Source organism: Cupressus sempervirens, chromosome 10, assembly GCF_028749045.1.
Source record: "Cupressus sempervirens isolate cs-2001-9-10 chromosome 10, ASM2874904v1, whole genome shotgun sequence".
Lineage (NCBI taxonomy): Eukaryota > Viridiplantae > Streptophyta > Pinopsida > Cupressales > Cupressaceae > Cupressus > Cupressus sempervirens.
In genome coordinates, this window is record NC_143127.1 from 791,086,751 (window position 1) to 791,158,839 (window position 72,089).

The window sequence follows — 72,089 nt, forward strand, 5'->3', positions numbered from 1 at the left end:
TGCCTCTTATTACTCTTTCAGGGAAACATGACTCGCAGCGAGTCACGCAAGTCAGCGAGCCGCGTTGACCTCGCCGAGTCACAATGACTCGTGACCCGCGAGCGGAAAGTCACGAGGAGTGACTCGCATGACCTGGCCCCTCTTGACTCGGCCGCGACAGGCTTGAAACCAGGCCATTAAAATATAAATTTTTACAAATTTTTTTTATGTTTTTTTTTTACATTTCTCACTCATATAACCTTAAAAGAGCTCCCATAACAGTCTATAGTGAAAAGAAGAAAGAAAGAAAGAGAGAGAGAGAGAGAGAGAGAGAGGTAGAAGAGAAATAGAGTTTTCTTGTTTTGCAACCAGCTGAAAGGAGGAGGAGAAAAGCTTGCATTTGTGACATTGGAGCTTGCATTTAGATCATCAAGGAGTTTATAGGAGCTCTTCTCAACACTTGCCAAAGCATTTGAAAGAGGTAAGAGTTGATTGTTTAGATTTTGATGATTTTTTTGTCTATGCTTATGGGTTTTTTGCATGAATATTTTTTGTTTGTTTATGATTTTTTTTTTTTTACTTTAGATCTTCATAAAATGCAATGCTGAAATGGTAATATTTGGTCTAAAATGTCTTATTGCAGCAACCTTTACATTTTTCCTTAATTAAGTCATAATGGCTTCTGGAGGTAAAAAACCCAAGCTCTTTAAAGGCAACAAAAAAGATGAGTGTTGGAAGTTCACCATAGAATTTCTGGGTAGAAAGAGAACTCAAACAAAATGCCTATTTTGCAAAACCATTAATAGTGGGGGGATAAATAGATTAAAATACCATATTGCTGGCTTACGTGGTCATGATATTGAGCCTTGTGGAGCTGCAACTGTTGAGGCTCAACGTTTTTGTTATGTAGCCTTGGAAAAATATGAACAAGAAAAACAATTAGAAAAGTTAGCTCAGATTGGTTCTAGTTCCCTTCCACGCTCATCTGCAAATGTTTCTGAGTCAGTAGGCTGTGTTGGAGAAGGTTCTTCCCATCCCCCCTATCGTCCTAGTGCTTCTGTTGCTCGTGCTTCTTCTACATCTATTCCTTGCACTTCTAGTGATGCTACTGTTGCTGCCCCTTCTAGTAGTGCTGCTATTCTTCATCCTAGAGTCAGAAAATCTAGTAAGTTGAACAACTTTTTTGTACTGCATACCACTCCTAGTGCACAACCCTCACTTGAGAGCATGGGCTAGAATAGGGAGATACATGAAGCTAGAGCAAGAGCAATTTGCAAATTTTGGTTTTTCTGCGACATTCCATTTATAGCAGCCAGGTACTTCAAGTTTTCAACTTCATTTATATTTGATTGTTTTACGTTTTAAGTTTTAAAATTTATATTCAATTTTATACTTTTAACTTGATGTTGAAAATTTGAAATATGCTAATTAAAATGTTTTTATAAATGTAATAGGACTTCTTATTCGCAGGGATGATTGATGCAGTTTCCATCTGTGGTGTGGGCTTCAAAGCCCCCACTGAAGATGAGTTGAGTGGCCCCCTCTTGCTAGATATGGTTGAGGAGATGAAACTTGAGTTGGAGGACCACAAAAAGATTTGGAGCCAAAAGGGGTGTAACATCATGACAGATGGATGGACAGATAGGAGGTTCAGAACCCTCCTAAATTTTCTGGTTTCTAGCAGAGGTAATTCATCATGCTCTACTTCTTGAAGTCTAAAATTTAATGTATACTATTATTGAATAACGAAAATTTTGTTTTATTGAGTATTGATTCTTGAATGATAATTATTTTGTTTAATTTTCACTTTTAGGATCCACCATGTTTTTGAGGTCCATAGATGCTTCCTCATGTGTGAAAAATGCAAAATTCTTATGTGAGACTATTGAGGAGGTCACAAAGGAGGTGGGGGAAGACAATGTTGTCCAAGTGGTGACAAATAATGCAGCTAATTATGTTGCTGCACGTAAAATTTTAACTTCTAACTTTCTAAGTTCTACTTCTAAAAAATTTGATTTAGTTTTTCATTAAATTTTGAAAATTAAAAGTTTTTTAATACATCAAAAATTTTCATTGTTTACTAACTAATTTAAAATTGCTGCAGGAAAACTATTGATGAAGAGACACCCAAAAATCTTTTGGACTCCATGTGCGGCTCATTGCATCGACCTCATGTTAGAGGATATTGGCAAGCTTGTATAGGTGAAATCATGTGTTACCAAGGCCAAAAATTTTTGTAAGTTCATCTATAATCATGCCTTGGTCCTCAGCACTATGAGGAAATACACGAAGGGAAAGGAGTTGGCTTGTCCTGGTATCACAAGATTTGCCTCTAACTTTATCATGCTAAAATCCTTACTAAGTTCAAGGTTAGAGTTGCGGTGCATGTTTGTTGGTCCAGAATGGAGTTCCTTCTCCTTTGCGAGCAGCCTTGCAGGGATAGATGCAGGAAAATGCATTTATGATGATGATGATTTTTGGGAGCCATGTTCGAAGATTGTGGAGGTAATTTTAAATTTAAATTTTAAAATTTAAAAGCTTAAATCTTAAAATTTTATAAATTAATTTGTCTCATACATATTTTTGTTTTATTTTCATTGTGCAACTTTGCAAAGTTTCATCATTCACTAAATTGTTTTTTTGTTTAATTGTTTTGTAGATCACCAAGCCCCTTGTAGCCCTCCTACGAGTTGCTGATGGCGAGAAGCCCTCTATGGGCTACATTTATGAGGGCATGGATAAGGTCAAGGAGACTATTAAGGCCAAATATGTAGGAGTTGAGGAAAACTATGGCCCTATTTGGGACATAATTGATAGGAGATGGCAAAATCAGCTTCATAAGCCCATCCACGCAGCAGCCTATTACCTCAATCCGGCATACCGTTTCTGTGATGATTTCAAGGCAAATGAGGAGGTTCTTAGTGACCTATACACAATGATATCAAAGATGTCCCCTAATCCCACAGATATATTGCTTGAGATGGATGCCTATAATAATGCATCAAGGCCCATTTTTTCAAGTCAAATTTGTAAAGGTCGTACAAAATTGCAGCCAGGTAAAAATTGCAGCTTAAGCCTTATACAATCTAGTTTCTAAATTTCTAGCTTTAAACTTAAAGTTCAAATTTTGAAATGAGACTAATATTTTTTTGTTTTCCTTTTTTCAAAATTCAGATAGATGGTGGCAAATGTTTGGGCCTTCAACCAAAAACCTTCAACAAATCGCCATCCACATTTTGAGCCAGCCAAGTAGCGCTTCTGGATGTGAGCGCAACTGGAGCATGTTCGAGCACATCCACTCGAAGAGGCATAACAGGTTGTCTGTGCAGAAAATGAATAGTCTAGTCTTTGTGCACTACAACCTGCACATCAAGATCAGGGAGATTTTGGATAGTGACACCTCTCTGATTACTCTAGAGGAGGTTGATCCAGAGTCTAATTGGATCACCGAGCCTACTGATCCTGTCTTTGATGATGAGGACCTACAGTGGCTTGACCAGGCAGATAGAGAGGGTCAGGCTAAGGCTGTGGCTATGGCAGCAGAGGACTAGAGAGCTCCAGTTTTTCCTAGTGGCACCTCACAGATATTGGCAGAGCCAAAGACAGAGAATACAGTTGATCCTAGAGGCACCTCACAAGCTAATGCTATGGCTACTGAGACATCCAGGACCTACCTTAGACGCCTTACTAAGAGGCATTTTATAGATTATACTGAGCCTGAGCCTGAGCCTGAGGTTCAGGCTAAGGTTGGGGATGATGATGAGGATGACGATGATGATGAGGATGATGATGAGGATGAGGATGATGATGAGGACTCCGACTAGGAGCCATAGCTGTAGACTTAGTCTTGTTTTAACTTTTTGTTTAACAATTTAACTTAATATATGATCAGCATTTGGAACATTTGAATTTGATGATGATTATTGAATCTTGATATGTTGGATTTCATAATGCATAAATGATAATACATATACATTTTGATGGTTTGCATGGATTTATCTTAGTTTGACTTTAATTACTAGTAATATAGTATTTACTTTTAGTAATTTACCTTTGTAACTTTGTAACTTTGTAGTATTGTACTTATGTAATCGATGTTTGACTTTTAAGTTTTAAGTTTTTAACTTTAAGTATGTGGCATGTGCATTATGATCAAATTATCTTCTATTTAATGATGTTATTGTGTCTTTACGCTTTATTCAATAATGGGTGCATGGAATGTTCTTTAAATCCTAAAAAATCTCAAAATTTCGAAGTTTTTTCACTTTGCCGAGTCACTGCCGAGCTGAGTCATGAGTCAAGTTACCCTTGCTGAGTCCGAGCCGAGTCCGAGTCTTGTTACACTGTATAACTCTTTAAATATATGATGTAAAATCAAACAGGAGACAATTCAAATGGATATTCTAAAAATTTTATATATTATGATGCACTGTGATAGATTATATTCTTTTATCGGTGGAGAAATGAAGTTTTGAACAAAGCCCGTGGATTGAATTACGGAGCAAATTTATATGCGAATGCGATTCCAAAATTGAGATGTAGTAAATAGATCATCTGTAAGGAGTGTCTTTATTGCAATTTTATTTCCGACATAGTTATGTTGGCATTAAGTCATGTTTGCTATTAGTGACAACACTTATTTAGATTTTGTATGGTTACCGAGCTCTTAGTTCAGTCTTCAATGTTTGCCGAGCAATTCAGTGGTTACCAAGTTTCACAGTTTATACCGAGCATTCCAGTGGTTACCAAATGAATTCAAGCAGTGCAAATTTCAGCAATTCAGACTGAGTAGTTCAGTTCAGACCGAGCAGTCAATGGTTACCGAGCTTCGTAGTGTCTACCGAGTCATCAATTCATGCGATGTGAAGCCTGTGTTAACTGAGTGATGGGATGAGTAGTGTTTACCGAGTGCAGGCATGGTAAACATGGTATTCAGTTTCTACCGAGTGACACTATATCTACCAAGTCTCCAATGTTCACCGAGTTCGAAGCTACGTTAAGTGATTAGTATGGACCGAGTCTCTACTTCTACTGAATGCATGACGATGCCGAGTAATGCAATGGACACCGGGTATCAGAAATTCACCAAGTCAGCTTTCAGAACCCGAGTTTCTACATTTGGGCCGACTCAGTAATATTGGTGTTATCTTGTGTTTTGGCTGACCTTGTAATTATGAGAATTGGGTTAGTATATATGTAATGCATTGTATCATACCCAAACAAGAATGATGTGGTAATGTTCTAAGAAGAGTGAAAGTGAATGTGATGATAAGCATGCGAATGTGAATCAGCAACAGAACAGAGTGCATAGCAAGGTCAAATCAGGAGCAGTCAAGTTTTATCTATCACAAAGAGGTGATCAGTATTTCAAAGATCTAAATCAGCAATTCAGTTGTAAGTCAGATCTATTGTTTCATCCTAACAAGTGAATCAGCTTCAAATCCTTTAACAAGGTAGACTTAACAGTCTTTTCTTAAATCTCTTTACCGAGTGCATACTTCATTGTATGTTTGTAAAACCTCTAACAAGGTGGACCTAGCAGTCCTAATTGCTCCTAAGAGGGCAAATCATCAGAAGTGATTATTGTAAGCCTTAATAGGCCAACTTTATACTGCAGTATTGAAGTTTTCTAGGTATCATTCCCACCCCAGTTTTACTTTCTATTTGGAAGGTTTCTAGGTAACCAAATATTGTGTTCAAAGTGTTTTATGCTTTCAGTTTCTCATGCATACAATAGATTAGATCTATTAATGGTAAATGGATTATGTTATTAAGTGCTAGAATTGTCAAAAGTTTTGAGGTTACTAATTCACCCCTCCCCTCTCAATAACCTAGCCAGTCTTGATTATTTTCAACAAGTTATTTATTATAAATTTTGGAGTTTTAATTTATTATTAAGTTGTGTCCTTTATAAATGTTTTTTTATTAATATCTATAAATATTTTAATATTTGGAGAAGTGGACTGGGTCATTATTGCATTTTAAATTTGATAAATATAGATATTGTGAAATATTTAATTATTTCCATATTTATGCCAAGTTTGTCTCCATATCACAGGAGTTAAAGTGCATACTAGACTAGTTTAAAATTGCGTCCATATAATTGACCTATCACTTCTGAATTGTTAAATTTGTTTATACTTTAAATATATTGAACTTTATAAAGTTGTACATTTCAACTTATAATATTTGACTTTGATTGCCCATTTAATTAAGTAGTGGTCTTTATATTGCTCTTAATTCATAATTCATATGCTGGCAATTGTTTTATTTCTTTCCATTGAGGAATTAATATATTCATTTGTTGCATTCATTCTTTATTTAAACATTATCAAATTTATTTATTAATTCATAATTTTCAAGTTTAAAGTTTTCGATAAATCTTACCATTTTGAAAACTTTTAATACATTCGTGTTCTAAACAATCTGCTTTAAGCATCTTGGATTTAAGGTTGTTGTCCAGGATTAGGTACACCCGCCTCAATTTTGCAGAACTCGAAGTGTAGGGGATTTGGATCGCATTGATCAATCCCGTCAAGTTGGCCTTAACCGGTTGGATATCCCAACATCGAGCAAGCAAGGCTCGTAGGACTCCAATTTGTGGTTTTTGGAACCAACACATTGGACGAGTTCACCCAAAAAATAAATAATCGGATTAATGCCCTAAATCTCGACACTACATAATGTGTAGTGCCTCTCATGTTTGCAGTCTTTACCTTGCCTATTTTGATTTGAGACATACTTGATACTCTTATTATTATTTGTATTTTGAGATGACCTAAGGTTCGGATGTTATACTTTGATTCAGTACCATAGATGCTATACTGCTATGTTGTTCAATTTATCATATTTGCATGTTGATGCTATTTTGAGATGACAGTAGATCAATGATGATATCTGGTTATATAGTTTACTAGGCATATTTGTTGATTATGTTATGAGATGAATTCTATGCTATGGTTATTTACTTTATTCTTGTTCTTTAAGCTTTATGCGAACGTGAGTGGTGTAAATGGATTAATTAGTTATTTAATGAGTTAATTGCTTCGGCTATTATATTATATGCAATTGCACTTGATCGTGTGTTTTAGTGTGCAGGATTTATATCCCTGGCAGTGGCACATGGAGTTAGTGTTCAGCTATTCATATTTTACCAATTTCGTCCCTCTATGCTCGACGTATCCTTATTTTAATTGTTTAAATTAAAACCTTTCGGTGATTAGTTAATCCGAACTCATCTGCATTATGTGATTAGGCCAGTAGCATGTCTATGCATTTAGAGGTTCGCTCTGTCGCGAAAGTGTTAAGTGAATTTCTGTGATTTTGGGCTTTGGAGTTTTAAATCTTTTCGGATTTAATTTCTGGCAGCTTTGTCTTAGATGAATTCTCGTTACGAAGAATAACCTATTTTCGTTTGGGTCAATTCGAAGTCTAGCTACTCTAGTTAGCTATTTTTCGTAACCGACTATTCACTCAAAAAAGTGAATAAGTATTAAAAAAGTGATTTTATTATTCACTTCACTTTTTGAAATAGAAAATTTGAGAGCATTTTTGAGAATCCTCTTTTGAAGGATTCGAATTCTGTTCGTTTTGGGAGCTGTGAGCGTGGGTTTTTCGCGAGGTCGGTCTCGTTGGATCCAGCTCAAGGAGTTCTTGCTTTGCCGTCACTTTCATCAGTTTTGACAGGATATTTATTTTATTCTGCAAGTTTTGGTTTCTGCCCTTTTTCTGTCAGGTAGGGCCTTCCCCTTTTATTGTTTTTGCTCCATTTCAGCTTTTGTTTCTTGTAGCAGTATGTTAGGAGGCTGAGAACTAGTGTTCCCCTCCGTTTTTGTTTGCTAGTTCTGTCTGGTTGGTCAGGTATGAACGCTTTTCCTATTTTTGGGATGAGGGTTTGGGGTTTTGAGCCGTTATGTTGGCCGTTTTTGCGTACGGCATCCAAACTCATTTATTTTTGGATTTTCGAGGTTTTTACACCCAAAGGCCAAATGGGTTTTAATTTCATAATTTTTTTCCAATTTTTGGGATTTTTACCTTGTTTTACGTGTCGCCCTGTTTTCTCAAGTTTTCTTGGCATGAGTTGGGTCGTGGACCTAGATTATCCGTTGGATGCCGGTTGAACCTTTATTGCATTTTTATGTTGCATTGGGATGCATGTTGCGTTCGTCCTACCAAGTCTATTTTTAGTTGAGTGACTTTCTGCTTGGGTTCTCATCCATTCCTTGTGTTATGATCTTCGTGATGGTGGTGCGCCACACACAAGTACGTGCATGTACATTTGTCGAGTGACCTGTAGGGCCCGATCTTCCGTGGTACTTCTGGAAGTTATGATCATTGGGGTTGGGTTGGGAATTCGCATGCCTACGGGCACTCGTTGGATGAGCATGGGTAGGGTAGGGTAGCATATGGAGGGGGCTTCTATCTCACAACCTAGCGATCATGGCGCCATGGGTTGGTAGAGGGAGCTTTATATAAGTGATAACTAAATAAAACACTAGGTGATAATAAAACTTAAGATAATGAAAAATGTTTTGCGCTTGAGCCTTTCGTTGAGGGAGTTGTATCCGCACGATCCGAGCTTGGGCTTGTCAATGCCAAGCGACTCTCCATGATGTCAGCCCCTACTTAGTAGCCCATCGAGTTGTCTGACCAGGACCTGTAGTTTATGCATTGTCTATGTCTTGGATTTAGTCATCATACTATCTGGTATGTGTGTTAGCCATGGATGTTTGTTTTGCGTGTGTTTGTAGTTGGATCATTATCTCCATTAGCATGGTGGGTGTGGACCTACAGGTGCCATGTGGCTGGAAGGTGTAGCTACCTATACCACTGCTAGGGACTAGTGTACAGAGACGGTCTATTGCTCTAGTGTGACCATTGCTAGATGTTTTCACTTGGTACTTTGAGTTCTAGAGTATGCTTTCTTGTGATTTATGCTTTCTTTGGGATGCTTGTATATCATGTTTAGATGATGCTATATTTGACACATTTCCTTATTATGATAATTAGCATGTGATAGGTGATGTTATCTACTTGTAGGATTATCTTATGCTTTATTTCTAGCATGTTAGATTTCCTTATGCTTGTTGTGACGTGTTAGTAGTGACATCCCTATTACGATAGTATCGACGATTTGATCGGTGGCTTGGGATGTTACACGCGGGGGATGGCTAGGGCCCACGATGGTCTTATGATGCTATTGACGATTGGGAGGATTCGCGTACTTTGTTTGTACTACTCATTGCAATGTTAATTCTATTCATTGCAATGTTATTTCCGTTTGCTGCAATGTTGCTTTCAGTAGTCTACGATGTTTCCCTTCTGTTCTTTTCCTTCGCTGTATATTTAGATGGTTAGATGTTATTTCCAGCTTTCCGTCTTTAAGATATGGTTTGAATGTTCTTGCCTTGAAATGTGGATCCGATACTTCCCAGTGTGGAGGAACTTCGTTACTTAGTTTTCTTAGTTTCCTTCTCTATTTTTGTTTTCTTTTTTTGGCGTGCTGACTTGGATTCTCGTGAGAAATTGCACTTTCTTGTGCGAGATTGCAAGTCTTCACATGACATGTTGGGTTTCTTTGCATGGCTTGCACTTTCTCGCACAAAACCCTACACCAGTTTTGGGGTGACTTGGTTGTACGGCCAAACACTTCCTCATGCATTTGAGCACATTTTCGCGCGAGAATCTGGCGCTCTATGGTCTCGCGCGAAAAACAGAGGTTGTCTAGGCTTGTCGGAGAAAAGTTCGAAAGTTGGTTTTGGATACCCTTTTTAGTTTTACACCTTCCTAGTTCAAAACAGATTTCCTAAGGGGTTTAAACTATATCGTTTAAATATAAGTTGTACTTAAGATATATTTTAATATATGCAACAAGTCTTTTGAAATAGGTTCCAGACCTCTACGAGCTAAGATAAAGATTCTAGAAAATTTCAAGAATTTCAAACTTAGCCAATTTTCAAGAGTCAACATTTCTCTTTCAGCTTGGTTGATCTCTTATTCTTTCTTGTTTTTGTTTTTGTCAGTAGTGACACTTGGAGATCTTTGGTGTTTGGTTATTGGTTAGTCTTCTATTGCAATCTTTATGATCCACATATAATGGTTGTCTTGTACTTTCATACTTGTGTTTAAAAAAAATTTACCTTGGCTTATTTTGATCCTTGTTCCAAGGATCTCCGGGTGGGGCATTACATAATGAATGTACAACACTTGTCTAATCAGTCACCATAAACCAACAATCTCCTACTTGAGAACTAATCAAGCTCCACACTAAACCACTTCCCGCTTAGAGACTGATCCTATAACAACACTACTACCCTTACAGCTCCCACTTGATTGACACAGCCTATATTCTATCATTCTTTTTATTGTTTTAAGTCTTCAAGTCTGGCTGAAGTTGAAGAGGATTTCAACTTCTCTGTTGTCACTGCCTTTGTGAATATATCTGTTGGATTCTCATCTGTATGTATCTTTTCCATCTTTGGTTGTCCATCTTCCAAAACTAGCAGAATGAAGTAATATCTCAACTATAAATGTTTAGCCTTTGAATGTAAGGTACAATTCTTTGCAAGATAAATGGCACTCTAGTTGTCTGTAAACAGATAAAATTTATTATGCATGTCCCAACTCTTCCATGACCAAGAGCATCCATATCATCTCCTTAGTTGTCCATGTAACAACACTCTCCCTTTGTAGTGAATAGAGCATTCACCTTTTGCAATGAAGAAATCTAACTCACTGTTGCCCTCACTGTTGCCCTACAACCAATAAAGATATATGTTTTAGTACTTCGTCAGGTATCTAAATCCCCTACCAACTATGAGTCAACATAGCCGTATAAATCTGTATTAGAGCCTCCAATAATGTAAACATTTGCTCAATGTACTACTCAAATATATGAGAATCCATTTACTACATTCCAATGTTCAATTTCAAGATGACTCGTAACCTGCTAATGACTATTACAACATGCGAGATATTTGGTCTAGTGCATACCACGGCATACATTAAACTACCTACAACTGAAGTATAAGGTACCTTTGACATTTTATCTTACTCCTCGTGTGTCTTTGGACAAATCTCCTTAGTCAATTTCAAATGACTAGTCATAGGTATGCTAATACCTTTTGCATTCTCCATATGGAATCTCTGCAACACATTTTCAACATAATCAACCTGAGATAGAGTCAATTTTTTGTTCTTCCTATTTTTACAAATTTGCATACCAAGGATTTGTTTAGCTGCCCCCAAATCCTTCATAGCAAAAGAATGTGCTAACTATTGTTTCAGCCCCTAATGTAATCTTAGTTAGATCCTGCTACAAGGATATCATCAACATATCAACATAAAATAATGTAGTTGTTATCATCTAACCTCTAAAAATAAATACAATGGTCTGAATGACACCGGTTGTAGCTATGCTTAGTCATAAAGCTATCAAATTTAATATACCATTGTCGAGGTGTTTGCTTCAAGCCATATAAATTATTCTTCAATTTGCACACTAAATTCTACTTCCTTTAACCTCAAATCCCTGTGTTTGTTCCATATATATTCCTTCTTCCAAATCACTATGAAGAGAAGTTGTTTTAACATCAAGTTGTTCCAAATGCAAACTTCAATAGCCACAATACTTAAATCAGCATGAATAGAAGTCATTTTAACAATTGGAGAAAAAATCTCATCAAAGTGAATGCTTTTTCTTGAACAAATCCCTTCAAAAAACTAACCAGGTTCCACTACTTTTAACTTATAAACCCATTTATTTTGTAAAGCCCTTTACCTGCAAGTAACTTACATAAAGCCCAAAATTGATTTTTCAACAAGGAGTCCATTTCTTTAGTCATTACAAGCTCCAACTAAACTTTTCTATATACCTGCATAGCTTCATCATATCCCTCTGGTTGACCACCATCTGTTAATAAAATAGAATAAAAGAGGGAACCTTTCAATAGGTCTACTTAGCCTTGTTGATTGTTTAATAACATTCATCAGAGTTTATAGTATTTCTTGTTGCTATTGTTGCAGAGCATAGGAACCCATTGAAACATCATCTTTTGGAGTACCATCCAGTACTACATAATCATTTTCTTTCTTCTCATGTTGTTGCAACAATTCTTTCTACAATACTTTTGCATTGAATATGACAACTCTACTTCTTACAATTTTATGATTTTCAAATCTCGTAGTCTATAGCCAAATTCATCAATATCATATCCAATAAATATAAGTTTCTTTGATTATACTTCTAGCTTAGTTCTATTTTCAAAATTTACATGTGCAAATGCTTTACACCTAAAGGTTTTGAGAAAGAAATAATTCACCTTCTTACTTGTATATGCTTCCTCTAGAATACCACAACCCAAAGGAGTTAAGGGACTTCTATTAAATATATAAACAACAGTGTTCACAGACTCTACCCAAATGTTAAAGGGAAGCCCAAGATGCAACCATTTACTCCTTGCACACTCTACTACGTCATATTCATGCAATCTGCCACTCCATTTTCTTGTGGAGTCTTTAGATCAGTTTTCTACCTACAAATATAGTTAGAAGAATAATAATCTTCAAACTCTTTGCTACAATACTCACCACCATTATCAGATTTGAGACATTTTAGTCTTTTACCAGTCTCATTCTCAACCATGCTTTTCTACTTTTCAGAAGTTTCAAATACATTGAATTTATGTTTATAGTATTGCATATCAAGGAGACAAAAAGAGATTACATGGAAGTTCCAAGTAGCAGATCTAGCTAACTAAACAAAATAGCAAAGCCACAGCCCATGGGCTGATACGGAGTGTTTACAAGACTACAAGCTGATATGACATTACACCATATAGATTACTCTTCCTCTTCACCACTAGACTCTGAGGTAGTGAACCTCACAGGAGAAGGCATAAATGTCATTGTTGGTCCCTCTCTTCCTGATGCTTGTGCCCTCCAGTTGCCATCCCTGTGGATCTGATGCACTAGCTGCAACAAAGATACATTGAACTTGTCCTCCATAGTGCTCCTATCTTTCTCCTTCATAGTAGTGAAGCCATACTTTACGGTCCTTTTTAGTTAGCAGACCTTTATCTTCCTGCATGAATTTCCGGAATTGCTCCTCCTTCATCTTGAAGATGGTAGTTACCTGCACAACAATGTCAACCCTTTTAAGTCTCCTTAGAGACTCGATAAGAATTATTTCTTTACACTGCAATACGTTATTGTTCCTAAATTTCCATAGATACCGGAGTATAAATGAAGAAAAGATAGACCAGAACACATTAAGATAATTGCTGCCACAACAAATTTTACCAAATATAATGTTCTCAATAAAGACATTTTGATCAAATACAAAACCAAACATATGCCAGATATCCTAAGCAAAAGGGCATTGGAAGAAAACATGAGTAATAGATTCAAGGTGATCACAAACAGCACACATATTAGGACCCCCTCCTAGCTTAGTGAATGACAACTTATGCAGCAATGTTCTCCAAAGAAAGCAAACAATTTTGGGTTCTATAGGTCTAGCCCAAAGATGGGTGAGAATTCTTGGTTGAGCATCCCTGCACCAGGGCTAGAGGCCCAGAGTTACTTTTCAGAATCCACCAAATAGAGTTGTTGCCACACCATTTATTACCTTCCTCTGTTCTCGAAATAGTCCCCTAGGGGTCTCACTTTACCCCAACTTTTCCAGATTGCCTTAAAGACATTAGATCCTCCCACCGTTGTTTTACATTCAAGAGCTAGAAAATTTAAAATATTCAGATTATTCCAGAACTTTGCTCCACATGGAAAGCCTCTAGTCAAATTGTGTCTGATAGGTATTTTCCAGGGTTCATCTCCTTGTGTAGCTTTAGCAATCCATTGCACAGCTAGTGCCACCCCTTGAATTCTCAAATCTTTCAGTCCAAGACCCCCTAAATCCTTGCTTTTTGTGCACCAGTCCCATATGACCGCGTGCGTCTTACCATTACCGTTCCCATCAGACCACAAAAAGTCCCGAATAATTTTTTGAAGATATTCAAATTGATTAACATTAAAGAGCCATGCTAATGAGAAATAAACAGAATAAGAGGAAATGATCTTCTCAAACCTGAACTCTACCTGCCAAAGATAAAATGTGTTCCATTTGTGAAGTTTGCCACTGATTTTCTCTTTGACCCAAATCCACATCTCGTTAATACTGGGGTTGATGGCAAAGGGTATTCCAAGGTATTTAACTACCTGTTTAGAGCCTCCCCAGCTTATACCATATTTATTGCACCATGCAAGAGGACTAAGGTCCCATCCCAAAAGTATGGATTTAGAAATTGATATCTTGCTTCCTGATACTGTACAAAATAAATCCAATTTAGCCATCAAATGCTTCATATTAATCTCATCAAGTTTGAATAAAATTGTTGTGTCATCTGCAAATTGGATATTTGTTATCTCACTATCATTCGGTAGGAGACAGCCTAAAACCTTAGGAGATATAGAAACATCCCTTGGCAGGTAGTGCAAGGCTTCTGCCGCAATTACAAACAGTGCAAGGCCAAGGGGGCATCCCTACCTAATGGACCTTGTCAAGTCAAAGTGTTCTGATCTCATACCATTCACTTCAATTGACACATTTGCATCTTTCAATAGAATTCTCACCATATTAATATATGTTACTGGAAAGCCTAATGCTTCCAGCATCATAAAGATGAATCTCCATTCCACCCTCTCGTAGGTTTTCTCATAGTCTATCAACATCATCCCAATATCTTGTACCGAAAATCTGGCCCAGTCCATAGTTTCCCAACATGTGATGAGATTCTCCAATATATATCTACCCTTGACAAAGCCTATCTGTGTCTTGCTTATGATCTTGGGGAGGATGATGACTTATCTAGAAGCCAATATCTTAGCCAAAATTTTATAAACTACATTCAAGAGTGTGATGGGTCTCCAATTCTTTATCAAGGTTTTGTCAACTCCTTTAGGGCCCGTTTGGTTGCTAGAATACCACAGGAGTAGGTTTTGAAAATTAGAATACGTTTTTAATTCTTTGTTTGGTTGGCAGAATTGGAACAGAGAATAGGATTACGTATTCCCATTATAGCCCAAAATGAGCTTTTATCAAATCCCAAAAATACTTGTAATTGGAATGCCCCTTCCTATTCTCATTCTCACTTAATCAAATTTTATGATTCCGTCCGGTCCAGGGTCTCTGTCCGCCATTTCTCTACTACTCAGTAATAATTTCCCACTGGTACTGGTCAATAGTTTTTGGTTTTTCGTTAATGATTTCCGGTTGTAAGATTATTTGCATAGATCAAAGACAACACTGAGTTTGGCTACGACGGCTTCAATGAAATCGACACAAAGAGGATGTAAATGCCTTGCAGCCGATAAAGCATTTCAATGAGACACTTTGAACAGGTAAAGCACTGCCACTAGATCTCTCGGATGACGCGGACGAAACGGAATTAGTGTTGAAATTGGGTTCAGATGGACTTGTTGGGTCTTTTCCAAACAAGAATGGGATTGGTCTTTTAACAGCGGCACCAAACAAGAATGGGATTGGTCATTTCCATTCCCATTCTTCATTTCTATTCCTATTCAAAATTTCCATTCTAATTCTCTATTCCTACGCCTGCAACCAATGGGCCCTTATATATAAGTTTGATGAGACCTGAATTGATGGTCCCAAAGAGCCCTCCTTGAGTGCAAATAGGTACAATTCTACCAAGATGGGGCTAACCCAATCTAAATTAACTTTGAAAAATTCAACTATGATCCCATCTAGCCCAGGAGCTTTCTCTTTACTCAAGGTGGGGATGGTTTCTTTAACCTCCATGAGAGAAATAAGAACATTCAGCAACTCTGAGTCTACATCTGAAACCTTCTTGGGGATAATACCTTTAACCTTGCTCCGAGTAGTCTCCATGTCCATCCCTTTATCTTCAAAGGAGAACAAGATCTTATAGAACCAAGTAAAAGCACCAAGGATGCCTTTAGCATCCGTGTAATATGACCCATTTTCCCATACACACTCAATCTTATCTTTGGCTTCCTTAACTTTCAATACCTTAAAGAAAAACTTCAAACCTCTGTCACCCATATCCGACCAATTAGCCATGGACCAAATATTGGCCCTCTGAATCCTTTTAGACTACAGTTTCCTCAACTTGTGCTTAGTCTTGGTGACCAATTCGAGAGATTGGGGATTCGCAAGGTGCTTTTGGAGAGAGGCTTCAGCTACTTGTGGAGAATCAACCAAGGAGAGTTCCAAAGCTGTGCCATCCTTGGCTTTTTTCTTACCCACCGTCTTGAATAATGTTTGCCAGGATTTAACAGTCTGGCTCCATCTATTGATGGGGTTTTTGTGCTTACAAATTTTATCATTATACCATTGTATAATTTTAAAAGTTGCCAGGACATCTTGATCATTCAACAAGGAAGAGTTGAGAGCAAAGGACTGCACATTGTTGTTCTTGGGTAGAGAAGAGCCAGTTTTAAGAATTTCAATCACAATAGGATGATGATTAGAGAGTGAATAGGGCAAAACTTGGACAGGGTTGTTATCAGCAAGCTTGAAGCAACTAAATAAGTTTTTATCATAGTACACTCTGTCTAGACTTGAGTAGATTCTCGTATCCCCTCTCTAAGAGTTTGACCAAGTGTACCATACTCCTAGGGATTGATGTTTCAAATGAGCAAGGGGATCAATGATGTTGAGCTTGCTCAACATTCTAGACCAATATAAGTGGTCATTTCCTTTCCATTCAAACTTTAATCCACCAAATTTATCCTACGGTCTCTCTATCATGTTAAATTCTCCTACTATAACCTAAGGGATATTAGGTAATCTGTCATCCACTGCCATAGCTTGATTCTATCTAGATGCTCATTAGGGGCATAAATAGACCATATGCCAAACTCATAGTTATCAGCTTTAAAGGATACCCAAGAGGCTATGCTGCAAGGTGAATTGCCCCATTTAGTGATATTGTTCCTCCAACTAGGTCCCACCAGGATGGTTGTTCCCCCCTTTCCCTTAAAGTATTTGTTATAGAAGGATGCAGCGTCCTTCCAGATACATTTCAGAGCAATTTCCAGGGTTAAACCAACAACCTTGAGTTCTTGTAATAGCAGGATATCTATGCTATTGATCCACCTTAAGAATCTCTTGACAATGTACTTTCTATCTGAAGTTTTCAAGCCTCTAACATTCCAAGAAGCTAATTTCAGCTTATCCATAACAAAGAGCATTTATCAGTGTCCATTGGGGTCTAAAACCCCTCAAAGCATTCAAGCATTTTGGATCTGGCCTTCTTGAAAGCTTTGGTATTACAATTAGTATTAGGTGGTCTACCCCTTTTCTTTTTAACAGCTTCTCCATTCTCTAAAACACTTCTATTACAAATCCTTCTTTCTTTGCTTTTTTCTACGTTGAAGACAAAAACTTCCTCCTCGATAATACTATCCATCTTGGAACATTCCCCATCTCCGATCTTAGGAGCAGCATCAAGTTGTACCTCCTCTGAATTACAATTATCCTCTAGTATCTTCAATCTGAAGTCGGGTACATTAAGCTCAAGACTAGCTGAAGGAACCCCTTCCCTCTCCATAGTTGGATTATTAGAAATAGTTGGGATAACAATAAGGGAGTAGTCATGTAGTCTTTCTTCTTCATTCAAGCAATCCAAATTGTGAATGATAGGAGTATCCTCAGCAAGGCAATTTGGTTTATCAAAGCCAGCTTCAAAGCAAGGGGTAATTGTCAAAGGGGGGCCAACCTCATCTCTGCTCCTGATCAAGGTGGGGAAGAATTTGACTACCAAGGAGGTCTTGTCTTTGACAGCATTTTTAGCCTTATCCTTTAGCGACCTCAATGCCAATTATTGGGCATTTAACCTCCTAACATTACCACCCCTAGTCTTAGGATCAAACCCAAAATCCAAACTTTGGGCTTGCGGAAGGGATTTCAATTTTTCTAGAGACTCCTGAGTTTTCTGAGCAATAGGGTTTCCTAAATTCTGACCAAATTGGTCTTTAAAAACCTCTAGAGAAGCCATAAGTTTATCAGAGTCCTCCATCCATTGAGATGCCTGCAGGTCTAGGGAAATTTGCACAGTCTTTTTTAGCCGAGGAAATAACTAATTTGAGTTTAGGAGGCAGTACGAGAGTATGCAAGGAAGCACGATTAAGATTCCTTTTAACAGCTAAAGGACAATCCTTTCTCTTATGCCCTTCTCTTCTACAAAGGTAACAAGCATTTAGCCACCCATATATACAACACGACACCACATTGGTGACGGAGCCACATCTAGATAAATTTTCTTAAGGGCATCAACACCCAGGAAAATGGAGATAAGGATCCTAATATCAGCATTGGGGATTAGAGTGTTAAAGTGATTGATTTTAAGAACTTTCCCAACTGGCTCAATCAGTTGGGGAATGAAATTCTAGACGAAAGGGGGAAGGTTGCTAACAGTTACCCATCTAGAGCTAGCTAGGGCCAAAACTTCATCATTTATTGAATCCATAGAGCAAGGCAAAGCCCTAAATTCTACATTGCCCACCTTCCAGAATTGTATATTAACAATCGCTTTTTGGGACTCAGGGTTACTAAAAATAAACAATGAATAACCCTTTCGGAACCATATGACAAAAAGAAAAATAATGCCCTAGTTTGTGGCCCTAGAGCCTATGAAACCAGACATTGAGATAATTCCTTGAAGGCAATTTAAGACGATCCAAAGCAGCAAAAAAAATAGCTATGTTCTTTAACCCATTCTTCTCTTTATCCAACTCTACTACCATCTGGTCATTAGGCTTAACAACAAAACAAGTTGAAGAAATATGCTTACCTCCATCTCCTTGGTAGTCAAGAAGAACGGTTGCGGAGGTGGAAGAGAGTTTCTTGACGAATTTGGCACCGACTGGGACTAGAGGGATACCTTGGAGTGCTTGCTCAAACGAAGCTCTGCCTCCTTCGTTGTCCATTTCTTCTGCACCTTTCCCTTGCTCTCCGTGAAGATCAGGGGCTCAAAGATGGGACAAATGTTGGTTATGGGATCTAGGAACATTGTTCTTCTCCTTGACATTGCTTTTATTGAAGGCAGCCAGTATTAAATGCCTTCAATGGTTAGCTTTCTTGAACCCTAGCGAGGCCGAGGCCATCAAGCTTACATGGGGAAGAATAATGAGGGCTCTATGGATTTCTAGTTGCAGAGCCCTCTCCCTCATGCCTGATTCCTCTAATTACCATTGTCCATTTCTTTTGCACCTTTCCCTTGCTCTCCATGATGATCAGGGGCTTGAAGATGGGACGAATGTTGGTTATGAGATCTAGAAACACCGTTCTTCTCCTTGACATTGCTTTTATTGAAGGCAGCCGGTATTAAATGCCTTAAATGGTTAGCTTTCTTGGCCCCTGGCGAGGCTAAGGTCATCAAAGCTTGGACGGGGAAGAATAATGAAGGCTCTACAGATTTCCAATTGCATAGCCCTCTCCCTCGTGCCCGATTCCTCTAATTACCAAAAACTACTACACCAAATATTTTATCAAAGTCATGAGAGCGTCAAATTTATGTTTAAGAAAATAAATCCATACTTTTCTAGTTACATCATCATTGAATGTAACATAATACATAGAGCCACCAAGTTATGACACCTGAGATGATCCCCATAGGTCCATATGCACAAACTTTAATTTCTCATTTTTCTTTTCCTTCCCTCTTCAAAAAAGCTCTCTTTTGCTTCCCATACACACAAAATTCACAAAAATTCATATTGACTCATCTTAGACCTAGTATTTGAATGAAATAATTTCATACCTTTTTCACTCATGTGACCAAGCCTATTGTGGCATAGTGTTGTCTCAGAATCCACAATGATTGTTTGATGTCCACATCTACTCAACTGCAATAATTGTTCCTAAACATTGACTTTTCTCTGTAACAATTAAAGTAGAAGAACAATAGGACATATAAGATGCCTATTTTCACACCTTTTGCTCCACAAAGGAACCTTTTAAAACCTTCCAAATTTTATCATTAAAAGTAATTGAGTAACCCTCATCCCTAGTTGCTACACTAAAATTAGATTCCTACTCAGCCTTGGAACATGCCTTACCTCTTGTAGTAGCCAATGATTCGTATTATGCAACTTAATCTTAATTATTCTCTTTCCAAAATCTAAGGGAGTTCATCATCTCCCAAATAAACTAACCCAAAAACCCCTTGGGCATTATTGATAAAAATAATTTCTACGAGGTGTAGCATGAAGTGAAGCCCCTAAATCTAAAACCCATGAATCATCTGCATTTTCTAAGGAAAGAAGCAAAGCATTCTCTTTAGATTTATTACTTACCATATTTGCCTCCTTATTTCCTTCTTGTTTGTTCCATCCACCATTCTTCTGAGACCAACAATCTTCCTTCTTATGACCTAGTTTCCCACAATACCAACAATCTCTGGGTCCTCTGGATTGAGACCTCTTGGCCTTTGATTTTCCTTGTGATTTCCCATGATATCTAAAATTGTTTCCTCTCTTCATTGCTCTGCCCCTACTTTTTGCAACACTATCTAATGTAGATCCACCTGAACTTTTCCTACGAATTTCCTCACTCAAAATATCACCATCATCATTAAATTCTAGGGTATTTGAACCAAAATCAGAGTTACTAATAGTCATTGCCAAGCCATTCCATCTTTAAGGCAAAGAACATAGAATTAAAAGAGGTCTAATCTCTTTATCAAAACTGACATTTACAGAAGATAATTGTCTATTAATTGTGTTAAACTCATTTAAATGATCAACAACAAACCAACCTTCTACCATATTAATATTGAATAAATGCTTCATGAGAAACACCTTATTCGAAGTGGAAGGCTTTTCAAACAACTTAGTTAGGTTTTCCACCAACTCTTCAGTTGTCTTTTCTTTTGTAATATTAAATGTTACCGATTGTGCCAGACATAAACAAATACTACCAAGAGTCTTTCTATCCAAAATATCCCAAACCTCATTTGACATATTTGGGTCTTTTTTGGATTTTCCTCCCAGTGGCCACCATAAATCCTTCTAATAGAGAGATAGTTCTCCATTTTCATTTCCTATAGCTGAAAGGTTTGCCCGTTAAACTTTTTAACCTTAAACATACCCTCGTCAGCCATTACTCCCACTCAATTGTCAGACCTTCCTGAAAAGAATAACTAAAACAACCTCGCTCTAAAAACAATTGTTAGGATTAGAAGACATAAATCTAACAGTTTCATGCAAATATAGCCAATATGCAAAGGAGTAAGGCACACAAAAGTAGAACAGAAGACAAAGATTTAACGTGGTTCACCCAATCTTAATCTTGGGCCACGCCCACTAAACATATAGTATTATCCAGCAAAGAGCGAATTGCAGTGTGATACATCTTACATTACACTGTTGCTAATATATAGCCCTTTAGACAGTTTACCAATGTCAGTTAACAAGTAAACAGTTAAAAACATTTGACGAGTCAACCTAGGGAAATGCTTGACAAGCAAATCTGAAAACACTTGATAAGTTAAATCCCAAAAAAAAATCAAGTTGCTGCCTCGATCCCACGCTGATTGAAGTGTACAATAATTGTCTGATCAGTCACCATAAACCAACATAACATATATATAGGTGTACCCAAATGCATCCAAATACCCAAAAAAAAATCATGCATCTACGTATCAGGTTCTCGTAACCGCATTTGAACTGGTAACTAAGATCATCAATAAGTGAAACATAGTAAACAAATTTTCAGTTGAAGGAACATCAACAAGACCAAAAAACTCTAGAAGACTTCCAGGAATGTGAATAAAGTTAAATGCAGTTTTGTTTGTCATATAAATACTATTCACATAAACCAAATTCAAGTTTCCAATCACAACTATCTTCGACAAGGTTTTTATGTTTATGGTGCATAGACTCCTCTCTCCAAAGTAGCCTAATCTCTAGCGCCATGACAATGTCTTATCAGTTCGTAACTTATAAATTTCTAGAAGAGCACCCTGAAGTACTCAAAAACTATCACTACCTACTAAAGAGAATATCAGTCTTTTAGTTTCTATCCAACAAAGGAGAAATAACTCTATCTTCATAGAGGTAGTATTACACTAAACCATGAATTGCATCAAGCTTAAACGAAGTGCCTGATTTGACACCTCTAACAATCACCATAGCAGATCTAAGAATTTCACATCTTGCATTAAGAAGACAAGTTGATTACTTGCATTTAATAATTTTCTCATGGATAAATGATTGTGTTATCCCAAGGATATGCAAAACCCCACCAGCTCTTTTAACTCTACAATCAAGAAATTAAATATTTACTCCACCACAACTAACATTTTTCAAATAGGAATCATCACCCAACTACACATTATCTACATCAAATTCTTCACATTGAGAAAACCAATCTCTATTAGAGGTCATATGAAGACATGCAACTGAGTAAACTATGCACTAGACTTACATCACCATTCTCCCTTTTGGTTTCAAAATCAAAGTCAAATTTCCTCAATTTTCTTCTGCTATTTACATTCTTTTCGAAAATGAGCAGGTTTGCCACAATCCCAACATGTCACTTCGGATTCCGAAAAGACCTTGATCTTCCCTTGGACTTAGATGTTGGATTTTCCAGTTGCTTCTCATTCTTCTTGCCTCTTTATTCGATCTACCATAAGTATTTAACAAAGCCACTATCATATTGAAAGTATTTTGATTGTCTGCATTTTGTCCACCTACCACTACACTTGCATCACCATTCTCCTTCTTGGTTTCAAAATCAAAGTCAAATTTCCTCAATTTTCTTCTGCTATTTACATTCTTTTTCGAAAATGAACAGGTCTACCACAATCCCAACATATCACTTTGGATTTCGTAAAGACCTTGATCTTCCCCTTGGACTTAGATCTTGAATTCTCAAGTTGCGTCTCATTCTTCTTGCCTCTTTATTCGATCTACCATAAGTATTCAGCAAAGCCACTATCATATTGAAAGTATTTTGATTGTCTGCAATTTGTCCACCTACCTCCATGCTTGAGGAGTATAAATTTCTTCCACAGGAACAATTTGCTAACCAAAAACTTTGTTTCTCTATCTAGTAAGCTCTTCATGTAGATTAATCAAAACAGAACCTGCAGCACCTAATCCTATGAGGCCCCTATTCAGCTCATATATCATCCTAAATGGTGGTGGATGCATCTATAGGTGTGTAAACATGATCATCAATGGCACCGTAGGAATCTTGATCAACTAATAAGTTCTCCATTTTCATCTTCCATAGCTGAAAGTTTGCAATAAATATCTTTTCAAACTCAATCCTCCTTCACATGTTTGACATCTATATTTCCTACAATAAGATCGCAATGCACTTGCATACATAAGCTCCCACTCAAATTTGGGTTATCTCAAAAACCCAACAATCCAACTGAAACTAAAGCTGATTAGGCTATTATACCACTTGTAGGGAAGCAAGGGGGGTTGTAATAATTATCTTCCTATGCTAATCTTCAGAAAAGGTTACAGAAACTTTAAAATCTAATCTAAAGGATTATAAATAAAGAAACACATATAAATGAATAAAATTGACACATTACCCCCAAAGTTTATGTGGGGAAAAACCCACAAGCCAAAACTTGCCTACTGCATTATTCAAATCTGAAACTGAAAGAAGAATGAGACGCACTTACGGAACAAGTCTTCATGAGAGTTTCATCAGAATATGACTTTGTGGAGATGGAATAATTAGCTTCCTATGCTAAACTTGAGATAAGGGTAAAGAGACTTTAAAATCTAATCTAAAGGATTATAAATGAAGAAACACATATAAATCAATAAAATTGACACATAACCCCCAAAATTTATGTGGAGAAAAACCTGCACTCCAAAAGTTGCCTATTGTATTATTCAAATCTTAAAGAAGAACAAAAACGCTTAAAAAAGTCTTCGTGAGAGTTTCATAAGAATATGATTTAGGAGTAATTTCAGTAACATTCCAAAGCCTACAAATCCAACTCACAACTCCTCAAGTACTTAATTTATATACAAATGAACAAGTTTGACAACATTTATCATTTTCAATATTATGTGACATAAAAATGGTGTCAAGTTGACCTATTTTCCAATGCCACCTTCAAGATTCCCATTATTTACTAAAAATCAAATATTCTATTCTACTCTTACAGTTGTCATAACTAACTAAAATTATCTACCCAACATGGGTGCCCAGCTTGTCATTATTATCTATTTCAAAATAGATACTTCATGGAAGATAACAAATCTTTGTCATACTTGGTGAAAATTCCAAAATAACCTCCCTCTGCTTGGCTCTTATGTGTCATAAGATTCCATCACTAGTTGTCAAATGATCCAACAGAGATAGACATCCCAAATCTGCTGTAGATAGGCATTTCAAATACATCTTACACCACTTCGCAAAGTACCAACATGTGGCATATAATTCCAGCTCATAATCCCATGACTCATTTTGGTGCAGCACATTATTAAATAATATGAAGTACACAAAATGTTAACAAAAAAACTCAGGATTTGCCAACCTTGAGACACCTCAATTCCAAACAAACCTACAATAGACCTGTGCGGGTCAATTTACTGGCGGATGCAAAGATAGGAGGATTGTCAAAGACATGCCTAAATGTAAGGGAATCACATGGGAACATAAGTAGACAGGACATAGGAGAAGTCCCTCACAAAAAAAATACTATATTTGAAAACAGAGAGCACTTTATATTTTATCTGGTTAATTGAATTTAGTGCATGAAGATTCTGAAACGATATGGAAGTAAATTTAAAATATTAAGGATCCAAATGTAAATATTTTTTGAAGGTGTTTGTCTAGGTGGGTTTAGCCTATAAAGATGTTAAACTGTGTAAAGTCAGTCTTGGGTGATATCTATTAGTTTGGTCTTTGAGGGAGGAGGTTTTTGATTACGTAAAGAATTTTTTTGAAATGTAAAGCCAAATGGCATATGATTGTAAGGGTGGTAGAAGGTTGATGGACTGCTGCAATAGTGGTTTTGGGGTAGGCAGGTTAGGGTTTATGGTATACCATGGTTTGTAAAAAGCTTTAATTTTAATGTACTTACTTTATTACTATTAATAAAATATACAAAAATTACCGATCAAAAAAAAAACAACGGAATAATGCCAATTCAACCATAATAAATATAGAAGAGTTGTTTTCTATGTAAGCAGATGCACCTTTCATTCTGTTGGTTCCCAAAACCGCAGATTGGAATCCTACGAGCCTTGCCAACTCAATGTTGAGATATCCAACTGGTTATGGCCAACTTGACGGGATTGATTGATGCGATTCAAATCCCCTGCACTTCTAGCTCTGCAAACCAAGGCGGGTGTACCTAATCCTGAACAAAACACTTAAGCCCAGGATGCTTATAGAAGATTGGTTAGAATACGAATGCAATGAAAGCTTCCAAAATGGCAAGAATTATAGAAAGCTTTTGACTTACAAATTACAAATTAAGAATAATGAATATATGAGTGTTTTAAATAAAAGTAATTATTATAGATGATTGCGACAAATGAATATATTAATTCTTCAAAGGAAAGATATGAAATAATTGCCAGCATATGAATTGCAAATCAAGAGTAATATAAAGACTAGTGCTGAAGGGCGATAGAGTCAGTATTATAAGTTTAAAACGTACAACTTTATAAAATTCTACGCACATCAATTATAAACAATTTAGTAATCAAGATGCAACAAATCAAATATATAGACGCAATTTTAAAATAGTCTAGAATGTATTTTAACTCCTGTGGTTCGGAGACAAACCAGACATAGATTCGGAAACAATTAAATATTTTTCAATATCTATAATGTTCAATTTTAAAATGCTATAATTGACCCTGTCCACTTATCTATCATATAAATTATTTATAAAATTAAAAATAATAATTATAAAGGACGAACCTATATAATATTTTTACTCTAAGGCTTCATGCAAATAAAATAAAATTAATATTTCTTACTGATCATGTCGGAAATAAAATTGCACTTGAGACAGTCCTTACGAATGATCCATCCAATGCAATTTGAGTCCAGAATCGCATACAATTATAATTACTCAATAATTTGGAATTCACGAGCTTAGTTCAAAAATCCATCTCTTCACCAATGAGACAATAATATACCAAATGTTCGTATGGTATATGTAAAAATTTGGAAGAGAATATATATTTGTATAAAAATATAAATTGTCTTCTTTTTTGCATATACCATTTATATAGAGGTGAAAAGATGTGAAATGAATTGACACACCTCTTCACGCTACCTAATCAGAACCAGTTGAGACTATAATGACATTAAATACTTAATAAATTACAAAATGAAATAATGGCTTTGAGACATTCTTGAACTTTTCGAAATTGAATAACTACAGCTTCTTAGATAGAAGTATTTGGTAAAACAATCTTTCAGGCAATATCCAAGATAGGAATATTATATTTTACTTCTCACGCGTGTCTCAAAAGAAGTACTCAAAGCCATGTTTGACAACATGCAAAGGTGTCGGAAATCTCATGCTCAAAACTTTTCCTCTTTGCTCCCACATGCACTATCTTATATAGGAGCTTTGTTCCAATGTATTTCACACTGGTCTTGGATTTTTCATGAGTGTTCGTTGTGTATATCTCCAAACCTATGCCGTACATCTCATATGCCAAGGAAAAAGAACGACTCAAAAGTCGTGTGAAGCACCACATCCTCCCGAGAAAAACCTTCAGCACCTGAAAATGACACTGTTGCTCTCATGACCAATATAATTGTGCATATATTTGCATGACTTCATCAGTTTCTCTGCTTCCACGGTCATTCTCCATCCTGCAATAAACATAACACCATGTTAGATGCTAATGACTCATAACAAGTGTGTTGGTAAATAGTTTTGTCACTATAAAAATTAGCCCAACGAAGTGTATGTTGCAAACCATTCACAACAGTTGGATAGGCCCTTGGTATGCAGCCTTCCTCTGCGTTTAGAGGGGCAGCCCACTTGTATGATAAAATTTTGAAGTTTTTCAAATAAAAATGAAATCAAACTTTAAAAGATGAGAAAGCTCATGATGACGAATGCACCACACGACTTCACAGCTTTCTGGAGTTAACATAAAATGATAATAAAGACAATCAAGAACTACGCTTGAAAATGATCATTATCATAATGCCAATTCATGATTCATAAACATTTACACAATACCATGAAAACATTCACTACAGAGAGAATCAACAGTTTTATGCTGCAACAATCTAGATTTTGGAACAAGAAATCAAAAGCGTATCTCATTTCATTTTCTTGCACCAAGAACATAATAGAGATTTTCAATTTCAGAGACAAAAGCCGTACATACTTTCCAAAATTTGTTCCCTGATCAAAATTTCAGCACAGTTTTCCCTTATTCTAAAATCCAAAAGTTCCCACCCCCCCCCCACAAAGCCCAAAAGAGCCCTTATATAGACACAGAGGTTAATAACCACCTCTTCATGGTTAATAACTACTTCCCAAATACATGATTTGGGTGAGGTTAATTAACCTCAACAAAAATAACCTATATGAGCTGAAACTACCATAAGTGTCCTTTCGCAAAGCTGATGCTAATTTTTCGCTAGAAAATGTGAAACCTCTTGTGCTAACCTTCGCCCAAGCTCTCTAAAATCATCAGTAGTTCTATCTTCATTGGCTTTTTACATGATAATCTTTGCACCAGGATTAATCAAGAGCTACTGATCCCAGACTAATCATAAATCTACATGATGACCCTGAAATCCATGGAGGAAGACAACCACCCTCAATGCCCTTCTAGCTAAACTAAGATTCACCAATTTTGGCGGAAAACTTGCTACTCCCTCTTTCAGTATGATGACATCTCCAACTTTGTCCGGTCAAGGAAATAGCATCTTCATCCAAACTAGAACTTTGAGACTGTATTAAATGACGTTCAATATAAAGGACTGGCACCTGAGATAGATTTCCATATATTTGCATATCTTGAAGAAAGCGGTTATTTATCTTCATTTGGTCATTTTGGAAATTTGAAGTGCTGAGCGGAGATGAGAATGAGTCGGAGATGTTGAAGGACAAGATCTTTCAAAAACTCAGAGATGAAAAGACAATTTAAAGCTTAAAATGAGGCAAATTTCAAAAATAACCATAGCTCAGAAACTGAAACAATTTTATAACTGAGCAACAGTTGGCTCTAACTGGGGACAAGGACTGACAAGGACGAAGCTCGAATCCAGAAAAACTAGAACAATGCTTTATCCATTGGGTTGTAGAGTCACTTGATGAACTACTTTGCAAAGGGGAAAATTGACACCAAAAACAAGACAACTGAAAGAAAGACTAGACGCCACAAAACAACACAACAAAAACTCTTATCTAGACTATGTACAAGGTAGGTTTCCCTACCTCCAGTGACTCAAGGTATAATCATGCAAATCCATTCACTGGCTGGGGAAAATAAATACCATGGCATGCTAACATGTGACAATTCTTAAGTTTCCATGGGTTCAAATATAAGTGTGCTCCTTGAATTCTTACTCTGAGATTCCTAGCATGCACCACATCTCTGGATGAAAGAACATATCCAAATAACCAGGCTTCATCAAAAATCTCAGACTTCAAAATCAACTCTGCTTCTTGTGGCATGGCATTGATAACTTCATTTTAAAAGAGTTGAAATATAAGATTCTCAAGTTTCTAAATGCATCTCTGATCTTCTCCTCTACGTGGCAAGCTCATCTAGTTGAATTTCTACTGGCTGATCATCATGAAGTCTTGAACTCATTTTTAACACTAGACACTCTTGCCTTTCCATGGGCATGATCATGGTTGAATCCTCTATAAAATTATTCCAACTGGGATGCACATCCATGTTATATTGAATCTTCTCATGATCCATTTCTTCTTCTTTATCTTCCAAAAGATCATCTTGAATTTTTAGGCACTTCAAAGTTACATGGATACCGTCTTCAACAATGCGGGCCATAACTTCATTTTTCATCCCATTAATATCAAAATTTTCCATCTGAAGGGTCTTTTGATGGTTAAGACGAGATGATACCAAACTTCGTATTGGATTGCCTTCATACAATCTGTGGAGTGAAGTAACCTGTGGAGTTATAACCATTGAACCTTGTCTTTGAATACCAACTTGAGAATCATTAGTAAAAATGCCTTCCTCTAAGATTAAAGGATTAAAGTAAACATTTTCTTCATAGAGGAAACTATCATCCAAGGATTTTGAGCACAAGCTTGGGGTAAAAACATCATAAGAGTTTCCTTCATCTGATTTTTCCATGAGAGCCTCTGCTAACTCATTACTTCTTTTATCATGGTTATTCTTCTCATAGAATTTCTTTGGCATAGGATTTCCTATTTGATGAAAAGGCTCAAAAAGAGGATTTCTTTGACCTTTGAATGATCCATAGGTTTTTAATTTCAATTCCATTAAATTAGAGGAACTTGTCATCATATCCATATAGCTTTCATCTTCAATACGTTCAATGATATCTATTCCCTTTTGAATCATCATTTCTTGTCCAAGACATCTTTCATGAAATGCGAAAGTTGGCATGCATGATAGAGAATTAAGGCTATATGGTTCATCTTCTCCTAGAAGCTGATTTTCATCTTTTTCATCAACCAATCTTTTAATCACAAGTTCATCGATGTCATCAAAAGTAAAGGTTTCCATTTCCTCGAGGAAAGCAGACATTTGTAAAAGTTCATTGGTGCTTTTATCTCCGTTAATGGTAGTAGTTTCAAATTGTGCTATAACATCTAAAGTATTGATATCGTCAATAGATTCATCATCTTGAATGATCATGGAAGGATGATTGGGAAGATTTTCTAGGAAGTCATCATCTGAAGCATCGAGGCACCAAGTAGGAATAAAAATAGTATGAAATTCAACTTGATCCACATTTTCTTCATCTTCAATCATATGTTGTGTAGTTTCCCGAGATTTTGATATTTCTTTTTCTTTCTCATTAGGATTGAGATGATTGAATAATTTCTCCTAGATTTTAAAATCTTCACAGTCATGCCTTGATACATTAGCAAGCCCTTCTTCTCCTATAAAATCTATTCCTCGACCATCTCCTTCATTACACATAGGATCCCCGTCTTCTTTGATGCATGAAGATTTAGATGAATCCTTTCTAACATTCAGATCGAAAGCTATTTTGCTACCAATAAAATAATTCTTGCATGGGTCTTCTTTCTCAAGTTCTCGCACCGTTTGAAGTAAAGAAGGATGTACTTTGTTAGGATCCAGGTGTGCATTGCCATAGAAGCTTTTTAAAAATTCAACCTGATTGGGATCAATGGAAGTACGATTTTGATGAGCAATAGGTGCAAGCATTGGGACACCTTTTTGACCACCACCATCCATCTTCAATTGACATGAATCACTTTCCTTATCAAGTTCTTCCTTATGCTCGCATGTGAAACTTCCTTCTAAAAATGATTTTGGTCTGTGAGTGAAAAATTGATTATCTTTACCATCTTCTTCTTCTTTCTTTTGCAAAGTTTGGAGCAAAGATGGATGAGTCTCTCCTGGATCTAGTTTCCGTCCACCATAGAAACTCTTCAAGAAGCTTGCCTGCTTAGGATCAATAAAAATCTGATTTGGCTGAGATACAAGTGCATGAGAGACATTTTTAGTATTCCTCATTGCTGATTTAGATGAAGCACATTTTTCAGCAAGGCCTTCTTTATCTTTATATGCTAAATCTTTTTCCAAGAAGGATTCTTGATCATGAAAAAGAAAACCATAATCCTTTCCATCCTCTTCTTCAATCTTTTGAAAAACCTGAAGTAAAAGGGGATGAACCATTTTAGGATCTAACCTCCTGCCGCCATAGAAATTCTTCAAAAATTCAACTTGTAGAGGCTCATTGAAATCTATTTCTTGGGATATGAAAAGTATTCATCATCACTATCGCTATCACTGTCACTTTCAACTTTTCCCTTGTACCAAACCATGATTCTGAATTGCCGCCTTCAAATAGAGTTGCTGATAATCAATCTTTAAAATAGAGTCACCAACCTCCATTCCAGGGAAGGTACCTTTTATCAACCATGTTATTGATTATTGTTCACTTGGTTTTGGATGTGACCAAGATTTTGCCTGTTTCTTCTTGGGATAACAACTATTCTTTCAACGATTACAACGTTGTGACCAATAGCAGCTCTTCGCAAGATTTCCCCGAACTCTTCTTCTTCATCAAGAACTTGATTTACTTGATGATATTGTTGTGCACTTCGTTTGCACCTCCAGGCTAGAGTGTTCAAGTCTGAAATAATATCCTACTAGGTGTCTTGGAAGCCAAGGTTTGGTTGGAGAACTGGAAAAATGTTCTCATGTGGTAGCACCATTGTGCTTCATTACAGGCGACTCTCAATCTTTTCTCGTTCAATCTCCCCAGCGGAGTCGCCAAAAATCTATTTGTAAACAGATTTTTCACTGTAAAAATTAGCCCAACAGAGTGTATGTGGCAAACCATTCACAACAGTTGGATAGGCCCTTGGTATGCGGCCTTCCTCTGCGTTTAGAGGGGCAGCTCCCTTGTATAATAAAATTTTGAAGTTTTTCGAATAAAAATGAAATCAAACTTTAAAAGATGAGAAAGCTCATGATGACGAATGCAACCATGACTTCACAGCTTTCTAGAGTTAACATAAAATGATAATAAAGACAATCAAGAACTACGCTTGATAATTATTATCATAATGCCGATTCATAGTTCATAAACATTTACACAATACCATGAAAACGTTCACTACAGAGAGAATTAACAATTTTATGCTGCAACAATCTAGATTTTAGAACAAGAAATCAAAAGCGTATCTCATTTCATTTTCTTGCACCAAGAACATAATAGAGATTTTCAATTTCAGAGACAAAAGCCGTACATACTTTCCAAAATTTGTTCCCTGATCAAAATTTCAGCATAGTTTTCCCTTATTCTAAAATCTCCCCCGCCCCCCCACAAAGCCCAAAAGAGCCCTTATATAGACATAGAGGTTAATAACCACCTCTTCGTGGTTAATAACTACTTCCCAAATACGTGATTTGGGTGAGGTTAATTAACCTCAACAAAATTAACCTATATGAGCTGAAACTACCATAAGTGTCCTTTCGCAAAGCTAATGCTAATTTTCGTCTAGAAAATGTGAAAACTCTTGTGCTAACCTTCGCCCAAGCTCTCTGAAATCATCAGTAGTTCTATCTTCATTGGCTTTTTACATGATAATCTTTGCACCAGGATTAATCAAGAGCCACTGATCCCAGACTAATCGTAAATCTACATGATGACCCTAAAATCCATGGAGGAAGACAACCACCCTCAATGCCCTTCTAGCTAAACTAAGATTCACTAGTTTTGGCGGAAAACTTGCTACTCCCTCTTTCAGTATGATGACATCTCCAACTTTGTCCAAAGTACCATTTAGGGTCAAGGAAATAGCATCTTCATCCAAACTAGAACTCTGAGACTGTATTAAATGACGTTTAATATAAAGGACTGGCACCTGAGATAGATTTCCATATATTTGCATATCTTGAAGAAAGCGGTTATTTATCTTCATTTGGTCAATGCTCCTTCTATGCAGCTCAGCAGCAGTAGCTACAACCAATGCTGGATCTTCAAAAATTTGATGTCTGAAATAACCTTCTGTTGCTAGCTGTACTGCTCTGAATTCTCAGTGCTGAAACGAAGACTCAAGTAATGGCTCACCGGCTTCAATTTAAAGAATTTAAGTAACAACTTGAGCACAGGCATAGAAATTGCCATTAAAGATGCAGGTATAGATCCATATTTTAGGGTTTTTAGGTCTGTCAAATTAACGTCGCTCAGAAACATCCATAATGCAGAGGCTATCCATACCACTGCGAAGGACATAGCAAGACAAAATAAATTAAATAGGCTATATGAACTTTGACTTTTTTCTCTCCACAGATGCCTCCAGAAGGTGCTCCAAGTTGGTAGGCCGCTCAATAACATTCTGTAAAACAAATATCAAGTTATTGTCTTCGCTCTGTCCTTCTCGATTTTGAGCATTTGGACTGCCAACTTCATGATCATTAAACACCATATTCATGAATCACGTGCTTTGTCTATGATCACTTCCAACAAGCCGCGGCTAGGAGTAGAAATCTCACATTAAAGGTTGGCATGCTGGCTATGCATTGGCTTTGAAGCTTAACCTTAACCTTTTAAAAGGTTAATTTTCCGAACATATCTTAACCATTTTTTTAGAAGGTTAACAGTTAATCTCGTAAGCTTATCTTAACCATTATTGTAGAAGAGAGGTTAATGGTTAATTTTAGAGGCTTATCTCAACCTCTTTTTAAAAGGTTAATTTTAGAGGCAAATCTTAACCTCTCTTTTTTTGAAGGTTAATTTTAGAGGCAAATCTTAACCTCTTTTTAAAAGTTAATGGTTAATGATAGAACTGAAAATCTGTATTTTGGGTCTCTCCAACTCTTGACTCGAAACCCGGATTTTGGAAATTTGAAGTGCTGAGCGGAGATGAGAACGAGTCGGAGATGTTGAAGGACAAGATCTTTAAAAAACTCAGAGATGAAAAGACCAATTTAAAGCTTAAAATGAGGCAAATTTCAAAAATAACCATAGCTCAGAAATTGAAACAATTTTATAACCGAGCAACAAAGTGATATGCATCTCATGCTCGGGAGGCCCTGTGAAGTATGAGTACTAAGGTCTCCATGATCGAGCATATTGAGAGTAACATAATTTTTACACGCGCATATCCTTTCCTCTCTGCAGCTGCAACCAGAATAAATTAGCATCGAACAAGATTTAAATCTGTAATAAAATTCCCAGTGCTTCCTCCCAGAATAATTTTCTTCTATCATCGGATATCTCAAATAGATTAATATAATTGCAGGCTCTCTTCATCCATTAACTGCGACCAATGAGTATATGCGATGTCATATAAACAAATGCGTGGGCCACGGTATGATCACTTTAGGATTACAATCCACTGACTGGGAAAGACACAAGATTATGGAGGTGCCTCTGATCTTACTACACCTTTTGTTCAGAATGATCCACTTCTGGACGACTGCTACTTACATCTACTGCCTGATTCCAAAATTTTGGTTGCACAGATACAACTACACAGGAATACATTGGAATAAAAAATGCTGACGGCCTCTTTGAGGTAAATCTGTAAATACTATTACCATTCTGATGAATTCATCAATCATCAATCTGTTGAAGGGCCAAAAACTGAAAATGACTTCAAAATCTTTCATACTTCATGAAGTTCTGCTAACTCTTTAAAATAATACATCCTGTAATGCTTTTATGTGAATAGGTCTACCTTGAGACACTTGTACTTTATATAAATCCTTTTGCAATCTGTATGTTGCTGTACAGTTCAGATTGAAGCCTCAAACACTATATATCTTGTACATATCTGTTCACATTTTCTTATCCAATTGGCTATCACCATGACAGTAACCATATTACAACAATGACCAGTCATTTTATAAATAACACACAGGGTCTTCATGTGTCTGTTCAAGAATATCATATCATAACATTCCTATCTTCTATTGAGTGAACCACCTGATAAAATGTTTTGAATGGACACTATAATTTGCAAAAATTTCAAGGCTCCATCACATTCGACTTGAAATCAAGAACATAAAGCTTGAGAATTAGGTGTGCCAGATGACTCGGTTGAGCAAAACAAAATTACTTAAGTTGTTGGGCAATAACTCATATGGACCACATTCAAATAGCACAAAGCAGCTTTCTGATAATCTGGCTCTTATATTAACTGGTAACCTAACTGATAGTTATACAAGTAATGATCGTAATTTGTTTTTTTCAATTATGCATTTGCACCACTAGCAGAGTTTAGCTTAGTTTAGAGGCTAGTTCTGGTCTTGGATACAATCACTCGTATTGTAAAATATTAAAACATTATTGAAGGAATGTCCGAGCCATAAGGATCTAGGGAAAACATCAAACTTCAAGAACCTTTCAGAATCAGAATGAAGTGTAAAAAAAAAACTAGTTAGATCAGGGTGGCAATTACATTATTGACATTTGATATTTAAAGTGTCATCACATTTCTATCTTGCTTTCTATGGCAGTTTTTTCTATTAAACAGAAAATTCGGTAAGAGTTTAGATTGTATCTCTCCTATTCTGAGGACTCTGGTCGGAATACAGAATTCAATCAAAATGTGTAAGAGGAGCTAATGCAATAATAAGGAAAGAGTAATAGTTACTATTAGTTAATACACATTGACAGCTTAACTGAATAGTGGTGAATAGTCAGTTTTTCATTACTGATGCCTACAATATGCACCTACTATCTTTCTAAAGCAGGATTAAGAAGATAGGAGACACTGGAGAGAGTTAGAACTTAGAAGAATGATTCTTAGAGCTCTCCGCATCAGAACCACTGTACAATTATCACTTTCACTCGGAATTCCCCATACTGATATTTCTAAGTAAAACAATCCTTTTATGTTAAAAGTCCTTGTGCAATTATCATTTTCAGTTGGTTTTCCCCACACTGATATTTCTAAGTCAAAAAAAATCCTTTTTAGTCCAGTGACCTAATCTAATTCTACTAGTTGCCTGTAATTTGCAAGCTAAACAGCTTATTTCCACTTTAAACAACTAAACACACTCTAAAATCAGTTCAACTCAAAGTTAACTAGCACTTGCACCCAAAGGAGGTGCAAGGGATACGCCGATAGGTGTTTGATTGGAGAGCTTAAATAGAGCTTATAGTCTTGTACATTGTAGCATTCATATTAGATGAAATAAGAGACTGAGCAAGAACCATATTTCTTATGAAGATCAGACACACTACCATCTCCATATGATACACCATTGCTTAGTAAAGAGATTTGATTTCTATAGTGCTCAGAAAATTCTAGACCACCATTATGCTAACACCTTCCCGAGCATCTGAACTCAAAATTTTCAAGAAATTCAAAGAACTACCCTCGAAACGAAAATATTATCCTACTCTCAATCATGAATTATGACAAAGCAATAAATAAACAAAAGTGCTCCTAATTCATATTACCAAATCACAATATATAAAGTTCACAAATAGCAAAAAGCACTAAACAATTTCATTAGAAAATCTTATATAGTTCTTGATATCAAAGCTCTCACTTTCTTTTTACACATTTTGATACATCTCAGCCCTCCTAAAGATGTATATTATCAACTCATTCCTAAATCATGAAAACCAATAATTTCTCAGGTTGCATTTTCCAGCGTTCAAAGTGAGAAAAACACAAAAAATGAGATAAATATAAAATAATGTCAGAAAATAGTGGACAACATCAGAAACATAGGATTATATCATATATCTGGAAAATTTTGATTGCATCAAAAAGGTTACAAAGTATTGCCTTCTATCAGTGCTAAACAATTTCTATTATTTTTAATATTGCAAAATTCTCACGAAAATATCAGTCTGAAGTCTGTAATCCACTATTTTCCAAGATATAGAGAATTTATTCCTATGGTTGAGATCCATACTAGGGGACACGAGCCAGTTCCGCCCATGCTTAAATGACTGCCACTTCTATCGTTACCTATCTCCTCAATTACCACTCATAAAAAGCCCCAAAAAAAATGATAGCACATGTACTAAGAGCCATTCACACATGTACTAATAGTTGATATTATTTAGCTTTCTTGGTTGTTGATTGATCCATTTATGCAAAAAGTACTTTTTTTTTGGTGAGTGACAATTGGGGGGTGAACATAACGGCTTTTGGGCAAATGTTTTAAAATTGCACTTTAAGACAACCTCAGACTCTACAAGTTCTACAGAGAGCTTCGTAAATGTGAAAAAGCTGAAAGATTCACTTTTAGCTCTTCACTCACCTACGAAGCTTCGTCGGAAAAATCGGCAAATTTCAACGTACAAATTAGGAGTTATAGATGCCCAAAGTTAGCCTGGGCGGCTACTGGGTTGTCTGCCTATCATACACCCTGCACTTCACATTTCATACTAAAGTGACCATCTATTCTTTATCTAAGAACAAGTCAATTTCATGTTTCACATACCTTACCCTTGTGACCTTATCTTACAGAGTAATACAAAAGACAACCTAAACTTTATATTCACTTGTCATCCCAAAAATAACAATCAGAACTCTTCTCAATCACTGAAACAACCTTTTTTAAAGAATGGATGGAATTTAGCACATAAAGCATTCCAAGCAAAGACTGGCCGAATTTCCACCAAAACTAGCAATCGGGAAGATGTTGGTATCAATTTTCTATGAACAAATCAGCCAAAATTTGAGAGCTTGTCCCGTAAGTGCAGATAGTGTCCGAGCATTTTTCATTTATACTGACTTAAGCATCCCATTCTAGCTTATATCTTAAATTGTTTGGTACAATATAGAAACTCTATAGAAATTCACACAGTAAAAACCGCAAGAATGAACCCAAGGGAAAATTAGAGAAGTCGGAATGAAGGCAAACACCCATACGAATAATCATCTTTTTTATTAGACATCTAAACAGTAATATAGTTGTGAAAAGCCTAAAATCACGAAGCAATTATAAAAGAGACAGAGAAGTAAAACCAACAGCATGCTAAGACCTGCAAGTACACGCACGAAGATATTTGTAATCACAACTAAAGCATACTAAAACTTAGAAGTAGTCAAGTATGAGAAATTAATCAATTGATTGTATTTTATAATTGATAATTTGTTTTTGGGTCTGTAGATAGCTTGAAGTATATGTGACTTTTTATATTTTTTATAAGTAGAAGTATTGTTTCATATGCAAGGTATACATTATAAGCTTTTTTTCAAGAATATAAGCTCTCTACCATTAGGTAACCTCAAACATGTATCCATAAGAATAAGAATAATCATACTGGTATTTTTGTATATTGTACAAATTGACATTTAATCTTCCGCCAAATGAACAAATTGTTAGAATATGGTGTCAATTCTAGTAATATTTATAAGTGACAAATAGTGAGGAGTGGGCTGGTTAATGGTACTATTTCAGCTTGATGAATAATCAACATGGGCACCATATCAGTGTCCCAGCACAGTTTTCTTAAGGACTAAACTGTAGGTCAGGAATTGAAATCTGGGGGTTACAGGGGGCTGGCTGTAGTTCCCCAACCATGGCTTGTTTATTAGGATTTTCCACATAATTTGTGTGTATCATGTATTGTTCCATTACATAATTCTGCAGTGTAAATTTTCACAAGACTAATAGAACAACCAACTTAGATATGGACAATACAGCATGCATTTGCAAATCAATGTGACCACCACCAAAACACTGGACAATAAAAGAAGCAAGAATACCATAAATGGTAATTGCACACGAATGAAAAAAATATTCATCAAAAGTAGACAACCCACTAATGAGAAGGATGGTCAATAGCAATCGTTTTCATTCAGGTATTTAGTATCATCGAACGATGAAAATATTTTTCACGCCAACCATTGAAATCAGAGAAAATGAGTAAATAAATAGAACACATATTTGGGTGCAATTAAAATTTCAGAACCAGAAATCATACAAATCCAAAATAGGGTTTTAAAGTTTTGAAGTCATGCCAATCCCATAGCACAGGGTAAGAACTCCTCAATGAACTGTATTAACCACAGATCTCAACCCCACGTGGTAAGGGAGGACTTCCTACTAAACTAGACCAGTTCAACCCTAACACAGCAGGATGGGGATAAAAGTCTCTGGAAGACTCTGCCCATTTTTCCCATTTTATCTGATCCTGTTGATGTCCCTGGGACATTCTCCCAACTCATCCATAACCAAATAGGACAGGGTGAGGGACTTCCTCCTAGACTATATCAATCCCAAACAGAATTGTGAAAGGGCTCAGACCACCTGCCCCAACAAATCCCAATCCAGCAGGATAGTGAATTCCCATAGAAAATACCAGTCTAGTAGTACTTCACGAAAAACAACAAAATTTCCCACTTTCACAAAAATAAAAGCAGTGGAGACCAAAACTCACAAATAAACAGAAAAGGAAGCGTATTCTTCAAATTCAAACACACGGAGAGGGAGGGCATTGAAATGAATATACATAATTTACTCATTGCAACTCAAATAAGCCCAAATCGAGCATTACAATTATTAGAACTATACACACGAAAACTAAACAGTTTCAAATATGACCAACCCAGAGGGCGAAGTACGAAACTTCATCAAGTAATCTGGCAGACGACCTTATCAGAAATCACCGCCATAGTCCCCTCCATCATGTAAGCTATAGCTGACCATGTCACCAATTAACACCCCTCCGAGGGCAGCACCCAGCAATCCGACGCCTAGTCCCAATCCCATCTTGTTTGTCTTTGATGACTGATGCTGGACAGGGGGGTAACCCTGATTGTAAGACGGGTATCCACCCTGGTTGTAAGGAGGATAACTGCTCTGATTGTAAGGAGGGCAACCCTGTTGTGGAGAATATTTCCCACCAGGAGGAGGATAAGGTGGGTAGCCTGCAGACGGAGGCGGAGGGTAATGCGGATATTCAGCAGGCAGTGGGTAATGCAGCCACAGGCTCATTCTTGCCTTCTTTGCCCTCCTTATGCACTAGAGTGGCGTCGCCATATGCTGGGGCCGTGCCACCATTAACAGGGGCAGAGCTTCCATATGCAAGAGATGCAAGAGGAGAAACTCCATATACTGGTGTGGTGCCACCAGTAGTAGGGTATTGGAAGGCACTTGGCTCATACACTGGCTAAATACATAACTATGCGTGCATTCCCCACAAATAAGTCAGACTCGAAACTATTTCTGATGATATTTTAGATGATCATGAATTTCCTTTCCCTCTTCTATATGAGAGAAAAGCACAAGCCTTGAGCACACACAAAGGTAAAGGTGAAATTTTCAGCATGTCCGCCTTTATCTTGTATTTGACAGTATAATCTAAGAGCTTCCTCAAAGATCCTAATACAGGTATAGCCTCTGATCATGGTGTTCCATAAAAAGACATTTTGTTGGGGCATTTTGTCAAACAGTTGGCGTGCTTTAACCCTGCTGCCACAGATTGCATACATTGCCACAGACTGCAAACATTGCAGCAAGCTTTGATTACAAAAAGACATGCCATGCAGTCCAGTAATTAATAAATGGGAGTGCACTATCTTGCCTTGAGACAACTTGTTTTTGAAAGAATCCAACAATAGGGAAGCACAGGATTAAATAGTTCAATTCACGTCATCTACAGTTATATTATTTTTGGGTTGTGAAGAAAATTAAAATTGAAATCCCAATTTGGTGGAGGTTTCAGAGAAGCAATGGCATGAAGAAAGAATCATGGACTCTTTAATGCAGAATAGATCTTATATGGCTAGCATGAGTCCACAGTCGATTTCATAACCTTCAGAATTGAATGGGAAGATGAACCATATAACCCATCTCGGGACTTAGCCCTGAGAAAAACTTTCAAACATTGTTGCCGCTTTCCTTCATGACCGATCACCTTGGACTCTCTGGAGTGGCAAGCATGCCCATTCCCAGGAAAATAGGCGGCAGGATGCGTAAACAGGAATGTGCAAGGAACAACAGGGCAAAACAATAGCAGCAAAGAGGAAAGAGAAATGAACGGAAAAAAAATATATTCACCAATCTATTTATGACTGTCTGAAACCATTTCCTGACACCAGCTTCCCAGCGTGAGTCAAATTCCGGCTGGAGGCAACTCCAGAAGGAAAGCCTATCAGCTAATTACTGGAGCGGCAGCATGGGTAAAATGAAATCTGCATTATTTTCTCACAAGTAGAATTCTGGGGTTAATTAGTAAATTACAGATGAATGGCAACATTGTTGGTGAGCTTCTTGAATGCTAAATGTGTGATTTGTGCCCAACCTAATAGTATGTAATAGTTAAGAATACAACTAGGCAATCTAGTTGAGTGCAGTAGCTAGCCCAGGATAAAAATCCAGCTGGCTATTGTGTACACAAAACTTTTCCAAGCCAAGCTGGAAATCATGTATAAAAATAAACATATAGTCAAAATTATAGTAGCAAAACTCAGTCTCTAAAAATATGATATAAACAATGATTTCGAGGGAGAAAAATAGCATGAGATTTAATCTTTGGAACTTTTCCATGCTCTTAGTCTTAGCAAAGATTTCTCAACCCGTTGCATGATGCCTTTATTTATTAATGGATTTGACATTAGCTATAGTGGTATTGTGACAATAAGAAAAGAAAGGCTGTCCAATTTGGATAGTTGAATAACATGTACTGCAAATGCAAGAAAGAAAGCCCTACTATTCCAATTTTAACTCTTTTGGCAGTCCATGAAACTGTCTAATTAAGTTACAAGTAGAAATAACATCTCGCTCGTATGCCTCTGGATATGCTTGTGTAAGTTTTTAACGTCAACATTTACTTACACAATCATATCCAGAAGCATCCTAGCAACATTGTTGTGAATTGTGGAAATCTGCTATCATTAGAAACAGCAGGTTGAGCAGAAAATCTGGAGCAAAGATTCTGACTGCAGACTCCAAGTAGATGAAAAGGAAGTGAGACTCGAGGACATCAAAAAAGATTGCCATGCCAAAAATTATAATTTTCTGTAGAAGCTTGCTGTTTATTCTGCACAAGGGTAGCAACAAAACTCATGAAATGCATGGAACCACTTCTCTGCAACACTCACATACAACCTTGACAAGTCAGGCAGCATGCCTCCATGGGACCACCATGTAATTCGGATATCCACCATTTTATCATTTCTTTTCATGGATGGCTCCTAAAGTATTGCATTCCCCTTGTTTCCACTGGTTTTGGATAGACTGTTATTCATTTAACAAAAGAAATTGCATAGTTTTGAGCATGATGCAACACTTCAAACGTAGGAGGCAATTTATTACGTGAATGAACTCACTCAGGTTAGTGTCAGTTTTTAGAGGATGCTTTGTGAAAGATGATTCAAGGAATCAATGTATATATAGCTTATACGCTAATACTGCATGTTAAAATTCAGCAAATTAAGTATTTCTTCGAGAAGGGAATAAGCTAACGGTTAATTCTTGCTGCTAGCATAAAAAAATTTACCCAATCTATGATGCGAGATACCTCGAAAGAACTCGACAACAAAGTGAGACAAAATAGAACGAGCCATGGCAAATAAGAGATAAACTAATGGTATCAGTCTGATTCATAATGAATGGATGTTTTCTGGAATACAAAACAAAACAAAACAAAATGATCGCCCATTCATTAATTTGAATTTCAGCCTCTCTATCGTGCATAATCCCTAGAAATATTTCGTATGTTTAACATTAACGAAGTAGCCAACAAGAAGACAATGTAAAGGAGGAACAGAACTATTATAGTCCTCATAAATCATGAATTCAAGGAAATCCAATATCATGAACAAATATATACATGGATGGGTTTTAGACACGAAAAGAAAGCCAACTAATGATCATTAGAGTTCATAATATTAGAGAATGCTTCCATACATCGAGCTTTTGCGTTCCACAAGGTTGGCAGTTCTTCCTTCATGGAATTCGAACTTGGTAATATCAGATACATGCGTGTGATTTGAGGAGCTGGCACAGTGGGCTTTCTTGCAACAATGTGTAAGGCATCGAAACCAATAAGAGGAAACTTATGTGCACAAACCGTCTCAGAAGAGATTAAGCCAGTATATTATTCATTCGCCCAAACTAGTCGCAACTTCCAGACCTTCCAAGTTCATAACTAACATTAAAAAAATCCCCAACTGATCATAGTTTCATAGACAAACACTGAATGGTCGATGTTCCTCTGGGAAGGTCACTCAAGATAACCTGAGACCAAAGAATTGTACCCCTGAGACACCCATCTGATTCCTTCCTCACTTCCAGAGCAGCACAGAGTAAATCAGTATGCTTGTTAGCACCTTCCCTCTCCCACACCACATACAGGTTCCCACCTACACTGGCCAAAGTGGCCCCTGACAAGAACTTGGGCAATTGCTTCTGCAAACCCTCAAGCTCAAGCCATCTATCCTTTCCAAGGTCATAGCCCCTAATCTTACCCAGAAAGTCATATGAATACAAAATACCATCAACCACAGCAGCCCTGCCTCTCCACCCATTGTCAAGCCTTGTGGAAACATAATTCCAATTAGAAGTCGACGGATCGTACACGACCCCACCCCTGTCAGCCATTGCAAAAAGCTTACCCTCCAACACAGCGTTCCCATGCATCCATCTCTCCCTTAACTCGGCAGGGCTTGGCACAGGACTCCAGACCCCTGTAGAAGGATCAAATACCTCCGCCCAAGAGGTGGACCCTGCCCAGGTATTGACCTGGCAACCACCCATGACATACATCTTGCCATCAATAGTTCCTGCTGCACTGAACTCTCTGGGAACTCTCATGCGAGGAGCGGGATTCCATTCGTTGGTATAACAGTCGTAGGCCCATACTTTGGACGATACAGCTTCGTTAATAGAGCCTCCTAGAATAAAGAGTTTATTGTCGGAGACTGTAGAGGCCGCTCCGATAGGGTGCGTGGGCATTTGAGGTAGAGGGCGGCAAAGTGTCTGGGAATTATGTCGATGCAAGGTGTACCATTGATATGACGAGGTGGGGGTTCTCACGCAGAGGAAGAGGTGTTCCTCCTGCAGATTGAATGTCTTCCTCAAATTGAAGAAGTTGGGAGATTGGAGAAGAAATTTCCATGATTTGGAGACAAGAGTGAGAGTGGAATGGAAGAATGTCGGCACTCTTGCAAGACACTGAATTGCCAGATCGTCCGGTAAGCCGGGAAGAAGTTCTCCTTCAGCCATGGGCTCACAACAGAGGCTATCGAGGTTAAGCCCTAACTGAATTGGGAAATCTGCTCAGAGACCGTTTTAGTCTTTTTTTATCTTTTTTGTTCTACAGTTACAACATACAGACTTAATCGATAGCATCCATAATCATTTTCCTACCGACGCCTGCAAACTCGAGGTGATCTCCCTTTCCATACACGAGTCGGGTCCTGCGTGATCAATCCAAAACACCTAACTACATAGCTCTGATTATTAATCTTGTCTCGAAATGGAGTACAGCTTTTATCAGTATGTAGATCCAGTCCCCATCTACGCAGTTCGATTAGTACAAATTATTTAGATAATGAGTAATTTGCTTCAGTAAATCGTATAATTATAATTCGAATCTAAATTTGATGGGCGTAACATATTCAACATTTTTTATTTAAAATAAAACTATAACTGAAAATTGTGGAAGATTTTATCGTGTGGTACAGAGATGTTTGGGGGAGATTGCCAAAAATGATATAAGATTTTAACAAGAGGTGCAAGCGTCAAAGTTCCTGCCGAATTTGATGATTTCAAGATCTTAAATGTGTCGCAGTCTAGAGATCTATGAGGTTGAGTTTGTGAGATATGAAATGTTTGTTTAGAAGTTTTATAATTTCTAAGAATATATTTATGATTGTTCAATTGGCATTGTGCAGAAAAATAATAACCATAAAATAAGGTTGAATTAAAAATAAACATGAATATTATACTTTCAATTGCTTCCTTCAAAAGATATGTATAAGTTTTGCTTAATTAAATGTTCTAAAGAGCAAAAGTAGTAAAAATAGCAACAAAATTGAAAATAACAGGAAAGTTTTAGAAATTTGAAGATTTTTTTAATTACTAAAATCACACTTATGCACACGAGTAGATTTTTTTGTACATGCAATTTAATGTAATGTTTTCAAATCTTCAGAATCTTGGAAGCTGCGAGAATTTGAGAACTTTGTTATAGTAGAGTTATTATAGTAGAGTTATTGCATGATGTGGACATAATAAAGTTTTTCAAACTTCATAGTTTTTTTTAGTAATGTAAATATAAAATACATGCATGAGAATTTTTTAAAAACCAATTTAATAAATAAATAAAGCATAATTTCTATTTCAATTGACTAATTACTAATTTACCAATTACTTTGACATTTAATTGACCTTATAAAATAGCGTGGGAAGCACTCAAACGGGTATCTAAGAAGGGATAAAAAACAAAGGTATTAAATTTACTTCCTGACTAATGCATAAAAATAAATAAACATAAATTAATTTAAAAATAATATTTATGCTTTAAAAAAATGAAATACACTTATAAAAATATCAATATAATAAAAATTATATATGTTAGATAAATGTATAATCTAATAAAATTATATTAAAAAAAAAAAAATCTATTAAAAGCATTCGTTTAGATATGTAAAAATAAAAATAATTAAATTCTAATTTAAATTATATATAAATTAAAATAAAAATAAATATGAAATTAAAGCATATAAAAAATAATTTTCAAAATTTGACAATTTAAAAGAGTTAAAATGTTATATTTGATTAAAATATCTATATTTGAATAATATTTTACAAATGAAAAAAATAAACATCAATTAAAACTATTATCTTCTTTTAAAAAGTTTATCCACTTGTCACAAATGTGGAAAAGATAAGATTGAAATTAATGCATTCATTAATAGAGATAAAGTTGCAATTAATGCTTGCATTAATAGAGGTGTTCAAAAAATAGTTGTATTTTTGTTGAAGGAAAATGAATTTTTTCATTGCTTTTTTCATTATGAACCAATAAGATTTCAGTTTAATGGCATTTTGTTTTTACATTAAATAAGATGAAAATGTGAACTTTATAATAAATTTTGAACTCAGAATAATTCTGAAATCTTATTGGACAAATTAATTGGTTTTAGAAATTGAAGAGATCCATAAGTATTCCTGCCGTAGGCAGCCGTAGGCAGGAACTAAAAATATAGATTTGATGTAGAATAAAGATTTTTACAATGAGATAAGAATTTACATTTGGAGTGAAATTTTCAATGCGAGAAAAAATTCTCTTTTCATTGTAACGAGCAGTTGTGCAAGTTAAAATATATTAATTTTGTGTAATTTTTTGTGGTTTTGGGTTTTGTAGGTAATGTAGGGACGAACATCAATAATTGAATGTGTTTCAATAGTAGAGCACTCTTGCATACACCTAATTTTTCAATTAATTTTTATATTTTATTTAATTAATTATTAAATAAGTGATCTAATAAATAATTGTATTGTGTATCAGTATTGTTATTATGTGTAACTAAACAATAGATCATAAATAATTATGATATATTTATATTTTGAATATGCTTCAAGTTGTACACTTTATGTTTTTTTATTGGAGAAGACTAAAAATATTTACAACAACATTATATTGTAGCCATATAGATACATACAACCAATCAAGAATCACGTTGTCGAAAATAGAGCTCAATGAACATCAATCATCATAGAAGAAGAACATGTGTTGAATGCATGAAATAGGTGCACTAAAACACTAACTGAAATGGAAGAACATCAAAAGTTAGTTGAATATGAAAGACAAATATAATCTAAAGTTGGCACATACATCCTTGAAAGCACATCACATCCAAAAGATTAGGCCCCAAACATTTCTAGATTGCAATAATAGTGCCAAAACCACTAGAAATATTGTTTAGATTAGATATATACTTATGATTGCTAAAAAAATGAGGATTGGGTATGAGTTTGGCTTGAAGTTATGATAAAATACACTTTGCTTGCTAGTACAGGTCCTCGGTAAAAGTGTTCTTCTCTTTTAGGAAGGGGACTAAACTTAACACTTGGATATGCAAATTTGAGAAAATGGTTAAAATATTGATCTCGAGGGAAGTGAAGGAACAAGGTAAGTGATTGGGCTTTGAATTTTCCATGTGTTTTTACAAGCTAAGCTTACATGAGTTGGATAACAAGTTATGAGCGATAGATAGCCCTAGAAAACCGAATTTCCATGACCAAGGGAAGGCGAAAACTATGTGTGTTATAGATACAATGGAATATCATAACGTCTTGACATGTAGGAAAAAACAAAAGTAGTGTTTGGATGTTTCAATCTTACCACAAAAAGGACAAGACAAAGGTAGAAAAAGAAATTAAAAGGTGGGTTTTGACTATGAGCTTGATATGTAAAAGCTTTTAAGCATTGAGTTTGGATTGTGAATCAACTTTAGCCTTCCAAATTTGTAGGTTGAGTTTGTTCCAATTTGATCTATTGAGGTTACTTCTAGATAACCTTGAGAGGAAACAAAATTGATGTTATTTCCACTATGCCACCTGCAATCTTTGGACAAGCTTTAGCAATAGATAGAGGGTAGTAGAATGGGGAGATTGGGTGGTATGATTTTTTATTTTCTAGCATGTATTCGTGTCTTTATAATTTACCTCAAATCAAAACCTAATTCATTGTCATGGTTTCCATGTAAAGCCAGTACAATTGCATAGGTGCTTAAACAATAAGATACCTTTCTTGAATCTGGGCATTTTTCTTTCATTCAAGATATCATATGAGTTGCAAGTTGTTTTCTTGAATCAAACGATTCCACTATATTGATGGTTGAAAAGTTGATTTGAGCAAGATAGCTTTCGTGAGACTAATTGTCATGCTTTCATTATGCAATCAGAGAGGTTGATTTATGAAGGTTAAAGTGTTGAGCTAGAAGAATCTTGTCATTCCAATAGACTTTGCTAGAGTGGATGTTTGTATATAGTACCTAACTAAAAATTTCAAAGGGGTATTGCTTTCTAATGTTCCATAAATCAATTTTTCATAAAGACATAATCCATGTAGAAAGGGATCCATTATGCCCAAGTCACCCTTATCCTTAGGATGAATATAATGAGATGGAGAAGTGGCAATCTTGCATTTTTTTAATTCCCCTATCTAGACCAAATTAAATTATGTATGAGCTGGATGAGATGAATATAATAGGGCTTAAGGGGTAACTAACAAGATGAAGTGTATAAATGAAAGCCATAAGATTTTTAATAGCTACTTGTACACGCCCAACCATAGAGAGAATTTAATTTTTCCAGACTAACAATTTGGTTTGAATTTGTTTATAAACTACTTCCACATATCATGTTAGGATTTAGGAAGATATGAAAAATAAATAATATTAAGATAGTGCATTAATAAGAGAAGACAAAAATATAATAACACAAAGATTTAATGTGGTTCACCCAATATGGGCTACATCCACAAGAGAAATAATCATCCATTTATTTTACTATCCAACCAAGAGCTAGCTACAATCCAGTGGTTTTCCACTCCACAATAATTTACTTATCAATCATTTTTGAGGTATTTTGTAAAGTCAATTCGTAACAATAAATATTACCCTAAAAGAATTCCTTGGGGATCCCACCAAAACCCCGACGAGGATAAATTGTTAGTGTACAAAAATTGCTTGATTAGTCGCCTCATACGTGTTGGAAATATAATAGGAGTAACTACGAGGGGAGGGGTGAATCAGTTACCACTAAAACAATTCCAAATCCCTTAGATGTCAATACAAACTTCCTTTTAACTCAGAGCTCAGTTAGAACTAGATATTCATTGTAACTCGGTTAACAAAGCAATATTAAGATATTAATGTGTATTAACCTTTAGTAACTTAGTTGTAGGAAGAAAAAACAATAAGAAAATAACATGAACACATGAGACATGAAGATTTAAAGTGGAAGCCTAAACCACCAATGCAACTAGTTACAACTTTTCACTCTTCTGAAGTGAGCCTTATTAGGATCCAACCCTATTAAAGGTTACAAAACACACTATTAGATGTGACCCTCTTAAAAGATTTAAATTGCCCTGTTAGAAGTGGTCTTGTTAGAGGTCTTAAGACAGTTCAATCTAGAAATGCCACCTGGTTAGAGGATTTTCAAAATGGTTGTCAATCAACTCTGTTGAGAGGTTTCTTCATTGCTACAATTGTTAGAAAGTAACAATGATTGACCTATTTAATAAAGCAACTGAATTGCATATTTAGATCATTGCTTTGGCTTATCCTCTAGATCTTCCCTGATCAGAATATTCTTTGCAACTCCTTAGATACTCTACTCTTAATCAAACATCCTTCTCTATTTGCATCTTATCTTCTTCTTTACTTTCTCATTTTTCAATCCACATCTTGACCTTTCATACATATGAAACCCAATGTCAAGTTGGCTTGAATACCCTTTCAAATAAACAAATAAAATCCACTTAGTCAACTTGCATAAACCAACTAACAGATAAAACTAATATGTTGAAGGTTGGCTAAAACTGGGTCACTCGGTTACCACTGAGTTCCTTAATAACTAACCTGAATGGGTTTACATAGGAATCTCTGAAATTCTCTTCTTCTGAACTTATGCTTGGTTGATACTAGAGTCTTCTAAACTCGGTTTCAACTAGAAATGCTAGGTTAGAGTATAACATCTGTGTAACATCAATGACAATATACAATTAAATAATTGTTATCAATAATCTCCCTCTTTGGCATTGATGGAAACACAACATGTCATTAAGAAAAGAAAACTTAGAGCAATCAAAATGATTTATAAGGTTTTATAATATCCTCAGTTTCATTCTGATTCTCCATCCATTTATGAGAACTCCCTCTGCCATCTTATCTTCAAACTCCATCAGATCAAGTTCTCCGTTTTGCATATTACTGCCTCTGATTCTTCTCTGATTACATCAATCTCCCCCTTGATGAATATATGACATGATTCTCTCCCTCTTTGACATCAAATGCCCAAGATTTGACACAAAATTTTATAATGTACTTGATGTATTGATTCATATGCAATAAGCTCTGACTCATTTGCACTAAAAGATCATCAAAGTAGTTTGGTTGATGCATCAATTTGTACTCTAGTGAGCATCAGATAGGGGAATGACCCCTAGCTTTCCTCTTAGGTACAAAAATGCATCCATAGGTAATGGTTTGGTAAATATGTCAACAACTTGCTCCTTTGTGTTCACATATTCTAATCTAACCTCTTTATCTTGAACTAATTCTCTCAGAAAATGATACTTGAGTGCAATGTGTTTTGTCTTGATGTCCATCACTAAATTTTTAGATATATTGATTGCACTTGTGTTATCACAATAGATAACCACTGGATCCTTGATTTCTTCCTTCGTTCTTGATAACATTGCTTGAACCACATTATGTTAGAGCAATTAACTGTTGCAACAGCATATTATGCTTCTACTATAGACAGAAAGATGCAATTTTGCTTCTTACTTGTCCAAGATACTAACCTCTTTTCAAGAAAGAATGCTCCTCCACTGGTGCTCTTCCTATCATGAATGCTTGTAGCCCAATTAGCATTAGTAAAGGATTTTATCTCGAAGTTCCCTTATTTATTGTACCATAGACCACAGTCTTGAGTACCTTTTAGATATCTCATAATTCTTTTGTTTGTCATCATATGACTTTCTTTAATATTTGTAGAGAATCTTGCAATTATACCAACTACTAATGCAATATTAGGTCTTAAATGAACAACATACTAAAGTTTCTCAAGCATAGATCTATAGGTAGTCTGATTTACCTCTTTTCAGTCATCATTCTTGGATAGCTTGTGTCCAGCAAACATAGCTTTTCCAATTGGTTTAGAATCTTCGATTCCAAAGGTCTTCAATATCTCCTTGACATATTTTTACTGAGTAATGTAAATGCCATCCTTCATTTGATGAACCTGTAAACAACAAAGAATTTTATTTCTCCAAACATTGACATTTCAAATGGTTTCCTCATTTCTTCAGAGAATAACTTGCATAAGTCATCATGACCTATAAATAGGGTATCATCCACAAATATTTCTTCTAACAAAATCTTGTTATGTGGTCCCTCTTTAATATATAGATTGTTGTTATCATTGGTTCTTTGAAAACCAATCTTTACCAAATATCCATGAAGTCTGTCAGACCATGCTCTAGGAGCTATCTTTAGACCATATAAAGCTTTTGTAACTTACAGACCATGTCTCTTTTATTTGGATCAATGAAACCTTCAAGCTAATCAATGTAGACTTCCTCTTTTAGAATTCCATTCAAGAAAGCTGATTTTACATCCATTTGATACACTTTGAATCCTTTAAATGCAAAATATGCAAGTAGTGTTTAGACTCCTTCAATTCTAGCAATAGGAGCAAATTTTTATCCATAGTCTGTGTCTTCTTCTTGAGTGTATCCTTTGCACACTAACCTTGCTTTATTCCTTGATACTTCATCATTTCATTCAATTTGTTTCTAAATACCCACTTTGTACTAATTACATTTTTATCCATGTGTCATTCTTGCTAACATGAGAAATAAGTGTCATCTTTTCATTATCACCATCATTTGATTCATATTTAATAGCAATATATACCATTTCATCTTCATCATCACTGTCAAAATCTTTAGCAATATAACAAGATTTCTTACCTGTCATGCCCAAAATTTTGCAAGGCAAAAACACAACAATTTTTTTTTTTTGATAAGTTAATGTTTTTTTTCTTTCTCGTTGAATGTCTTGTTGTTTAATTTGAAAGAGTTGATACTCATGTCAGGTTTTGCTTATGTTTGAATGGTACACTGTTATAATTGAATGTGTATAAGTTGCATTTTGAGGTTACGGGTTACAATAATATTCAGACATTGCCGACTGTTTGACTTTTCAATTTGATAAGACGATGCATAATCTATACTTTAACTTGGAGATGTTAAAGTTAGTTGATGGGACAAAGATGGCTCCACTCAAAAACTGGATTACAAGTCTCCTATGAGATGGTCACCTAATTGCTAATTACTAAATGCAAAACTAAGTTTAAGATGTTATGGTTATAAGCCCATCATCTTTTGTACTCCAATTGAGACACTCTGGTGTGCAAGGGAGTTTCAATCTCAGGTTCATGAAGTTGCAAGGGTTCTAAGGGTTGTGAATGAGAAATTGTATTATGATTGTCCTAGTACTTTGACTACAAGTTTCCCTACCACAACATATTCCCCAAATGAAGAAAAGAAGAAAATCAATGTATTTAATTATTATTGAATTATCATGCCATGAGAAGAGTATGAAAATTAGAAAACTAGCAATGCTACCCATCCATTTTTTATCATAATGCAAATAATTATTTTTTCCTTTGACATAATACATTCCTAATCCTTCAAAACAAATACCCTTCTTTATTAATTTTATTTAACCCGTATTTACACTTCCATTAATTAAATTCAAATACCATTATTTCCTATAACCTAGCTTACCTCTACCTACTCATACTTGAAATATTAAAAACAATGCAAATTAATAATATATATATATATATATATATATATATATATATATATATATATATAAAAGATAAATTTACATTACTAACTAATTCTATGTCCCACCCATCTATTAATACTAAAAATCTAATACCTTTCATTCCCATAAAATAACATCTAAACCTTTGAATTTAAATCCTTCATTATAATTTCCTAACTTTCTAAACCCCATCCTACCCCTTTCACTTTGTGGCAATGCACAAAAAAATAAAATTCAAACAAAAATAAATTTTAAATTTTAAACTAACTTACTTCTTACCTACCTAACTATCCCTACCCCTAACCATCTACCCTTCCTTTTCCCAATTCCCCCACCCTTCCCTCTCTCTTCCCACATGGGAAAGAGGAAGGAGGGGGACGACATGCCCTTCCTAGGTGTCTAAGGCAATAAATGCCCCCCTAAAGTGTATGGCCGCCAAGGAGGAGTGGGGGAAAAGGTATGTCCTACCTTCCCCCACTTGTAACATTGTATTTTTTAAATAAAAAAACTCACCTGCCATGAGTAATGATCAGGTCACATCAATGGGATGGTAGTAATATGTAATTTGTTTTTTCTCTCTCTCTCTCTCTCTCTCTCTCTCTATATATATATATATATATATTTATTTATTTGTTTGTTTTTGATGAATTTATTGATGATTGGTTGTAGTACTTTCTTCCAACCATGCATCCATATAAAAAAAAAATTCTTTACTTCTTGGATAGCCCCCATTATTATGAAAGTTGACTAATATATTTTTATATTACTTAAGGTACAATATGCTTATTTTATTCAAATATTAATATTCTATTGACTATAATTTTTTGAGAGTTATTTAGTTGAGTTGCCATACATTTTCTAGCAAGCAAACATGCACCTACAGGTTACTTATGAAGTTTTTTTTTTACTAGTTTCTTCATACATTCTCTAAATTTGTTTATACTTGGGTTGATAAATTTAAACATTGTATGATGCATTATATTACCTATTATATCTTGCAATCTAATGTATTACACAAAGTAACTAACATAATTCTAACAAAATCTAAATCATAAGATATTCCAATATGAACATAAATGAAATCTTTATTTGTTGGTAAACCCATGAATACCAAGTATTCGAATTCTAACATGATTTCCATTTCATGATTAAAACTATCTACGAATCCATTAGCTATCAATTGCATATTCCACAACTATGTATGAATCAAGATTGAGTACCAATGCATCTAAATTATTCACATGAATCTTGAGGAAATAGGAATAACAAAATGATAATCTTCTGATTAATTTTGTAATGCCTACCATGACACTCAATCTTTCTTCAATCCATTCATATCCAAGATTACAAACCAACAACTTCAATACAACGAATCTTTCCTTCAAGATCTTCTCACGCTTACATTCAACCATTTACCAAGTATACACACAAGGTGGTGAGATCACCATATTAAGATATAAAAATGGAGAGACCTTTCTACAATACATAGATGATTTACAATCTTTCTAATAACAAATAAATGAGAATAATAACAACATTCTTACAATACATAATAAATCACTTAACAAGATGGAGCTTGTTTCTCCATTCCCCACTCAAACAATAGTGTTTTATCTTCCTAGACAAATGTGAAACTTCACAATTTCCAAATGTCCAAGACCTCAAGCAAAAACCTGCAAATAAGAGACAATATGTAGAACCATGGACGCTCACCTCCCAACCTAGGCCTCAAGGAGGCCACTCATCGAGCTTGGGGAAACAAGGCACAAATAGTTGCACACCTTCACATCCACATACCATGAAAACTATAACAAACACAAATTCAACACAACACAATACAACCTATTCCAAGGCTTGCACATAGATTCTACCATAGAATCAAGATACAGGGTGAAGGTGGGCTCTCTCCATGAGGAGAATTTCAAATCCATGAATCACATATATTCACATATTCTCATAAGTAACATGTCTTTTCAAGGCTTAACAATGTCTTCCTTCTTCATACACCTCCTTATACCTCCCAAGAATGCAAGTAATCATGAAGACCATATTCCATTGAAACACATCAAAATAATCTCCACACATGGGAAAGTTTTCTCAACTACATGGGTGAGCCCAACCAACCCCTTCACCCAAGCATCTCTTCCCTCCCAAGGGTGAATGATGCTTCACACCCATTTTACACAAACAATCAACATGAACAAAAGAAAAACAAGATTCAAGAAAGAGATCTCATAACCTTCTTACATTCAACACCCATACAACAAGAATTCTTCACAAAATCACATCTACTCTATAACAAATCTACAGTGCAATGGAAGAACACCATATCAAATCTATGATGAAATGAAGAGACACTATGGATCATGTATACCAACCTCACTCCAAGAAATGACAAATGAAAGTTGTAGTAGAGCTCCTTCTCCTCTTCTCCAAACCCTATATGTCTCTAAAGTTAGAGAATGGGCAAGTGGGTTTCTAGTTTGGCCATGCCCCTATATATGACTCCCATTTTCAGATTCAATATAAAATGCATTCTTTTTGGGGTCTCCTAGGTCTTCTAGGCACCCTAGACACTATTAGCCCCCTAGTTTAAAGTATTGTCATAGGTAGGGTTTATTTTCATCACAAATTCACCTTAGAGCTACTTTTGGCTCTCACAATGCTAAGTAAAGTCCAATTCCAAATTTCTTATGGGGTAACCCTTGTTTCCCTTACTAAATCAAGGCAATTAAGTTTAATTCTCAATTAAGAAATTTAACTTGAGTTAAGGTGGCTACATGATCCTTCTTCAGAGAACATGTCATTTTCACATAATGAGTACAAGTGTCAAGTGACACACACAAAATACACTATACATCACACATGACATGTTCTGAATCTACCCATGAAATACATACTACACACATACATCTCATGTTTACAAAATAAACACATCACAAAGAGATTTATGAATCTTCTAAAGATTCACCTTGGCAGTGTCATATTAACATGTGTTTATACCTTGTTTCTATGGTTCCTTTCCTACACACTAAACTCGAGCATCAGTAATCTAATGAAAAGTCACATATAAAATGCACATGAAAGTAAAGATACATGATAATTTCGTTATTCTACAATTCACATATAACAAATTTCATAATTAACTTCCTATTCTCCATCATTTGCTTACTAACATTTAATCATTAGACCTCAAAAATCTGCATATTACTGACTTCCTAGCAAGATGAATTTAAGCATTTGAATCACAACAAAATTCCATTTTCTATCATAATAATGAAGCACTCATTAAACATCCATTAATTCATCGACTATGCCAATTAAATCCTAATACAGATCATAATGAAAAATCACAAAGTAAATGTCATTAGATAAGTAGCAAAATTTACTGTCCATCAAGTATCAAAATATACGTTGAGATATCCAATCCTAAATAACAAAATGGAAATATAGTATCTATGCTATGATGGGTCGGGGCAAGGCCTCACATTGTAGCTCTTGAAATCTTTCTTGTGTTTGAACTTGCTGGATTTTTTGTCATCTTTACTTTCCTTGTTTAGACGCCTTGTAGCAATGTGACCAACTTCTTTAGACGAAAAACAAATCAATGGAATTTTGCCTTTATATTTACCTTTTCCTCTTGGTGACCTCCTTGCAAGTAGGGCTTCAATGGCTTCAAGGTCATCATCAAATTCTTCTTCTTCTTCATTGTCAAATTGTTTTCCTTTTGAATTTCCTCCCTTTCTACCAAGAGTCAGTTTTACTTTGAATGTCGATTCTATGTTGCGAGATCCAGGAAGATATTTATCAATGTTATTTAACTCAAAAGTTGTTAACCTTCCCACTAGTACATCCAAAGTTATATTACTTTTGGGATCATATCTCATCTCTTGAATAGTTGAAACTCTAATTGCATAAATAGGAAGAAGAGTTTTTAATACCTTGCTAACAATTGTTTCATCTTCTATTTTTCCTCAAGGCTCTGATTGCACTCACACTTGCTTTGATTATCTCATTGTACTTTGCAATGTTTTCATCTTCTCTCATCTTCATTTGATCAAATTGACCTCTTAAACTTTTTGCTTTGGCTCTCCTCACATTGTCATCTCCTCCATAGATCTTTTGCAACTTGTTCCAAATTTCATGAGCAGTAGGACAATCTTTGACTTCATCGAATTCAGCATAATTGAGAACAGAAGTAATGTCAATCATCATTGTGTTGTGATTCTTTTTGTCTACCATTTGCTCCACAGTCAAAGGATTAGGAGGTGACACATACTGGTTCTCAAGGAATTTTAGGCCTATATCTCCAATGGTTCCCAAATGCAACCTCATGAGTTCTTGCCATGCTTTGAAGTTTTCTTTGTTCAACTTGGGAATCTCTCTTATGTAAGACATCTTGATCTTTAGCTTAGGTCCTTGAAACCCTTTTCTACAAACACCAACAACTCTGATACCAATTACTGGAAATATAAGAGGAGTCACTAAGAGGGGAGGGGTGAATTAGTTACCACTAAAACAATTCCAAATCCCTTAGATGTCAATACAAATTTCCTTTTAACTCACAACTTAGTTAGAACTAGATATTCACTGTAACTCAATTAACAAAGCAATCTTAAGATATTAATGTGTATTAACCTTTAGTAACTTAGTTGCAGAAAGATAAAGCAATAAGAAAATAACATGAACACATGAGATATCAAGATTTAATGTGGAAACTCAATTTGGGAAATCTACCAATGCAACTAGTTACAACTTTTCACTCTTCTGAAGTGAGCCCTATTAGGAGCCAACCCTGTTAAAGGTTACAAAACACACTATTAGGTGTGACCTTGTTAAAGGATTTAAGTCGCCTTGTTAGGAAAGGCCTTGTTAGAGGTCTTAAGACACTTCAATCTAGAAATGCCACTTGTTTAGAGGATTTACAAAATGATTGTTAAGTCAACTCTGTTAAGAGATTTCTTCACCGCTACAATTATTACAGAGTAACAATGATTGACCTGATTGACAAAGCAATTGAATAGTAGATTCAAGTCACTATTCTGGCTTATCCTTTGAATCCTCCATGATCAGAATATTCTTTGTATCTCCTTGGATCCTCCCTGATCAAAATATTCTTTGCAGCTCCTTAGAATCTTCTTCTTCACTTTCTTATTTTTCAATCCACATATTGACCTTTCATATATATGAAACCCAATGTCAAGTCAGCTTGAATACCCTTTCAAATAAATAAATAACATCCACTAAGACGTCTTGCATAAACCAACTAATAGATAAAACTAATATGTTGAAGGTTGGCTAAAATTGGGTCACTCGATTACCACTGAGGTCCTTGGTAATCGACCTGACTTAGTTTACACAAGAATCTTTGAACTTCTCTTCTTCTAAACTTATGCTCTACTAATATTGGAATCTTCTGAACTCAATTCCAACTGGGAATGCTCAGTTAGAGTATAATATTTGTGTAACATCAATGAAAATATACAATTGAATAATTGTTATCAACAATACTAACATATCCTTCAAGGGAGCTCATATCCCAGAGAGGATTCCAAGATAGCTTGGTACCACATTTTATCTATTTCCATTCTTTTGGAATCCATAATGGTTGTGGATTGGGACTTGTCATCCAAAATTCTAGCTTTTGCATTGCTAACTTGGAACCCAAGACATTAGCATAAAAAGAAAGTATATCTAGTAGATCATTAATGCCTTTAGTAGTGTATTTTTATAAAAATCATGTTGTCATAAACATAGTATGAGCTAAGAGTTGTATTATTAAAAGAGCGTATATATAACAAAGATCCAATAAGAGCACAAATTTGACTTTAGTAATCAAATGTGACATTTGAAGCCTACCTATAACACGAAGGAAAAAGAGAGTTACAAAAATTTGCATAAAATTTCATTTATAAAAACACTTTAATGATAAATACCACTATATGTAAGTGGTCAAAAACTTGTAATTTATTTTATTAAGTACAAATATGCATGACTATTATAGTCTACTTTGTTGCAATTAAAATAACCATAAATTTTATGTGCTTTCAATTGCACATTCTCTCATACTTCTTATCATATCTTCATGTGTTAACTCCAATTGCAAGTGGTGCATGCACATACAGTGAATGTCTTAGGCTCCACAATACAAAAATAACAAATGCAAAGTGAAATGGAGTCCAAATGCAATTTGTACTTGCACATATTGTGAATGTGTAAGGCTCTACAATAAACAAATAATAAATACAAAGTGAAATAGAATTGAATTTATTTGTGCAGTCATAGAAATCAGACATAAGTGATAAAGAAGTGTAATACAAAATGAACAATTATTTCCCACACTTATTCACAATTTTAAATTCACAGCCACAAATTAATGAATTCATTTTAAATGTTTGAATTCTTTTATAAGAGAGAATTTCTAGTGTCATTAACATTACAAAATCCTTATGTTTCCACTCAATCTTTTACAAAATTAAGACCTTGGGAAGCTGATTGTTACACATTTTTTATTAACGGAAACTTATTCAAGTTGGTACATTTACATACTATTTAATTAATATTTTTATAAATCAAACTACTATTAATACATATGTAATAAATGTATACATTATTTAGAAACATACAAAATGTATTCTTTTTTAGTTGTTATAATCATAGAAATCTAAATTTAGAAAGGCAACAACCAATGATGCAACAATATTTGTGAGTTTGTTATTTAGGAGGTCTTAAGTTCAAGTCTAGTCAAGCTTCACAAATAATAATATTAATTTGAACAAATAATATTAATTAATTTTGGCTTTAGCCTATTACCCATAAAAAAATCTAAATTTGGAAATACCACCATTATTATTTCTTCAATGCAACATTTATATACTATTTAATTCATGTTTTCATATATGAAACTAATGTTATTATGTTTCTATGTAGTTATTATGTTTTAATCAACTATTAATACCTTCATAGTAGTCCAAATTTAGAAATAGTGTCAATATCATATTCTAATTAACCCTCAAGGCTTCCTATAACTGAAACAAAGTACTTGATGTACAAATATTTGGCCTTTTGATAAAAAAATGATAGTCATTTGCATGTCTTATAAAATGAGTTGGTTAAATTGTGGATAGGGTGGACAAAAAAATCGATCTGGCAATTATAAAAGGAATTGGTTTTGGTGAACATGAGTAATTGATAAGCCTGGAAATTAAGAAAATTGTTGGATGTGTAAGAATTTTCCTTAGGGAAAAATTCACCCAAGATTGAGGAACTCAAGCACAAGCATAACAGTAGACCAAAAGAGTATGATCAAAATATCGATATGTATTCCCTTCAATGTGAAAGTACACTAGGATTGCCTATATATAAAGGCCTCTGGAATGCTTCTAGAATGCTTAGGAATCAACAACATGATAAGTCATACAACCAAGCACATGTCCACCAGAAGTGGATTATCCTCCATTAAGCACATGAGTAAGTGCGATGATGAGAGGATAAGCCTAAAAAGGTGTAGCATGCAAAATAATGTTGTAGACACCATGTGCTAAAATAGGAGTGTGAATAACTGTGTGCGAATAACTATGTGCGAATAACTGTGTTGTCTACATGACAACTCATAAGAGTACGCAAACTCCTAAGTGTCTCACCTAAGAAATAATAAAATAATGCATTAACCTAAGTAAACTTAAGTAAGTGTAAATAGTAAATATTTATTTACACCAACACTCCCCCTTAAGTGCAACTTAGGGAAATGCACTTAAGCTTATGAAAACTAGGATGAAATGCATAATGGGTCCCGACTACTAGGCCATATTAGGTACCCATGTACATAATGAAATGCAATCTCTCATAAAGCAAAGAAAGAGGGAAAACCTCATGGGAAAAACCCTCCCCCAAAAAGAGAAATGAAAAATCAAGATGCATGGATGGATGGAGTAATCAAGACCCCCCCATTATGACATACATCAAGTATATACAAAAGAGAAGTATCAGAAGAACAAAACTCCATAAGAGGAAAAAGTCCCCCCATAAGAGAGAAGAAGGAGAGAGACAAGATAGCCCCTCCCCCAAATGTAAAGTGTCAATCAATGATAGTTACTCCAAGGAAGAAGCTGGTCCATGAGTGTTGAATGATGTTCCTCCCCTTTGGAAGAAACAATAGTAAAGGTACAAGTGAGATGCTTCCCCTATGTGTAGAAAGAATCCCAATGATGAATGGTGTCTCTGAAACCTACTCAACTGTCCTTGTGTCAATGATGACGGTCACTCCTTCGAACACTGCTGAAAAGAATGAGTGCAGATCTAGCAAGGATGTATGTAGAACCTACTATCCCAAAGAATGATAAAGAGACATCTTGCAACTATTGTACATACAGATCCACAATCATATCAACCTATGAAGACTGATCATGTAGAGAATGGACAAGAGGGTCAGAGTGAGCCCTCACAACAATTGAAGAAGGATCGTCGTCATCAAAGAGAAGATGTATATCATCAATGATGTCTCCTAAATCTACTATGTATGACTCCACAAACAAACTTGAAATATTTGCTATGTAGTCATCGCCTGTTGCTAGAGTTGGAAGACAAGGTGTACCCTATTGTGCTAGACCTATCACTGTGGCAATACATGCATGTGGAATATGCTGATGTCATGACCTCTCGTTGCAACTGTCGATAGGATCCCACATATCTGAGTCTATTGAAACACTATCACTAGTGTCACTATCAGTTTCCATAGTGTATGAAGTGTGGAGAGGATGAGAGGACAAGCTTGGTGAACTTTCCTCAAAGTGTCCATTCCTCTCGACAAAAATCTCATGAGTCTTAGTATCCATAAGTCTGTATGTCTTAACACTCTCTTCAAATTTGATGAAAGTACAAGGCCTAGGTGGTGGTGCCTTGCATCCCCTGGAAGATATGTTTCCCCATGCTGGACAACCGAAGACTCTGAAGTGTTTCACAACTAGTTTTCTATCGCACCATGCCTCAAAAGCAGTCTTTCCATCTAAGGCAGTATGAGGAGACCTGTTAGGTATATGATTGGCACTACTAATAGCTTCAACTTCAAGTGTTGGATCAAGAGACTTGGCTTGTATCATGCAACTTTCCATGGACTTAAGAGTTCATATCCTCAGTGCTGCAACATCGGTCTTGTGTGAACTAAATGCTAGTGGATTCTAAAGATCAATACCCTCAAGTTTGCAAAAGTTTGTAAGTCTTGTGTTCACATATTTGCTTTCATTGCCCATTATAAGAACCTTGATGGCTTTCTGTGATTGCTATTCGACATGACTCTTGAAGGCTTGAAACTTATCCAACACTTCAATTTTGTGATGAAGAAAGTAGACCCATGTGAAGCATGAAAAGTCATCAATGAAAGTGAGTATGTAGCAACCCTTGCTGACTAATGTCATTGCAAAAGGACCTACTAGTACCATGTGAACTAACTGAAAAACAACTAGTGCTCTTGAAGACTTCTTTTTATCAAACTTCTCCTCTAGATACATATCCATTAAACATGCTGAACATTCACCCTTAGAAAAGTTGATGGTAGGTAGACCTTTGACCATGTTTTTTGAGCAAAGTTGCTGAAGATAGCAAAAGGCAAGATGGCCATACCGCTCATGCCATAATTTGGTTTGTGAATGAGATTGAGTCAACAAGGCATGGGAAGGATACTTAGGCACAAAGTGGGAGAAGGAATAATGTCTCTTGTCATGATTGACTTTCCCCACTGAAACCAATGAATCATCTTTTAGATTGCACACCATTACTAAATCAGGAAGGAACTCAACTTTGTTTCCATCTCCAAGGTGAGTGATTTGGTAAATTGAGAGGAGATTAGAGCTAAGGTTTGGAACATAGAGAATGTCTTTGAATTCCCCATTTTCCATCTCCACATGTCCTTTTCCTTCAACTTCCATTTTGGTATCATTTCCTACAAAGATGTGTGGTACTTGTGACTGCTTTAATAAAGAAAAGTCTCCTTTTGAAGAACCCATATGATATGAGGCACCTGAGTCAAGAATCCATTCTGATGAAGAACTTGTATTTGCCATAAGTGCTTGCCCTTTTCCCTTTGAAGTGGTGGGAGTTGAATCCTTGGAAGCATTTGGGACATTGATTTTGTTCTTCTTGAGTAGCTTTTCCAACTCATTGATTCTCTTAGTCTTGCAATGATGCTCATCATGATTTAGTTTCTTGCAACATGCACAAAAATTTTTATCCTTCTTTTCATTGTTTCCCTTCTGTTTGGAAGAAGAACCGGCTTGTTGTGAGGAGGATTTTTGTATCTTAGATTGTGATTTTTGGTTCCATTGCTTTTTCTTGTTGTTGTTAGAACTTTTGCCTTCTTGACTTGATTGGTTCTCATCACTAGCCACCAATGCTTTGAAAGTCTTTGATGACATGAGAAGTCCCACATCTATCAACTTGGATTGTTCCATCATCAACATTTCTATAAATGCATCAAATGTAGGCTTTTGGAAAGCACTTCCCATGGTCAACTTGTGAGTGTTATAACTTGAAACAAAGGAAGCATACTCTGAAGGTAGCCTCTTCAAGATGTGATGAATCAACCTATCATCCTTCATGGGATTACCACAATCTTTAAATAGTGCTCTAAACTCATTGGCTTTGTTGATATAATCTTGAGTTGTGTTAAAATTCTTTGGATCTAATAGAAGTAGATCATCCTCAATCTGGAAGCCTTTTTCCTCATCTAAATGCTTCAAGTTTGTCCCAACTAGGTTTGGCTTTCTTGAAACTAGAAATGCGAAAGAAAAGATCTGTATGTATACAACTCCTAACAATTCCTAAAGCCTGTTGGTCTTTAATTTGACAATCAAAGAGTTTTGTAGCATCAATGGGTTTGGGGATTGTACCATCAACATAAATATTTAGACCTTTTTCCATTAATCTACTCCATACAATATCTTTCCATGTAGAATAACTGTGTGAAGTTAGAAGTGGACCTTTAGGTGAACCCATGATGCAAAAATGAAAAGAACACAAAAAAGAGACACAAAAACACAATACACACCCCCCTATTCACTCAATCAAAGAACCCCCCCAAAAAAGATGCTTTTGGCACTCTATATGTAGTGCATGTACAATAGGCCACTTGTCAGAATGTACAAAGTGGACTTTTGATTTTGCTTTTTACAACTACCTTTTGAGGCTCAAATCTATCACTAAGCACTGTAGCTTAGATGTACAACAATTTTGAAAAGTAATCAAAGCATTACAATGTAAAAAAGGCCCTAAGTCTGAAAGTGAGATTTTTTTCCACACAACCCTATAATCTGATTTCAGATCTAGAAGGTAGACAAAAAATTAAGCACCTTTAAAAAAAAGAACCTAAAAATGTGTCCAGATAAGCCCATAGGGAGTGTTTCAAGTTGCAAAATGCAGGATTGGATAGGTATAGTCACCAAAAAGTGCAATTTCTAACAAATTCATGCACCAAAACTAGAAAAGAATAGCACCACTAAAAAGTTCAAGAAATTCTACCCAAAATTTTAAAAAATTGCACCTGATTTGGAGTCTAGATGACTGAGTTATGGCCTCCCAAACTCAAACTATCAAATCAAAACTAAATCTAGAGAGGGGTCTGGGCAGAAAAGTGAAAGGTTAAATTTGACGGTCAAATGACCATTGTAGTAGGTCAAAATGGCCTGAAAATGACAGTAAGATGACTGTCAAATTTAGGCTCGTAAAATGATGATGTCAACAAAAAGTCAGATCCCCTAGGTGACGTGGCAGGGTTGTACTGTAGGAATGCACACAAAAGTACATAAATGGTGACATGGATAGCTGACATGTTAGGTACAACTATTTTGCATGGTAGGTGAGTTGGTGGATGATCATACTACTAATTATGTTCCTGTGGCTGACTAGACAATGAGTCGTCGATGTGCCACATGGAGGCTAAGTAGGCTAACTAGGCACCTGCGTGGAGGGGTCTAAGTTGGCACCATCTACGTGGTTGAGTACTTGACAATGTAGCTCCACATGGAAGGCAGTTGACTGTAAACTGGGCAGCGAGCAAGAGTCACAATGAAGTCATCGGAGAAAATGCCATGTCTTTTGGGAAAATAAATGTCGCCGGTGAGGTATTTCATGGGTGCTAGAAAGTGGAAAAAACCTTTTTGCAAATGGGGCTAGATGGTGAAGAATATTCAAAATGGGAGGGTTTGTTGAGTTCAGTGGGAGAAGCTGTGAACGACCAGTAATGAGCAGTTGGGATCTCATCGTGAAGGTTTTTCGATGAAGATGAAGTGTTGGACCGAAAAAATTGAGCCCATCGGTGTATATGCTAGATTTTGATTGTGTTTCCAAATTGTAATATGTTGTGGTTAAAATGATGAAGGAATATGTTGAAAAATGAAGAATATTCCACCTGCGAGAGGTCGGGGTTTCACCTCGCAATTCCTGCAATTTTTTTTTGTTGAAAAATCGCAGATGAAATATTGTAGACAAATAAATGCAGATCTAAAAATAAAATTCACAAATCTAAAGAACAATCATATCGGAGTTGCAAATCGGGCCTTCAGCTGCTAGTTTGCAATTTTATTTTGCCTCAAAATCAACTTTAGCCCTATATAGGTGAATTTATAGTCGATTTTCATTGAATTGATGTTGCAAACGTAATGGCAAGGTCCGTTCTAGCTCTAAACACTCCTAATGACAAAAATACTCTAGATATGGGTTGAGGTGTTGAAGCAACAAGATAGTCTCAAATGGCTATGTGAAGAGAAATTCTCCAAGCTATGATACCATGTCAGAATTTGCCTTAGGGAAAAATTCACCCAAGATCAAGAAACTCAAGCACAAGCACAACAATAGACCAAAAGAGTATGATCAAAATATTGATATGTATTCCATTCAATGTGAAAGTACACCAGGAGTGCCTATATATAAAGGCCTTTGGACTACTTCTAGAATGCCTAAGAATCAGCAACATGATAAGTCATACAACTAGGCACATGTCCACCAGAAGTGGATTATCCTTCATTAAGCACAGGAGTAAGTGTGATGATGACAGGATAAGCCTACAAAGGTGTAGCACACAAAATAATGTTGTAGACACCATGTGCTAAAATAGGAGTGCAAATAACTATGTTGTCTACATGACAACTTAGATAATTATGCAAACTCCAGTGTTGTAGACACCATGTGCTGAATTGGAGTTGCATACTCCAATGTTGTCAACATGACAACTCATAAGAGTATGCAAACTCCTAAGTGTCTCACCTAAGAAATAATAAAATAATGCATTAACCTAAGTAAACTTAAGTAAGTGTAAATAGTGAATATTTATTTACACCAACAGGATGATTAGTGAACTACTATACGATACATCTATAATGTGAAATGCTTTTTGGTGCAATGAAATTTAAAAAAAAAATTAATGTAGGAGAATGTGAAAGGTTTCTTATTGTGATTTTTTTCACTTTAATGAAATGGAATGTGAAGGGATTTTAATTAATTATTTATTACTCAATGAAGATTATTTCCTCTATTTCATGCATTTGAGAAATCTAGGAGAATGAATGAAAGGATTTCAAAGATATATCTATTGTTTGTGAATGAAGTAGAATATCATTCCTTCAAAGATAAGGAAGCTCCTCAGAATCACAAGGGTTGTGATTGAATTTTCAAAACATAAGCAAGAACTAAATGGAAGATTAAATTTGTGATTGTAAATAAAGGAAACATTTGAGGAATTTTAAATGAATATCAAAATTTTCCTTGAAACATGCATGTTGAATTTGTTCAATCCACTATGAATGAGATCCTTACACATTTCTAATGAGTTGAAGTGAAATATTAAATGTAAAGAAAGAAAAATAGTTTTTTCAGGTTCCATTTTTTTCCTTTCAACTTGAGCACTCTTGGGCATTGAAGAGTTAAGAATAATATTGATGAAGGGCCACACCACTTGTACCAACTCACAACCAAGATCACAACAAGATGGAGACAAAGAGATGACAAAATTCTTCAAAGCATGTTTTATTAATACTTTCAATTCATTACAATATTCTCTAAATGGAAAAACTCCAAACTCTTATAATATAAGAGAGCTTCCTCACTAAGGACTTCCAACTAGAAGAGCTTACAACAAAGAGCTTGTTCACTACACCTTGAGAGCTTCCTTACAAGAGATTACATTCAAAGAGCTTGATTATAAATGAACATAAGCCTTCCTTAAATAGGCACTTACCACCCAATGCATGATTTATCCACAACATTCTAGAATATCCACAACCTTTTACAATATCCACAACCTTCTAGAATTTCCACCTAAATACAACTAAGCACCACCATGTGGCCCAATTAGAAAATTACATTTCCTTTATGGATTATAACAAATATTAAATGCATGATTTAAGGAACTTTCCACAAACTTCTTAAGATGCCACCTATACACCTCGATTAATGGAATAGCAACTATTTTTATTATTTTTCTATTTACGCCACCTATGCACCTTGAAAATAGAAATTCATTTTTTTATTCTTCTTTTCTCCTTTTTCCCTTATTTTATTTTTTTATTATTTTTCCTTCTATTTTCGTCACTATCTCTCTTCTCCACAATTTTTTTAATTTTTTTTTTAAATTTTCTTTTCAATTTTTTTAAAAAAATAATTTTCCCATGCAAGATGCTCCTGCATCAGACTCCCCTGGTAGATAGAAAAGTGTGTCCCACACTTTGACGCCAAAAGAAAGATATACAACCATCTTCATCTTCACCACAAGCTTCCACCTCAATAGGGACAAGAAAACCAACATGCAAATCTAGCATCATGCATCAAATATCTTCTTTTATTATAAAGGTTTCCATTGTTAAATTTTATTTCAAAAGCCATTTTTTTTTTGTTTCATAATACACGTTCCATTTAAACTACTTGCCCAAAATGGTGACCCCTTTTTTTGGCTTGGTGGTTACCTTTCATCTTTCCCAATGCATCAAATTGCATTCACTTTCAAGTGTTTCTAATAGTTGGCTCGAGTCTAAAATGACCCTTGCCAATCCTTTTGAGTTTTTTAGTCATTAGGGTTTTTTGCTTTCCATTTCTATGTTTTTGCCTTTTATTTTCTCTAAGTTCTATCTTTTTTGTTATTTTGGATAGGTCAAAATTGTGGATGTCCACAACCTTGACATATCCAATTGCCTAGATGTGTTTTCTCTTTTTACCCCTTTGGTTTTGGGTTTTTTAGGTAATTCAAATGATTGGTTGAAGGTTGGATTTTCAACATTTTTAATTTTTTTACAAGTCTATGCTCCCTTTTCTGCTCTTGTTTCAAAGTCCTTGTAGTCTCAGGAATCCTTAAACTTGTTGTAGGTTTGATGTATGACATCTTCATGGGTCCATGATTTTGATTTTCTTTCTTTGGTCATCCCATATTAGTTATTAAAATTTCCAGAGCTCATATTCTGAAACTAGGACATCATTATGTTGACGTCACCACCTTTTGAGATTTTTGAAAGGTATTCAAAGGTCATTTTGGGTTATCTCATCTTTGAATTTTTGGTATCTAGTACAATTTTGTATCTTTGGTTTCTATGGTCCTCGTCACATTTTTTGTGTTGTCTTTTGAGCTTTTGTGCTTAGCATCTCCTTGTGTTCTCTATCTTGGTGAAGTATTCTCCTCCATTATTGGGTCTCTTTGTCATCTGGTTGCATTTTTTGCATCTTTTCTAGTCTGTAGGCCTCCCTAGGTTTGATTCATAGTTTAGAGTTGTGGTCTTTAGTTTGTTTTAAACTAGGGTTTATTCTCTTGTTTCAATTTTGGTTTGATGTTGGTAATATTTATTGTCCTTTTGGTAGGCTAGATCTTAGATTTCAAGTGTGTTTTGATATTTCTTTTTTAATATGGGTCATAAATAGCCTTGTTTTGGTTTTCTTAGTTAGGTCTCAAGATTTGAAAAACTTTTTAGATTCATAAAGTCAATGTTAGTTAGCTTTAAGTTTTAATAAAATAATTTGATGTTTTTAATAAAATATCTCTAATGAATGTCTTTTGTGTAAGATTTATAAAGATGTCTTCACCCAAGCCAATCAAGTATAAGTACATTAGAAATAATCACATCTCTAGGATAGGCAACCACCATTCAAATATCAAAGATATCAAGCTCAAGAACTTGGACTGGGATATGTTCTTACAAAAATGTTCTTAACCTAACAACCGATCAAAGATGTGTACCACAATGGTATTGATTAGTCTAATGAACACAACTCTACACCCAATGGTTGTATCTTCTAATTTAATCATTGCCTTGGAAATTAATTGTGTTGCTGATGAGAAGGTAGTAAAGAATATTGATGTAGAAGAAATCTTAGACATTAGGCTAGGTGTTATAGAAGAGTTATTCTACATTCCCAAGACACCTTCTACCACATCAATTTTGAGAGTGCCAATAGATAGTTTTAGAAAAATGAAGATCATGCTTAGAAAAATGAAGATCATGCCTTCAATTTGGTCAATGAAAAGTACCTAATCACTTCAGTACCAAGAGACCAACTAGATAAGATCGATATACATTGAGGTTATTTGGTAGATGATATGAGATACATAGTTATATTGTTAATCCATGTCTTTGATATACCCTTTTCATAGGCACTTGAACTATGGATGATGTATTTCATTAAGAGGTTAAAAAGAAAAGGGAACATGATTGATTGGGCCACCCTTATAAGACAATCTATATGACCATCTTCAGGTAGTCAAAGATGGTCCTAAATTCTATATGACTTCATACATAATGTAATTGTTTGGATACAAAGGTAGATTAACCAAGGTTGACTAAAAGAGAACTTATTCAAGAATAAAAAACCTGGACACAAATTTTATAACTCCAATACATAAACAAGGAAAAGTTGAATTTTGAAAGCCTTGAATTTAGAATGATAAATAATGTATTCATCTTTGAAATCATCCTTCATATTGAGGATGATTATGCAAAGAGACTCTTAATTTAATTTTTTCTCAGGTTCTCCAAATTGAAGCCTACTATATCCAATTTTGGACCTTTACAGACATTAGAGTGTCATGGTGTGCTTTATATTCAAAGAATTTTCTATACTATCCTTTAGATAGGTTATTGTTGTTAGAGATTGATCATCAGTTAGGGAATGCTTATGAGAATATAAAAGGCAAGAAGCAACATTGTTAGGACTTACCTATCTCTATTGGGACCCATACAATATAAAATATCAAGGTTGTTAGGCCTATAACATGTGAAATGGATGAGTACTCTCTTGATGATTTTGAGGTTATTTGACCAATGTTCAATCTTGTCATTTTCTTCAGTAAAATGATGGGGTATACATATGTGAATGAGCCTCATTTAGATGATCATTAGATTAATTGCGTTGATGATGATGGGGTCTGAATCAAGGATTATTGTAGGATGAACCTAGAGTTAGTAGAGTAAGCTTTGCAAAGAGGATGTATTAGATCCATTCTATGATAGAGATGAAGCATACAAGAAACTAATGATTTATACTATTTTGGCTAGACCTAGGATTGATGAGATGCAACATTAGGTTAGAGAGGTCACTAAGTGATGCAAGATCATCTTGGATTGCACAATTAACATGCTCGATAGATATGTGCTCAATTGTCATTGTGAACCTATTTGGTGAATTATTCAGCATTGTCTTAGTGAATGTGTTCCTATCTTTATTCACCACGTGGTTCAAGTTCTTTTTTCGCTAAGTGATTTATGTTATGTGTTCACCAAGTGCCTCAATGAATTTTGTGGTTGTCTTTTAGTGATGTATTTTTCTTCTTTCACCATTTTTGTTTGTTTTGGTTCTCATTTGAGATTCAACCTTTTAATTTAATTCTTGGTTGAATTTAATGTATTGGATTGATCATTGTGATGTGTGTAGACTATTATTTGGTCATTGTTCTTCAATGTGATGATCTAGAAACTTTTGTAAGTCATTCAGGCAAGTATAATTAAAGGGTCTTGGTCTAGGTTAAGAAAATGAAGGTAGTTATGGGGGTTAGAATCTAGAAAGGGATTATAGATCTCACATGTTGGAGGATACTTTCTATAATTGAATCTATGTATTGGTTGTAACTAAAAAGCCTCACAGTCAAGCATGCATGATGAAATTTGATGAATAAATGCGAGATTACTAGTTCTATCTCCTTTTTGTGTTGTCCTTTGTGAATTGTTTTCATTGCGTAACTTAGCAAGGGTTTTTTGATTTTTTGGCAAGCCTTTGGCCCTACCTCTCAACTATCTCCTTGTGTCACTAATCTAACACTCTAATGGGTTTCAAAATATTTTCCATTAGATCCTATGTTTGAGAGACCACCATTGGGTTCTCCTTCAATAATTGACAAGGGTAAAAGTTAGAAGGTGAATATCCTTACTTACAAGCATTTAGCTTACCAAAGGCCACAAACTATATATAGACATACTAGGATTGTGGTATTTGAAGTCAAGGAAAAAAGCAAGAAGAGATAAGGGTATAAAAGAAAAAATGCTTATTCAAGAAGATGTACAGGAGTAAGAAGTCCATGTATCCCCAAAGAAGTCTACAATGGTAAAATTCAATTGTCCTTTACATTCACATCTACTTCAGGAGAATCTACAACAAAATAAGAGCTTGAGCATATGGTAAAGTATAAAAACAAAAGAGATCAACTACACCTTCATCACACATGGGTGTTATGCAAGAGGATCCTAATAAAGATAAAAATCTCTTAATTAGATGAACGAGGCCAAAAACCACAATAGGGGAAGCCAAGAGAGAAAAGAATCAAGCTACCATCTGTTCTTGACAACTAGGAGAAGCCATCTAAGTGGATGAGTCTATAGATAGAGAGGATATAGGCAATGAGCTAGACATAGATATATCTTAGAGTAATAAGATGTTTTCTTATTATCTCTAGTTTTCTTAAGTTAAAATTAAGGCATATAATAATTAATTCTTTTATTAATTATTATCATGCAACATAAGTGTTAGTCTAAAAATGGTTTTGACACTTGAGTGCCAACACACTTAACCACTTTCTACATTAAAGCCGAGTACACTATGCATGCCGAGCCACAGCTTGTGCCGAGTCAAGAAAGCTATCAAGTGCCGAGCAACCTTCAGATGCCAAGTGACTACAAGTGCTGAGCATGATCCAAGTGCCGAGCAATATTCAGGTGCTGAGTCATAAAGGATGCCGAGCATATACAGGAGCCGAGTTACAGAAGGTGCCGAGCATCAGGAATCAGTAAGTGCCAAGTAACTCAGAATTAGCATATGAGTTTGTAACTTCACAAACTCAGATGTAAACTGTTTTCATGGCTGACATATGATGAATCTCGAAGGATTTAAGTGATAAGATCAAATCATTTATATTTCCTATGCAATCTACATGCAACCAATAAGGAAAATGGAGAAGGCATGCAACCAATGATAAAAGTGTAGGGAATGAGCTGGAATCAGAGATTCAATATGGATCGTAGATCCATGTCTAACCCTAAGTCTTTGAATGTCTTTATAAGGAAGACAAAATCTCATTTAATCATATAGATGGATGAAGGAGAAAACAAAATCACAAGTGGAGTTCAGAGTTCAGAGTAAAAAGACTTAGAGGAAGAGATCAACAGTTAAATATCCAGTTAATCAAGAACAAAGCAGGTGACACAAACGAGTATCAAATCTCAGAGGATCAAGGTTAGAAGAAATCAGATCAAGTGCCTGTATTCAACAATCAAGGATTGTAAGCTATCAGGTTTATTATACCTAATACTCTTTAGCCATTGTATTAGAAAGGAAATCCTATGATGATAGGTTAGCTTAACAACTATCTTGTAGATCCTTTAAATAGGTGATTAAATCCTTTGATAGGGTAACACTTCATGTAAAGTGTTTGCAAATCCTTTAACCAGG

At 35.5% G+C, this 72,089-nt stretch overlaps 1 protein-coding gene across 2 annotated transcripts; it reads right to left on the reverse strand.

The window, feature by feature from the left end:
- Positions 1-12,611: 12,611 nt before the first annotated feature.
- LOC149536281 (F-box/kelch-repeat protein SKIP6-like) lies at positions 12,612-44,127 on the reverse strand. 2 transcript variants are annotated; one of them, XM_089804306.1, is made up of 3 exons: positions 42,514-44,127; positions 25,195-25,370; positions 12,612-13,111 (listed from the first exon to the last, which is right to left on the reverse strand). In XM_089804306.1, the coding sequence occupies exon 1, from the start codon at positions 43,828-43,830 to the stop codon at positions 42,781-42,783; it is 1,050 nt and encodes a 349-aa protein (XP_089660432.1). In that variant the 5' UTR covers positions 43,831-44,127; the 3' UTR covers positions 12,612-13,111; positions 25,195-25,370; positions 42,514-42,780. The 2 variants fall into 2 exon arrangements, with proteins under 2 accessions (XP_089660432.1, XP_089660431.1); XM_089804305.1 differs by lacking the exon at positions 25,195-25,370.
- Between the last annotated feature and the right edge of the window lie 27,962 nt (positions 44,128-72,089).

Bases quoted from the DNA above. Each gene is read 5' to 3' on its own strand.
- LOC149536281 (XM_089804305.1), bottom strand. From the start codon at position 43,830: ATGGCTGAAGGAGAACTTCTTCCCGGCTTACCGGACGATCTGGCAATT.